At 40.7% G+C, this 70,988-nt stretch overlaps 5 protein-coding genes and 1 long non-coding RNA gene across 8 annotated transcripts; all 6 read left to right on the forward strand.

The window, feature by feature from the left end:
• Positions 1–5,886: 5,886 nt before the first annotated feature.
• On the forward strand, positions 5,887–8,974 carry LOC102715119 (60S ribosomal protein L18a-like protein). 2 transcript variants are annotated; one of them, XM_015838427.2, is made up of 4 exons: positions 5,887–6,191; positions 6,291–6,411; positions 7,945–8,059; positions 8,502–8,974. In XM_015838427.2, exons 1-4 carry the CDS (start codon positions 6,014–6,016, stop codon positions 8,658–8,660), a joined length of 573 nt encoding a protein of 190 aa, XP_015693913.1. In that variant the 5' UTR covers positions 5,887–6,013; the 3' UTR covers positions 8,661–8,974. The 2 variants fall into 2 exon arrangements, with proteins under 2 accessions (XP_015693913.1, XP_006656069.2); XM_006656006.3 differs by having other exon boundaries at positions 8,521–8,668.
• A 4,621-nt stretch (positions 8,975–13,595) lies between these two features.
• LOC102714652 (mitogen-activated protein kinase 11) lies at positions 13,596–25,027 on the forward strand. 2 transcript variants are annotated; one of them, XM_006656004.3, is made up of 10 exons: positions 13,600–14,114; positions 15,970–16,378; positions 16,799–16,926; positions 17,324–17,383; positions 21,953–22,102; positions 22,197–22,352; positions 23,080–23,291; positions 23,379–23,480; positions 24,157–24,281; positions 24,438–25,027. In XM_006656004.3, the coding sequence occupies exons 1-10, from the start codon at positions 14,088–14,090 to the stop codon at positions 24,803–24,805; spliced, it is 1,737 nt and encodes a 578-aa protein (XP_006656067.1). In that variant the 5' UTR covers positions 13,600–14,087; the 3' UTR covers positions 24,806–25,027. The 2 variants fall into 2 exon arrangements, with proteins under 2 accessions (XP_006656068.1, XP_006656067.1); XM_006656005.3 differs by lacking the exon at positions 24,157–24,281 and having other exon boundaries at positions 13,596–14,114; positions 24,438–24,557.
• Positions 25,028–28,360: 3,333 nt separating this feature from the next.
• On the forward strand, positions 28,361–38,164 carry LOC102714382 (acyl-coenzyme A oxidase 3, peroxisomal). The gene is made up of 13 exons (XM_006656003.3): positions 28,361–28,986; positions 34,465–34,582; positions 34,683–34,790; positions 34,877–35,049; positions 35,124–35,223; positions 35,322–35,396; positions 36,035–36,165; positions 36,404–36,539; positions 36,722–36,841; positions 36,936–37,082; positions 37,165–37,269; positions 37,346–37,447; positions 37,582–38,164. The coding sequence occupies exons 1-13, from the start codon at positions 28,493–28,495 to the stop codon at positions 37,828–37,830; spliced, it is 2,058 nt and encodes a 685-aa protein (XP_006656066.3). The 5' UTR covers positions 28,361–28,492; the 3' UTR covers positions 37,831–38,164.
• A 966-nt stretch (positions 38,165–39,130) lies between these two features.
• Positions 39,131–42,440, forward strand: LOC107304315. Its single transcript, XR_005811995.1, has 5 exons — positions 39,131–40,540; positions 40,632–40,788; positions 40,874–40,975; positions 41,303–41,361; positions 42,226–42,440. It is a non-coding gene; the product is annotated as an uncharacterized LOC107304315 (long non-coding RNA).
• Positions 42,441–43,823: 1,383 nt separating this feature from the next.
• Positions 43,824–50,975, forward strand: LOC102713553 (uncharacterized exonuclease domain-containing protein At3g15140). The gene is made up of 6 exons (XM_006656002.3): positions 43,824–44,172; positions 47,643–47,845; positions 49,304–49,384; positions 49,956–50,081; positions 50,407–50,530; positions 50,663–50,975. The coding sequence occupies exons 1-6, from the start codon at positions 43,828–43,830 to the stop codon at positions 50,858–50,860; spliced, it is 1,077 nt and encodes a 358-aa protein (XP_006656065.3). The 5' UTR covers positions 43,824–43,827; the 3' UTR covers positions 50,861–50,975.
• Positions 50,976–66,513: 15,538 nt separating this feature from the next.
• On the forward strand, positions 66,514–69,539 carry LOC102716884. The gene has a single exon (XM_040525130.1). The coding sequence runs from the start codon at positions 66,737–66,739 to the stop codon at positions 69,254–69,256; it is 2,520 nt and encodes an 839-aa protein (XP_040381064.1). The 5' UTR covers positions 66,514–66,736; the 3' UTR covers positions 69,257–69,539.
• The last annotated feature ends 1,449 nt before the right edge of the window (positions 69,540–70,988 follow it).

The following is a 70,988-nucleotide window of genomic DNA, read 5'->3' on the forward strand; positions in this document are numbered from 1 at the left end:
GTAGTCGTCTAACGTGCCAAGAGGGTGGTACCAATGATTCATTGGCGCCACCCTCTTGGCGGACTTAGGCGCGTAGGCCCTCACCCTAACCCCTCTTGCTCCATTCTATTCTTAGTTCATCATGTTTATGCTCGCGCCCCCTCTCTCCTCCCTCAGTTTCCTTTCTCAAATCCTCTCCATTTGGACGCATTCTCCATGAGATTTTTTTTTTGGGTGCAATCGAAGAAGAAGGTAAACTCCCCCATTCCCTCTTAGTTTTTTCGATTTCGTTGGCAAAATTTATAGATCAAGGAGAAACCCTAATTTTGGGACTTTGGATGATTTGGTGGGTTTGAACAAAAACCCAAAATTAGGGTTTCACCCTGATCTACAAATTTAAACCAAATCATCCAAAATCCCAGAATTAGGGTTTTACCCTGATTTACAAATTTAGCCAACAAAATTGAACAAAACAAAAGGGAGAACAACGGAGTTTAATTTTCTCTTCGATTCCACAAAAAAAATCCTAGAAAAACGCTTGCAAATGGAGAGGATTTAAGGGGAGGTGAAGGTGGAGAGAAGGCGAGAGGAGGAAGAAGAGGGAAACAGAGAATATGGGTCAGGGTGGGGGGCGGTGTGCCTAAGTCCCCCAAAGGACGGTGCCAACTGCCGCATCATACGACGACGCTAGCATCGGTGGCCCTATCCTCCCGCCACGTTAGCAACCACGTTGACTATTTCTGCTCACGTGTCCGAAGGACGCTTCCGCCGTGGTCCTACTCAACTAAGGTGTTAGTGACATTAGCACGGGAAAAACGATTCATTTGTGCAATAAATTTTCCATGATCCATTTATATACTAAGTTTTTAAAAATAACCAGAATATCAAAATTCCAGCCAATTTTCCCATTTATTTCCCTAGTCCCCACTCCCCAGCCCGGTACGCTCTTCCACCGGCCAGAGAGTCTTTTACCCCTATGCTATTAAAAAAGATGTTGGTTATCTATATGCCACCAAAATCTTTTTAGATACCTCTATGCCATCCATCAAAATTTCTTTTACCTACGTGCCATTTTGAATGGATGGTGCATTGACACCGTTAAATAGAGGTATAAAAATACCGTTTTGCCCTTGTTAGTAAAGAACTCATAGAAATATATTTAAAACAGTAAATAAATATGAAATATTCACTAAAAATTGAGAAAATAACATAATTATTTTGGAAGTAAGAAAAATCATAATTAAATTAAAATAGGTTTAGAGAATTCAGGAAAATCCGCTCATAAATCTGAAAAATTGTATAAATAAAGGAAAATTCATAAATAAAACCATAAAATTCAGAATAATAAGGATAATTCAAAAATCCGAAAAATGCATAAATTAACAGTAAATAAATATGAAAAATCAGTAAAAAAATTAGGAAATGACAGAATTAATTTTAAATAAGGAAATAAGTTAGAAAATTCGTAATTAAATTATGAAATGTCTAGAAATTCACAGAAATGTAGGAAAATTGGCCAATAATTCCTGAAAATTGTAAGAAATAAAAGAAAATTCGTAAATAAATCCAAAAAAATTGCAAAAAATCAAGATAATTAAAAAAACAGAAAAATGCCCAAATTACCTGAATAAATCAGTAAAAATATGAGAATAAATTAGAAAAATATGGGAATACAATAGATAAAAGTAGGTGCATGACCATTGCACACCAACAAAAAAACAAGGGCATGACCATTGCATCCACAACATATAAAGTAGTTCATCAGCACACTAAGTCCACACATAACAAGATCACCAACACTTAAAGTAGTAGTTCACCACAGTAAGTCCACACATAAATAGTCCACATGAAAAGTAGTAGTTCACTAGTTTTCATCACACCAAACCATACATGTCTTAAATTACATCAAAAGTAGTAGTTCCTCCACATATTCAACTGGAACTCTCCTTGGTGTACACTTCTTCATGATAGCTTGCTTCTTTCTTGGTGTCTGCACTGTCTGGAGAGACTTCATTGGATGCAATGTCTTCATGAACAACTAGAGGGTGCCCAATTTGGAGAGCAAAGGGGTCATTTGATCCAGTTGCAGACCTTGGGTGAAAAAAGTGGAAGTGAGGTTGTAAATGAGATCGGTGAGGTTGTAAATGACAAGATAAGGAAAGGTGAAAGTGAGAGATAAAGAGATCACCCATACCTACTAGTCACTGAATTGTCAGTACTTGTTGTTGGTGGCCCCTTCTTTTTGGCAGCTTTTTTTACTCTCTTTGGCTTATGTGTAGCATTGTCCACCTCCTCATTGTGTGGGAATACCATGCCTGATCCAGGAGTGGCCACAACAATGCTAGTCACTGTGTTACTGGAAGATGCTTTCTTCAGCCTTTTCTTGGGTGGACCCCTGAAATAAAGTATGAGAAATTGTTATTTTGCATAAGTAAGCATGAAGTGTTGTCATTGTGTATGAAAGTCTACCTCTCAGCCTCATATGTAGCTATGTCATCTAGATTGCCATTCTTACATGTGTACCAATGGTGCTAACTGGTGGCATATTGGGCACTCATGTTGCCTTTTGCCAGTACCTTCCTCTGTGCCTGATTTCTTCCTACTACTTCCTCCCTCCAAAGCTGATTTCATCCTGTTTCTCCTTCTTCCTCCTGCAGTTGACTTAAGCAATGGAGGATTCATGAAGAATCCATGGGTGGGTTTGGGCCACATGGACTTGTCAGGAATAGAGGGCACGGAACCTGCATATGCAATTTTGAATTTCTCAATTGAATAGCACTCATCCACATAGTCTTCAAGTTTGGCCCCAGGGATTGATGTGATGTAGGCAATGGCATGTTTGCATGGTATTCCTGACCCTTGCCAAGCTCTGCATGAACATGTCCTCTCAGTTATGTTTACTACAAACCTGAAGCTACTAGCAGAACCTTCCTTAGCACAAACTTCTGCAATGCCATCAGGTGAGCTTGTGATTACTTCAATGTCAAGGTTATAGCTAGCTCCAATCAACTTCTGCACTATATGAGGCAAGATCTTTCCTTCAAACTTTTGGGCAACCCTTTTTCTATTGTTCCATTTAATCAAGATCATCTATCTAATGGTATCCATTAAGTCATCTAGATGCAAGCCCTTCTGATCCTTTACCTGTCAACATAGCAAACAAGGCATGTTAGCAAATATGAAAAACAATGCAACGAAAGTGCTAAAGTAGACAACCTTACCCATTTATTGAATGCCTCAGCCAAGTTATTGGTAACATAATCCACTTTTGACAATGTGGAAAACTGGCTCCTGGTCCACAATTTCTTGTGATTTTCCTAAAGATATTTCATCACCTCTGGTTTGGCTGCAGCCATGGCTTGATAATGTCTCTCAAACATGAAAGGGCTCCAAGAATATGCATATGCCCACAAGTGATCATCAAAAATCTATCCATTGTGTCTCTTCTTGAAATTCTATACTAGATGGTACATACACTCTCTATGTTCAGCATATGGAAAAACCACATTCACCCCATGCATCACTGCTTGCCCACAATCAGTGCTGAATGTAAGCCCAACTGGGTTGCCTATCGTTTCTTTTAGCCTCCCCATAAATCACTCCCAATTCTCATTTGTTTCTGAGTCAATGACACCAACAGCTACTGGGTACATCTAGTTGTGACCATCAACTGCACAAGCTACACACAACTAGCCCCTGAACCTTCCATTTAAAAATGTACTATCTACTGCAAGATATGGCCTACAACCTCCTAGGAAACCATCAACACAAGCTTTCAAAGCAAAGAACAACCTATTAAACCTTATTTTGTTGTTGATGGTATGGTGATCAATTATAACAAAGGATCCAGGGCTAGTATGCTCTATCTGAGCCTTAAATCTATAAAGGCTGTCAAAACTTTTGGCCCAAGGTCCATAAAGTTTATCCATAGCAAGTTGCTTAACTAGATAAACTTTCTTGTATGTCACATCAATTTTGTGGGTCTCCTTCAACCTCCATTTCAGCCGTTTGGTACCCAATGTTCCATCTTCCTTCAACCAATCAAGCACCTGCTCACACACCCAAAACTATGTCACTCCTACACAAGTGCCTACCCTCCTAGTGCTTTAACAATTCTCATGATCATATGGGTTCCTTGTGATCTGCCAATTAAGACATCAATGGTTATTTACTACTAAAAAATAAAGACATCAATGCATACATACCGAGTGTTACAAAAATTTTACCTTCACTATGACTTCATCGCTCAAAAGAGTGGCATGAATCCTCCACCTACAGCCCACATTCTTGCCACTGCAGTACACCCTGTATCGATTTTTGTCACTCTTTTCAATGTTATATTGGAACTCATATTTGGTAGCATGTGTAGCTAAAGCCAACTTAAAAGCGTTCATGTCTGAATACATCGTGCCTACTATGGAGGAGGATCTTTCTTGTCATAGTCTGCATCAGGTTTCTATGTAGGCTCTCTATCTGTAACAATGTCATCTTCCTCTAATTCATCTAACTCTAATTCATCTTCCTCTACTTCATCTTCCTCTACTTCAAATTGACTAGTGGGAATGGGAGGTGCTCGATGCTCAGGACCAATGTCAATATACAAGCATTCATCGTCAACACCCACATGCTCATTTGATGGGTTTGGGTTTGCAAGGAATTCACTATATGCAGATTTAGTATGTGTTTGAAGCCTAGAATCGTCTATGCTAAGTTCAACTGATTGCCCAGTACCAATCTCCCACTGTAAAATGTCAGGAGGCTCACTATCCAAGTCGGTATCCATCCTACAGAGCATGCAGATTAAACAAAGCATCCTAAGCATGACGGCTTGGTGGCACACACATAGATTAAACAATAGAGCATGCTAAGCACGGGAAGAAAAGATGCTAACATTATCATGCATTTTAATCAACTGGAAATTTACAATTCAAGTACAATCCTATGCAATCATGGTTATGTCATGTGATTGAATAGAAAAATATTTGAGACCCAAAATTGCCTCACTGCCTCAGAGTTCTAACTTCAAACAATTAGATTTCTAACAAGAGTTGTAACGCTGTCAACAATGGAATTGAAACGATGTCCAGTTACCATCGGTTCTCCTAGAAGTTATCAAGTTTTACCTCACTGCACGAGAAGAAGAAACAAATTTGGAGGCAAGTCGGCTTGGGGTCTCACCGCGGGCATGGCCGCCGGCTGGCCTGGCCGCCGATTAGTCGCATGGCTGCACCGCCCCACTGGCTGGCGCACGGCAGGATGGCTATGGAGAGGAGGCCGACAGCGGCGGGGGGCGGCCTGGGTGGCCGCACGGGCACGCTGGCCGGCGCCGGCCTGGCCGCCGGCTGGCTGCACCACCACGACTGCCCGGGTGGCGCAAGGGAGGGAGGAGGAGGCCGAAGCGCACGCGGCGATCCGGCGAGGCGCGCCAACGCCGGATCTAGCCGGTCTGGGGGTGGCGGCGGCGGTCCAACGAGGCGGGCCAACGCCGGATCTAGCCGGTCTGGCGGCGTCGGCGGCTAGGGTTCCGGAAGGGAGGGGCGGACGAGAGGAGGGGCGCACGGGGAGTACTCGCGCACGGGAGGGAGGGCCGCACGGGGGTCCGGCGAGGCAGGGGAAGGCCAGATCTAGCCAGTCCGGCGGCGGCGCCGACGCCTAGGGTTCTGGGAGGGAGGGTCGCTCGGGAGGGAGGGGCGCACGGGATGAGGAGGAGAAGAAGGAGGACTAGCTGGGGGTGGTGCTAATTTTTCTAGGTGGGTCCCACATGTAAGAGTTTTTTTTCTAACAGAAGGAAGACCGAATGGCATGTATGTAAAAGAAATTTTGGTGGATGACATAGAGGTGTCTGAAAAAAATTTAGTGACACACAGGTAACGAACATCTTTTTTTTTTAATGGCACAGGGGTAAAAGACTCCCGGCGAGATTCTCCCCCAAAACCGGCGACCCCCTCGTCTCGGACTCCACCACTCTTCTCCACCGTGTAAGCTGCAAACCACGCCTCGAGATCTCACGCTCCCCCTTCCCGCCAAAGCTTCCATGGATATGCAAGAGACCAAGGGGCCCAAGGACCCCGCCGCCAAGCTTCCGTCCCGCTCCCCCTTCGCCGCGCCAGCCCCTCCCCCTTACCACCATCACCATTACGGCACTTTCTCCCCACCGCCGCCGCCGCAGCAGCAGCCCGTCGGAGCAGCCTCGAGCCTCCCTTTCCCGGCCGGTCGGTGGCTCTTTCTTTCTCCCCGCACTACCGTCAGTTCTTGCTCTTCTGATTGTGTGGAAACTGAAATCGGAATGGCTCCCGATGCTGTGTTCGCAGGGTGCGCAGCTCAGGGCGTTGTTGCCTTCCCGTGCACTGTGCAGCAGCAGGTCCTCGTGGAGCGCCTGCCCTTCCGGGAACCTCCTCTCCCATTTTGCGGCGCCGGCGTCGGCTGGACTTTGTAAGCACCATTCTCTTCTATTTGTTCCTTTATGTGTGGTGGTTGACTCCAAATGTATAGGTTTGGAGGTTGCATGGATTGATCTGACAAGGCTGGAATTTTGCTAGAATAAGGAAACAACTATTATTACCTCTGATTCATACTTATATATAAGGTGTTTTGGCCTTCCCTAGGTTCCTACGAATGCTAATGAAATCTCTCTCTCTCTATATATATATCCATGGATGAATCAAGATAGGACCAGAGCACGAGAGTAGGTAATTATGTTAACCCATGATTCAGATTAACAAGTTCAGTGCGGAATAATAGATGTAACATTAGCAGAACAGGCGTGGTTCAGGACCAAATTTCTGCATTCATCGTAGTGATAATTTTTGAAGCAGAAGCAATATCTTGGTTGTAGGTTCAGAGAATTTATATACGAGATCCAGTCCTGTTGTTTAGCTGAAAAATGATCATATACACTTTAGTTGAGTTCTCTAGGATTTGCCATCCTCTAGAAACCAATTGATTCTTTGTCACTCTTTATGTGCCATTGTTTTAGGAATCACCATCTTTACCAAAATATCATTCCATTACCCTATTTGCCCTTCTTCTTCCTCCACCTCCCGTCTTCCTTGCTAGCAAAACTGTGGTGTGCGTCAACAGTAAACACGACCTTGGCAGGAGAAGACCTAGGGAGAGGATGGCCCTGGCAGAGCTGAGCAGAACGGGGCTGGTCGGCACGACATTGGGTGGGCATCCTCTTGTCAGAATTAGATTGATGACACTGACAAGCGAGGTCCTGTTCAGCAGGACATTGGCGATGAGCTGAAGAACACACAGGCCGATGCAAAGGACATCTATGGAGCTCTCCTCACTACCCAGACTGATAGAGAATGAGATTTATGCAAATCATTGCTTGACTCGTTGATGGAATGCACTGACGTGCTATCATACAGAATACAACAGATCTAATAAACTGAATCAATATAACTAACTATTAATTGTTAAGCTGTCTAGATTGCAGGGAGACCTGCTATGTATGTGTATGCTGACATCGAGTCCATCAAGGAGAATTGTGAGGCCTACAACCTCATGTGCAAGATTTGTTCATGGAGATGGCATTCTCACCGGAGACTATTTAGGGGCAAAATCTGAAAACAGCATAGAGAGCACCTCAAAATAAATACTGAAATCGAAAAGAAAGTACAAAATAGTTCAAAGTGGCAATTCCTAGAGCAATCCCATCTAAAGGCTGGCAAACAATAAATTAGCTTCTAGGATGTGGCAAATCCTAGAGCACACATCTAAAGAGTGGCATATCATCAATCTTCGTATCACTTAGTCATTTCCGTGCTGCTTGTTGGTAATATTTCTACTTCATTTTCGTGTACATACTATTCTATCAATGAATTTTCCATATTGAGGAAATTGTTGCAAATGCATCATGATTGCATACTCTCATGCCAGACAGTATCCTCTTATTCATAAATTAGAGGTGAAACCATGTTTTTATCCTAATGCAGACCTTGAATTACTGTTCTTTTGAAGGTTCTTACTAGGATTTTTCTTGGCTGCAATGCCCTGGTATGCTGGTGCTTTTATTCTATTCTTTATTGCTTTGGACCACAGGGAGAAGCCTGGATTGATTGCATGCACTATTGCTGTAAGTATCTCGTTCTAATAAGAAACATTAGTTGATTTCTGTTGTTTGTCGCACAGAAGATACAGAAAGCACCAGCTGCTGATTTTTTTTCTTTCTGTGTGGCTTTCACAATTGCTTCATGCAGAATTATATATATGGTGTGTGCTCTTGTTTATGTAATCAGATGTTTTAATTTGGTTACCCTGAAACTGGTGCTGTCCGACAGACCCTAGCTGTATTGAGATTTTGAATCCTTCTTTAATCCAAGTATTAAGCAATGATCTCTTACAGATTTATTTTCTTTATGGATATCATGTACATTCTTGCTCAGTTATGCTTGCATATATTACAGTATAGACAAATTGGTAGAATGTTATGCTGTTCACCTCTCCTGATTCAAGCAATGTTCTATTTCTTACTTATAGTAATCTAGTATATTTTACTTCATTCCAACTTTTTGCAGTTATATGTTTACTTTGCAGGGTATTGTTGCAATAGTTCCTTTCATCCTCAATGGCATAAGAATGCATCCCTTCTGGTGATACAGGAAGCCATCCATCTGAATACAATGTACCTATTATTTCAGAAACTACATTCCTTGTCTAAAGGTTTAATATATTGATCACCAGTGTGAAGAAGAAAATAAAATACATGAGCTTACCTGTTAGTAAAAAATATCTCCAGGCTCTTTCTTCGTGTATAGACGCCCCCATGACCTAGGTAATCCGTGCAGCGTTTGTAATGTGACCACATGGTTGTCAAAGGGACAAGGTACAATGAAATGACAAGTTGGAACAGAAACAGTTAACTGGAATTCCGCTGATAATCTTGGATTCACTTAAATGTTTGTATATATTTGCCCATTGAACATTTTAGACATATATGAATTACAGTGTTGTTGATTTACGAAGGAAAAAAAGTATGCTGGTATTACTACCCCAGTTCTATCTATGAGATGTACTCTCTCCATTTCATATTATAAGCCTTTATGGGTTTGTTTAGATTTATTAGCATAAATATGAATATATGCAAGACTCTAAATTCTTATAATGTGGAACGGAGGGAATACTAGTAATTAGTTGAAAATCATGTATGTTGGTAGACTAGATTATTTAAATGGCAACAATCCCATCAATTGGTCAATTGTAGAATATGGATTCGAAATCACATTCCTCTAGATATCGAATCAGTTGGAATGTGATTCGAATTCGAATATTTCTTTTTCTATCGGTATGGAAAATGGAAAAATGTAATCAATGAATCAAATTAAGTGATATGTTTGGGTGTTCAAATTGTTTGAATCGCTTCCAAAGTACTAATGGGTGGTAACTGTAATGTAAAATCAAATTAACTGGGAAGAAAACGATATTGCTTCCTTTCGGGATACAATTTGGGGACTAGGTAGCAAAGCTAGACGCCTCTACCAACCTTCTCTGCTCTAGGTTTGGATAAATAGGGTCGTGAAATAACCCAAGAGAGTCGGCTCATTATCACTCCTATCGGTAGCCAATTCAGCGGTAGCCAATTCAGTGGCGTTATTGTATACACGCTTAGAGCAAATTTAATAGTATAGTATCATCTCTCATACATACGGTATCTTGGACCCCATATTATATCTACTATAAATTTATATCCCACTTTTATTTTCTCTTACTTGCTCTCTATTCCACCTAAACATAAATATGATATCTCAGGAACCGCTTTATCATTTATTTTACTTACTGAGGATCCATTTGGTGTTAGACGCGTTGAGGCCCTCGTTTCGGCGCGTCACATGCTCAGTATTTGGTCTAGATGATGCTTGTCCAATGAGCGGTGTAGGCAGCAGGACCTTTGCTTTGCCGCACCTCTGAAAGCATCTAGGTCCCCATAAATTGTCTTTTGATGATTAGTGACTATAATTACAGCCCAATCATTTTTTAAGTGCAATCGAAAAGGATTAGGAGTTGGTTTTAGTAGCTTGAAGTTTTGAAAACGAATCTAAGAGCCTGTTTGGCACTACTCTGCTCTAGTTTTTGCTGCTCTGATCCACTAGTTTCATCTAAGAGGAGCTTTGCTAAGAAGTCTGTGGAGCTAGCGATTCTAATTGGCACGTAGCAAAGCTCTAGCTCTAGAAACATTTGATTTATGTACCAAAGGTCAAGTATGCGCCTGATTAGTAATTGATGTATGCTTTGACGTATGCGGAACTTGGATAAGCGATGTAATATGATACAGAATATTATAAGATATTCTACTCGCACATATCAACACACATTGATAGCTTATGTTTGAAATAATCCACATCCTGCACATCAAATCAAATAAGCAATCCATCATCGACTCAAGTGTTGGCTTTTCGAAAACGTGGCGTTCCTACCGATACCGAGTCCAAGACCATTAAAAAAGGGAAAATAAAAAAACCGCATTACCTCAGGGAAACAACACAATATTAGCCGTATACTTGGGGTTCTTGCAAGGGTTTAGCGGCCAAGAACGGCGAAACACAAATTTCCTTTCTAAAGAATGATTTGATGAAGGGTCTTCCTCTGCAAGAACAGAACCATCCAACCAAAAAAAAAATAGAGAAGAACCACGATACTATCTAAAGAGATTCGATTTTGATCATGCAACACCGGGACTCTGCCGCCGGCCATCGCTCCTACTCAGCCGCCGCCGCCGCTCCTCCTCTTCCCGCCGCCGCACCAACTGCGCCCGTCGCTGGCGCTCCTCCGCCATGCGCCGCCGCACCAGGATGCCCCCCACCGCCAGAGCCTGGGAGTCGTACTGCTAAAAACAAAAGGTGAAACATTTTTTTTTAATGGAAAAGGTGTAATTACCTCTCAACTCCACGAGGACAGTTGCAAATCTGATTCGTGGAGTACCCTTTAGGAGCTTAGAAAAAGTGGAGTTGGCCTTGACTCCACCTCTTTTTTTGGAGCAGAGTTTTTGGAGTTGGACTTGTTTGGCTGGTTCTTTTAAGAGCGGAGCAGCAAAAATTGGAGCGGAACAGTACCAAACAGGCCCTTAGTGTGGTGCTCGTAGGTCTCTAGTCACTCTAAAACAAGTGCTAAATAGCCATTAGTTTTGAGCAAAAAGTCCTTGCTTTTGTATCCTTAATTGGTCTAAGACAAGTGTGGGTCAGATATCGTAGGGTGGACAGTCTGACCTAGGGATGGCAATGTGTAAATACCCGTCGGGTATTGGTACCCCAGATCTATACCTACCAGCAAAATTTCATACCATCAAAATACCCATACCCGTCACGGGTAGAAAATTTTTCCCAGACCCATACTCGCTTGGGTAAACCTTATCCGTCGGGTCACCCATCCCGCAACAGTTTAAAACAATCTAAATTGCATACTTTTCATATAGTATATTACAGTAGACACTAAATACTTAAGACATCACACATTCATACAGTGCAGTGGAAAAGGTATGGATGGTTTAAATACTAGGGTTTTGGTTAATTATGCTAGGGTAATTTGATATTGGGCCATGACGTGTATTTAAACTTGCTGGTATTTATTACCCATGGGTAAACAAATATGGAAATCATAAGAACGTTTCCATACCCACGTATCCATCGGGTTAAGGTATTTGCCCAATTACTTACCCACAGGTGATATATTTAGTTCATACTCGTATCCTAATAGAGTAAATAACCATCGGGTCGTGGGTCCCCGTTGCTATCTCTAGTCTGACCCAACACTGTCAGGCTAGCGATCACAACAGGACAGAACGGTCAGGAACGATGTCAGACAATCTGGATCAAAAAAAAAAATCTTGTGATCGCCTGTTGATTATGCAAAGATCAAATATTGAGCCAAACAATATGAGGTTGATCGGACAGTGCGGGCAGATTAACCCTAAAAAGGCCATGTGTTGACCAACCAAAAGAGATGGTTGGACAGTCCAATTTGAATTGGGCAGCTCGATTTAGCTAAGATTGGGTTTAACCGGGCAGTCTCAGGTGCTGGACAATCTAACCCCTTATGCAGTGAAAGCTAGACAAAATGTGTTGGTTGGTTTGTCCAACAACACGGCTGAACAATGTGCAATAGATAGTTTGGCCCTAGTCGGACTATCCGGCTCTTTTTGGCATAATGGCTAACGGGACAATGACGTTGGAAATGTGTAAAGAGCTATTTAGCTCAGTGCTGGACTATTGAAACTTGTGTACTTTTAGTGGATGACGAGAATATTGATACAATCTTGCCGAGAGCTCACTCGATTGAAATCAGCTAGTAGGAGCGTCGAAAGTTGTATCGTATGAACTTATTGTACAAAAGCCCCTAGGAAACATATTTACACCCTTAGGCCTATCTAGAGTCTAACCTGGTTACAGAAAACCAACGAAATTTATTCCTAAAGAAAAAAAGAAAACAAACTTGAAAGACAATGCTACATTTATCTATGACTTGGAATCCTCCAACCCTTTTTTGGAAAATCCATTTGAGATCACATCGACCTCCATCGACTCTGCAACACTATCTTCCCTGCAACTTCTATCTTGCAAACCTATTAATGACAAGCTAATTTTGTCATTAACAGAAATACGAATAATAGTTAACTATTATTTAAACATTTAGGTTAGTGTCAAGAAGACATACCACATATAAATGATCAAGCATGTCTAGTTCTTTAGAAGGCTTCGACGAATCCATTCTTTGATGAACCCACCTTGAAAACTCTTCTTAACTTTATCAAAATCAAGTGCTCTAAATTTTTTTTCTCGATGTAGCACATCAAGTCAAATCTATTTGTTATTATGCCCAAGCCAAGAAGGTTGTTTCAACATATGTTATCATCACCGGTAGAAACATTGCTAACTCAATAAGGTGTTATACAAGTTTTTGTGTTTTAATTATTTTTATTAATTCCAAACTTTCGGAGGATGTGTTTGAGAGTGTGGATTGACGTAGTCCGTAGCCAGGCTGGCGCACCCACCATATCCAATACATGGGTATATCCATGTCTATAATCATAAAACGCTAGTTTTTAAGAACATGAAATAGTTGTGTAGCTTGCTCGGACACTTACCAGGTTGGTTTTGGGCCTAGCATGGTACGGGGCAAGATCATAGAACTTTTCACACTTCCAAGTTGGTAAAACAAATTTAGTAATTCTTTCGTCCTTAAAAAAATAGTATTGACAACCTATGTTATATATACTAATTCTTTGTAGGACAAATTAAAAGAGTCATAAATAAAGACTTTTGTGGGACGAAGGAGAACGACCTAAGTGATAGTGCTGACAAAAATTAACACTAATCCAATCATAAAACACTATTAAAAAAACTCTTGATGAAAATTAAAAAAACATTGCAAGGGCACAATTTGACACAAACCGAACAGCCGAAATTATAAAGCTATTTTGTTGTGAAAAAGACTAAAGAACGATATTCCGTTCGGACGGAATTGTTAAATGACTTTACTAATGACTTTACCTCGTACGTACTGTATACCTATTTTTTTAATTATCCCGTCCAACCGCATACCGTGGTCTCTGTTGAGCGGCGCTGGACCATGGTGATGAGGATCAAGCCCAGAATCTCCGAGAGAGAGAGAGAGCCGCCACGCACGCAAAGTTCACCGCGCCACACGCAGAAAATATCCATCCCCCCTCCACCCTCCACTTGCCCTCGCATCTCCGTCGCTCGAGCTTCTCCGCCCGCTGCCGCACACAACTCCACGCCGTCGCCGACACGACGTCCCCTCCTCCTCCTCCTCTCGTCCCATCCTCCATCTCATCTCCTGCTTCCGGAATCCGTACCCCAGATTCGGAGCTACTGCCGCCGCCTCTCCCGTTGTGGTGCTAAGCGCCACCGCAAAGACTCCCGGCCGTGGCGGCGGCCGCGGCAGCGACGGGCTTCGGCGGCGGCACGCGGTGCATGAGGAGGAGGAGGAGAAGGGGAGGGCAAGGCTGCGGTATTGCGATCCGGGGCAGGAGCCGATGGGGCAAGTGCGGCTGACCCGCGCCTGAGTGACAGAGGGTTGAGAGATCCAGGGTTCCTGAGCGAGCGGTGAAAGAAAAAGTTGAACGGGGGGCTTCAGCTGCTGGTGACAAGATGCAGAACAACAGTTTGCGTAAGAAGGTTTGAGATCGATCTCCCACTCTTTTATTCTTTAAGCTTGCTCCGTCGGACTGAATCAAGACGCTCAAATGCTTTAAATTGTTGCAAATAGTAGTAAATACCCAAGGAACACCAAAATTTGTTCTAATATTAGTTTGTGCAACTAAACATACTGAATCTTGCAATATATTGGGAATTTAATTACTGATTAAACGATAAGTTTACTGAACTCTATTGCTTGCGCACCTAACCTGGATCCCGTTCTTATTTTCTTTTAAGAATCAAAATTTAAAATTTAGCTCGATGTTGATTCTGATAGTTACTCTTTCTTTAGAAAGAGAGTGATGCAGCACAATGTATTGGAGGAATCTCTTCAATGTGGTGAAATATGGATGAAGCACAAAGCGGTGAAGGAACAACTTCAACGTGCTAGTAGATAGTGCCCTAGCAGTCAGCAAGAGCCTAATCCAAAGCTCAAAGGAATAATCTTATCCAAGATCTGAAATAGGAACATCTAGTTCTATTGATAGTATGCAAAACTACTAGGTATTGCCTCTATTTATATGCTTGGAGACCTTGAACAACTCATATACAACTAATGCCAACTAGGTGGCAACCTAATGGACAACTAGGATGTCATCCATAACAACTCATCTAATAACCAATGACACATTGACACACCGGACACAACTCATAGGACATACAAGTATCTGCCACCACCCCACCACCAACTCTCCCCATCTTTCTTGAAAAGGTAGTAGAGGGCTCACATATCAGCCATCCTTCAGCTCACTTCTTTTTATGGAAAGAAAAGGGGATAGTGTAGGGGCAAAGGGCCCACATGACAGTAACAAATACATACTCCATCTGTCGATATAAAGGGATCTTTTCCTATTTATAAGGGGCACTAATCAATGCCTATTAGCTGATGCCATAGTGGCCAGCTGGATGTAGCTGCCCTTGATATACATCCATCCGTCGATATGAAGGGATCTTTCCCTATTTAGAAATTTTGCTCAGCTGGTTCTCTCATTTCTTGGAAAACTAAGAAGCAGACAACAATTTATAGTTCGAATGTAGAGACTGAGTTGCATGCTATGGCTCTTGTGATAGCGGAGGTTACTTGGTTACGGTGGTTGCTTGAGGATTTTGGTGCTTCTATTTCTATGCCGACACCTCTTTTGTCTGACAGTACATGTGCATGTTGCATGCTATTAGCATGGCTCTTGATCCGGTGAAGCATGAGCTCAGTAAGCATGTTGGTGTTATGTTTTTTATATGTGAGTGCAGGTATAGGATGGCATTGTTGCTCCTTAGTATGTGCCTTCAGAGATTCAGTTGGCTGATTTATTTACAAAGGCACAGATTGGAGCCAGGCACAAGTTCAATCTCTCCAAACTCAGTATTCTTGAGCCACCCCGAGTTTGGGGAGGCGGGGGGGTGTCTGTTAGATGTATATCTTTTCTTATAGTTTCCATATTTATTCACCTTGTACCTTCATATATTCGGGTCTAGTGCCCTCATAATATAATACAAGTGCTATTCATAACACGTACATGAGCAGTCTTCTTCTAGTTATCTGTCTCTAAGTAATATATATTATATCCATCCGAAAAAAAACTTCATTTTGTGGTTTTTGTGTTCAGTGTTTGACCATCTGTCTTATTTGAAAAATTTATAAAAAAAAATTTTAAAAAATTAGTCACGCGTAAAGTACTATTCATTTTTCATCATCTAATAACAATAAAAAAATTTATCACAATTTTTTTAAATAAGACGAAGAGTCAAACATTGTATCCAAAAACTGGAAAATGAACTTATTTTGGGACAGAGGGAGTAACTATTACAGTTATCTGATTACTGTTTTCTGTTCCAGAATGCAACAGAGGTAGATTTCTTCACTGGGTATGGTGATGTTAATCGATATGAAATTCTGGAGGTCATAGGAAAAGGAAGTTATGGACTTGTATGTTCTGCAAATGATACACATACTGGAGAAAAGGTTGCAATAAAGAAGATACACAACATTTTTGAACATATATCAGATGCTGCACGCATACTCCGTGAAATCAAGCTTCTCAGGCTGCTTAGGCATCCTGATATAGTGGAAATAAAACATATTATGCTACCCCCATCCAAGATGGATTTCAGAGACATATATGTTGTCTTTGAGCTTATGGAATCGGATCTTCATCAGGTCATAAAGGCTAATGATGATTTGACGAGGGAGCATTATCAGTTTTTCCTGTATCAGATGCTTCGTGCTTTGAAATATATCCATACAGGTATAAACTTGGCATCCTTGAAGTTCCACATTCGTACATGTGCTCTGTAGTATGCTTACATAACTACTTTCATTCTTAACCAAGATGAATAATATTTTTCCTTTATTTAAATGAACTCAGGATTTTGTGAAACCGTGGGACCATAATGCATAGGGTTATGTGGTACAAGCCTACAAGCTGTGACACCCATGGTTTTTTTAAACATTAAATACATCTATCCTCATCAATTATACAAAACCAATGTTTCTGGGTATCAGTGTACAAATGACATGATTTTTTGTTTGCATGATTGATAATTATAATTGATAGGTCACAACATATTGTCATCTTTTTTTTTGGACATGAAACATATTGTCATCTCATTTTGCTGAATATAGTATGACAATAAGTATCTAACTTTCCATTTGTGACTTAATGCAGCAAATGTCTATCACAGAGATCTAAAGCCAAAAAACATACTTGCCAATGCAAATTGCAAACTCAAAATTTGTGACTTTGGATTGGCAAGAGTTGCATTCAGTGATGCTCCCACTACAGTCTTCTGGACCGTAAGGCTTTAGTCATTGTCAAATTATCTTTATAATTTTATGGTACATAAATGGTAGATTATAGTGCAGCTAGAATTACTGGACATTTAATTTTTCTTGACATTACACTACGAAAAATTTAGTTTCAGTTATCCCCTTCCTCTGGTAAGTCATGAGAATTAGCAGTCAATTGAATTGTGCTGTGACATTACATTACATGACTATCAAATAGCTGATAGTGCACCTGCAAATGAAGTAAGCAATGTTTCTTACCAGCATTAGACCTTTAGGCTACATCTGCATTAGAGTGGCCTTGAGGCAGGGGATGGTGGTTGTGCAGCACATGTGGGTGTATTTCCATTCTTTTACTTGTTGATTACTATGAGATGAGATTTTAAATGTGAACCAGCTTTTGCAGGATTATGTGGCAACGAGATGGTATAGGGCACCTGAACTGTGTGGTTCATTTTATTCCAAGGTAGTTCTTTGTTCATTTGATCATAAGTTTGTAAGGTCTTCAACAAAATGGTTTTGATCAAATTGGTGATGTTTGGGAAGCTTGGTCATTTATACATAGTGTGGAGTGCTCACTTTGGCCATAGAAACATGTCATTCTGGATAATGATACGGTCCTCAAAATGAAAACTTTGTCCACCAATTTCCATTGGAAAATATATAAAAAAATTTGATAAAATCATGATAGTGTGAAAATTATTTTTGAGACAAATATATACATACATTTTTGTGCGTTCATTCTAAATATTAGAAATACATGGTGTTTGAAACTTTTAGGTTTGACTTGAAACATGTCCAAAATAGCGTTTTAATGTTTCAAAGCCTAAGGAAACACTTGAACTACCCCAATTAGAAGACATCATTATGTGATTGTGGCAACCTCATCGTTTCGCTTATAGTAAGTATTAGGAATGGATAGCCTTATTAGTCATGTGTCACCATATTTGTATAGGATCTCTTTATTCCTTGTCTAATTGAGGATCTTGTATTTCTCTTGGCTATATTAATACATGGTCACTACCACATTGGGTGAGGTGTTCCCCCTACTCCGATGTTATTGACACGAGCAGCAAGTTGCAGATGCTGCTCGTGTCAACACTACCTGGTTTGGGAGCAAGCTAACTGTTGCATCTGCAACTTGCTGTTTGGCTCCATCGTCGACGATGTCCCTGACCTTGCAATGGAGTCAGGCCAGACCACACGCCACCTATGGATCGCCATCAACGCTCTTTCAGGCCAACAAGGAACCACATGCGATTTTCCTGAATCATGAACTTCATTCTATGACTTGGGGCGATCGCTCCATTAGTTATTTCTGCTAACGCATGAACACAGTCATGGATGCACTCCGTGACGTCGGCCAACCCGTCTTCGAGTCAACCTATCCTCAACCTCCGTGGCATCAATCTATGCTTCCCCAAGAAGACCAAAATATTGCAAGTGTCTCCTTTTCCTCTGCTTGCAACGTCATCAAGGAGCTTCGCCCACCAACGAGCAGAAGGTGCAGACATCAATCGTCTTGGTTGCTGACAGTTCCTTGTCCTCTTGCCCCTCTGGCTCCTTCATCACTGGAGGTGGTAGTGGCAAGGGTGACACTACCGGTGGCAACAAGAAGTGCAAGGGCAGACGCAAGGCAGGCACACCGGAGGTTGCTAGTAGTAGCAGATTACCGATGCCGCCGCCTAGCACGATGCTGATAGCAACCAGTAGGGCCTTGCCCTTCGCCTTCACTCTTGCACCGATCGGGTTGTGGGTTTGTGATGCCCCGTGGGGTGCCCAACAATAGGGCTAGTGTCCTGCTCCCAGTGGTGTCGGCCTTAGGCCTACACCACCTTCGCCCCGTTGGGCGCCTAACAGAAGGACTACCATCCTGCTCCCAGTGGTGTCGGCCTCAGTCCCACACCTCTTTTGCCAGCCCATACACCTCTCTATCGGATGTTGTTACACAGGGCTAACTTCAGTCGACTTGGGATTAAGTTGGGCTAGTTGATGCCCTGAACCAGATGATTGTGCAGAGCCTCAATAATTGCCTCTTTGACATCGGCGCCACGTCCCACATATCGAACACCGATGGTCTGCTCGTTATTCGTTTGCCCATCTCAATACTTTTGTTACCGTTGGTAACGGTCACACAATCCTTGTCATTTGTCATTGCACTTCTTTTTTGCGGATATGCAGTACTAATCTTAAGCATATCTTTGCTGTTGCTTGGTTCGCAATTTGCTTCAGTTCATCAATTTACTCATGATAACCATTGCTCTATTCAATTCAATGAGTTTAGTTTCGATTAAGGACCTTTAGACCAGTCACGTGATTCTTCGGTGCAATAGTCGTGGCGACTTCTAAACTCTTCATACCGCCATTACTTCTTTGGTGGCCACTGGATGCTTCCACGCTGTCCACCTTATGGCATCGCCATCTTAGTCATCGCAGTCCTCCAAAATTATGTTCCATTTCTTCTATTTCTTGTACTAATTTGAAAGACCATTCTCTATGTCATGCTTGTCAATTAGACAAACGCACTCGACTTCCTTTTTCTGTATCTACTTCTAGTACGACTGCTCCTTTTGAAGTTGTACACTGATGTGTGGACTTCTCCCGTGTTATCTCTTGCTACAAATTATATCTTGTTATACTGATTTCAGCCACTATTGTTGGACTTATCCACTTCACCACAAGTATGATGTTCATCACCACATCGTTGAGTTTGCTGAGTATGCCTCATAGTTCGACCGCCCCCTCAAGTGTCTCTAAGCAGACAGTGACATTGAGTTCGTCAACCATGCCACTATGTCCTTCCTGGATGGTCGTGGTGCTCTCCTTTGACTCTCATGCCCATACACTTCTCCATAGAAGGGAAGACCGAACGTGTTATTCGCACCATCAACAACACCATATGGACATTTTGCTTCTTCAAGCTTCTATGCCACCATTATAGCGGACCAAAGGGTTAGCCATCACCTCATACCTCCTTAACTGGAGTCCGTCCCCTGTACATAATTGCATTTCCTACCAAATTCTACATTGCATTACTCTTGATTACTCCAACCTAAAGGTCCTAGACAGGCATCCTTAGGCCTCTCCATCAGCACTTCAACTTCTCGGCCTCTGATGATGGTCCCTGCTGATCCTAGCGAACTACCGTAGCATGCTGGCCAACCCATGCTAGTGTGCTACTATGGACGATGAATACAAGGCGCTGGTTGACAACACCACTTGGTGCTTGATGCCTCCATTGCCAACATCATGATGGACAAGTGGATATTCAAGCACAAGTTCCACTCCGATGGGACTCCAGCATGCCACAAGGCTCGTTGGGTCGTCCGTGGCTATTCCTAGACGAGATGTTCAGTTCGTTCGTCAAGCCTTCTACCATTTGAGTTGTTCTCAGCATCACTGCCTCCTACTCTTGGTCGATCCATTAATTCAACGTGAAGAATACCTTCCTGCATGACACACTAGATGGGACTTTATATTGCCAGAAGCCCTTTGGCTTCATCGACCCCTCTGCACCTAACGATGTCTATCTACTGCATAGATCTCTCTACGGTCTAAAGCAGGCTCCTTGCGCTTGGTACAAGCATTTCTCTACCTACATCCATCATCTAGGCTTCTCTATCAGCTTCTGACATGTCTACAATGATGGAGACAGTGTCGCCTACCTGTTGCTCTACGTCGACATCATCATCACTTCATCACATACACTTCTTCAGAAGATCACCGCTCAATTACATTGGAGTTTTCCATGACGGATCTTGGTGACTTGCACTTCTTCCTCACATCTCCGTTATTTGATTTGCCGATGGCCTTATTCTGTCCTAGCGATAGTACGCTATCGACCTCCTTTAGCATGCCGGCATGTTCGAATGTCCTTCCACCGCCACCCTTGTCGATGCATGTGCCAATCTCTCAGCCTCTGACAACAACCCTGTCGCCGACTCGATGGATGGCAGGAGTCTTGGAGGTGCTTTTTAGTACCTCACTTTGACTCACCCGTAGCTACCCTATGTTGTGCAGCACGTGTACCTCTTCGTGTACGATCGTTAGGAACCTCATCTTGCCTTGATTAAACACGCCGTGTGTTATATGAAAGGCACACTCTCCGTCGGCTTCACATTAGCACTGATCCTGTTCGGTCTCTCATTATATGGTCAGATGCCTATTGGGCTAGCTGTCTTAACTTGAGGCGATCTGCCTCCAGCTATTGTCTAACTCAGTGGGAACCCAAGTCTGTTGGTATTCCAAGTGTCGGAACATGGTTTCCCGCTCTAGCGCTGAGGCCGAATGTCATGTTGTGGCTCATGCAGTGGCTGAGTGTTGCTGCTTTCGACAGCTTCTCCAGGAACTTTATGTTCCCATCACTTAGTCTCAGTCATCTATTGTGACGACGTTAGTGCTGTCTATATGTCGGCAAATCTGTTGCATCACCGATGCACGAAGCACACTGAGATTAACATTCATTTTGTTCGTGAAAAGGTGGTGTTGAGACAAGTTAGTGTGCTTCATGTATCCTCCTCTCATCAGTTTGCACACATCATGATGAAGGGCCTACCTGTATGTATAGCTGTTCACTAAGTTCAGGTCCAGTCTTTGCATCTGTGATTCAGGTATCGTCCTCTTATTAGGCATTATAGCCATGTTTGTGTAGATTCTCTTTATTCCTTGCATACTCTAGTTGAGGATTTTGTATTTCTCTTGGCTATAGTAATAGATGGTTACTCCCCACATTGGGTATGAGGTGTGATATATTAGCAAATAAAAAACAATTTGTGGGTAAAACTTTTGCATGTGTTCTTATTGTTCTAAAAGCAAATATTGCAAAATAAACTACGATGAAAAAAAATCAAAATCTACTTTAAAATTAGGTTTTACAATTCATCTTTTGGTTTATAAGCATAAGCCAAACAATGAAGGCATCATTTATGGTGTTGAATTTATGTTGTGTCTAATGCAGCAAAATGAACCACTAATCCTTATTTGAGTTGGCATGCCATCTGTTCATATCACTGAAATACCATTGTTTGGATTGCAGTACACACCAGCTATTGATATATGGAGTATAGGGTGCATTTTTGCCGAGGTTGTGATCGGAAAGCCACTATTTCCGGGTAAAAATGTTGTTCACCAGTTGGATTTGATAACTGATCTTCTGGGAACACCCTCCTTAGATGCTATTTCTCAGGTACAATAGTTGATCGATGGGAATTTTATCAAATTGGAAGTTTCAGATAATATATGGCTGTAAATTTTGCCACTCTTCTGTTATCTCTGATAAGGTGCGGAATGACAAGGCAAGAAAATACCTGACGTGCATGCGGAAGAAGCAGCCTGCATCATTTTCACATAAATTTCCAAAGGCTGATCCATTAGCATTACAATTGCTTAGGAAGCTTCTGGCTTTTGATCCAAAGGACCGTCCATCTGCTGAAGAGGTATGCCATACAAATTATTGTTTTCTTGTTCTTATATACTTTAGGAGAAAGTTCATGTTTGATCCTTCAGCTATTACTTTGTCCAAATTTTGCCACCCAAGGCCTCAACTAAGAAAGTGTTTCCTCTTTTGGTCCTTCAAATATTAAAACCATCCATGTTTCATCCCTGGTCCCAAAGTGGGGCGGGTTTTCAATGATGTTGACACGTGACACTGAAATTAGTGATATTGGATTATTTGGATGCAACATGTCATCCTAGCTGCTAATCAACATAAAAAAGGTGGGCAAGAGAGGTATGAGGTATTACCTCCATTCCACATTATAAGATGTTTTGGTTCTCTTTAGATTCATATGGATATTAATGAATCTACATAAAACAAATACATTGATCCATGAATGAATCTAAGTAGAGCTAAAACATATTATGATATGAAACAAATGGAGTAGAAAGAAGAGAGGGAGGAAAAGGAGGTAGGGATGACATAACATGTCCTAATATTACTAGTATGGTGGTGTCGTCACTCTTTTCAGTTTTCACATGCTGGCTCCATGCCATGGAACCAACCAGCCCAATTTGGATCTAGGGATGAAATGTGCATGGTTCTAAGATCCTAGGGATGAAAATTGGACCAAGGATAAAAGGATGAAAAGTGGACTTCTCTTGTCAATCTTACTATGTTATGTTTTCTGTTTGTCCTGACGCTCTGGACATATTTACAAACTTTAGGCATTGGCAGATCCATACTTTAATGGATTAGCAAAGGTAGAGCGCGAACCTTCTTGTCAACCAATTCCAAAGATGGAATTTGAATTTGAGCGTCGGAGAGCTACAAAGGAGGATATCAAGGAACTTATTTTTCGAGAAATTTTGGAGTACCATCCTCAATTATTGAAAGAGCACACTAGTGGAACAGAAAGGCCAAATTTTCATCATTTAAGGTCCAACATATATAACTTTGTCTATCCTGTACCTTTCAGTCCCTATCAACCTATGTACTTACAGTCATTCTTTTTGTGGTCACTCAGTGCTGTTGACCAATTCAGAAAGCAGTTTACTCAAGTTGAGGAAAATGTGAATGGAAGTGGGGCTACTGTTTCGCTACAGAGGAAGCATTCTTCTTTGCCAAGGTTACTACTTTCTGTTAAGTTAATCTCCCCTTGTAGCTTGACCATGACAAACAATAGTTTAATTGTATATGTCCAAGAGATTTTGAGAAATGACATATTTGCTTTGACATGGCCCTTATTCAATAAATGGTATAGCATAAAGAAATGCTTGCTTGCTCTTTATGGTCACTCGAATTAGGGATCTGTTTCTGCTCTCTTTTTTAGCTGAAAAAGAAATGCAAAGTATGTCCATAGAGTACCTTATGGCCTAAACCGATTAAGTCATAGCTGCCACAAATATTTCCTGTGAACCTTGATGAATAAAAAGTCTCAAGGAGGTATATAATGAATTGCTAGTAACTGTAGGACCTGAGTACCTGACCAAAACGGCTGAACATTTTTTCAATTATGTGTAACAAATTTTCAATGTTTTAAAGAAATAATTTGTACAAGCTTAACAGTTTTACTTGTGATGATTCCAGTGAGACTCTTCAGTCTTGCTAGAAAGCTAAATTGAATCTTGCTTGAAATCCGGACTCTTGAGTCTTGACAACCTATGATGACCAACTGTTTCTGTTCTAGGCTAGTGCTCTACCCTTTCCACAATGTAGTATTATATAACATAAGAATGCATAATACCTACTCGCCATGTGATATATCTCATAGTTGTATTTTATTTCTTTGGCACAAAATATAGGTCAACAATAGTTCTCTCTACTGCAATTCCTTCAAAGGATTATAAACATGCGACGTCATCTAGTACAAAGCATGCAGTAGATGGATGGAATGCACAGATTCAGGGAGTACATGCAAATATAGCTGGTATTACTGTGTTTCAGTTCTGCAAAGCATTACGTCATCTGAGTTTTGCATGCTGATTTTTCTAGTTTCATTATGATTAACGAGTATCCTAATTTGTTGAAAAGTGTGATGATGCCATTTGTATTCAGGGCACTAATGCCCTTCACTCTTTTGCAGGCAAGCCTTCAACTATCGGTAGATCTGCAGTGTTCTCAGGGAGTGTAGTTTCACAGGATATGAATTACCCAAGAAGCTTAGCACCTTCACTTCAATGGCTACCAAATATCACACATTTTCCGAATCATGCATCGAGTGACCACAACACAGTATTTAAGGGGTCACTGCTTGATGCAACGGGCCCAGTCCAAGCCATTCATGGAACTACATACGTAGACTCCAGGTCAGGGAACTTGTACCTCAATCGGCATCATGATGCTGAAGTGGATATACAAAGTGACAGAACTGCTGCACAGGCACACGCTGCTTCTCATGGTCCAGTTTCAGTTGTGCCTTACAGTCTTCCAGGAATGTACAGAATCACCTAGAGTTGTATCATGATTAATCTGTTCTATCATGGACGTCTGCCTTTTCATTTTTTCCTTCGACCAACATAGACCTTTGCCATCATGCAATAAAAGGCAGATGAACTAGGTATGCCTGTCTTATGCATGACCTTATCTTTCTGGGGCTGCTTATGCACTTTTGGGGTTTTGCCAGTTTTGAATCAAAAGCCCAAAAATATATGCTGTGTTTCCTAGTAGTGAGTCACGAAGCAAGGGGTGTTCCAAGTTCATGATATTGTTCATAGAGCCTGCTGAGGCAGCAAAGCGAAAATACTTGCTATCGTTATGTATGTTCCAATGGACTTGCTCGATTCACAATTGTGCAAAAGGCAAAATGCTCAAGAAACTTTATGGTGCGCATCAGCATAACGGAATATAGTTCTTTGCTGTATGAGCTTCATGTTGTATGAGCTTGATCAAATCGTGTGTTGTGTGTTCCTTGCTTGCATTATATTATAAGACTTTCTAATTTTACTTAAATTTATCAATTGATGAATATATATAATTTATATATGTCTAGATTCATAAGCATCCATATAAATCTAGACAAGGCTAGAAAGTCTTATGTTGTGAAATAGAGGGAATAGCTTGTATGTACTTATTTAGAATTCCTTCTGCTTAAGATTCCGGCACCAATAACTCTTGAAGCTAGAACTGCTGTGGATTAAGACTGTTCGTTTGATGTAGATCGGGGGTAAGTTATCCGTTGCGAAAAATTGTAGTAATAGAGTAGTACATGATTAACTAATTATTAAGTATAAAAAACTAAAAATAGATTAATATGATATTTAAAGCAACTTTCTTATAGAAAATTTTTTAAAAAAATATACCGCTTAACAGTTTGGGAAGCATGCATACGGAAAAAAAAAGTTAATATGGGTTAACTAGCTGCATCGCTGAACGCAGCCTAAATCTTCTTTTAAGTTTTAAGTAAGTTTGTTCATATAGTTGACTTAGAAGTATATTCTTAAACCACTTGACAAACTACAAATCCCAAGCGAGCTAAGAGCATCTCCAGCTGTGTGTTGATATTTTACTTAAAATCTTGTATTATGTCCATAAAAAAATTAGGAATAAAAATTACACATTTCTTTAAAAGAAACATAAAACTAAATAACTTGTATTATGAACATATAAGTATTAATATCGTGAATAGTTTTAGAAATTTCTTAGATATATTTTTTAGTTTAATTCTTTAAATTCGGTTTTAGTGATAAATTTTAGGCAACTCAATAGGGATGCTCTGAGAGCATCTCTTCTACACATGCCTAAAACCGAATTTTAAGAATTTGGCAAAAAAAAAAACTTCGATAGGTTCCAAATCAATCATCTAAATTTAAGTTTGTCTAATACCAGCCCACTCGAATTCAAGATGGGGTGACATATTCGTTTCTCATCTCTTTTAGTGTGTGAAATTTTGGTGATGCGTGAGGCTAACTTGGCCAGTTGCCGTTGTGGAGGTTGCTAATTGGTGGTTTCTAGTATGGGTCGCTCTAGTGCCACCATTTTTTACATTCTAGTTCTTTAAAAAACATATTTTATAAATAGACTTCTAAAAAAACTTTAATCAAGAATGAACTTTTCTCAGTGCCAATGACCTTGGCGCCAAGGTCTAATGTTTCGGCGCCATAGTCATTGACGTTGAGACTATGGCCTCTAGTAGCCAAGAGATAGAGAAGGACTATTGTTGACATCAAAAGTTGATCCGATAATGTGTCACATACAAAGACATGAGAGTTACTTCTTAGAACGCTCCAGTATAGGACATGGATTCTTAGAATGTACGGGCATGCCAATCAGTTTGATCCTGCAACTGACAAGATAAAGAATAAAACAAGTCGATCGACTATCGAGCAGATAGATAATCAGGAATCCAGCCGATTGGACATTGATATAGCAGCGCTTAGCCGATAGGCTGAACAATCGGCTGTTAAGAACTTGGATCGGTTGAGAATCTGATACATGCATACTTGAATAGTTAAATAAATAATGAATCATTCGCTACGATTGGCTAAAATCAACCTGCATGTAATACTCATAAGTCGATGTAACATAAATAACTACCAATCTAGCCGATTGATGTAGGAATAATGCAGTAATGCAATCGGCTACTCTATTGATATAAATATAATAAGCATGTAGATTGGCAAAGATCGTCGGCAATCAATTGATAACTGACCAAGATTTATAAAATATCTAGCCTAGCTTATTGGAATAATCTTAGTAGACCGGACTAAACTGAGACAGTCCAATACTACCCCTAGCAATGTTAGGTTAGATACCAAACAGATCTAGATCGCTATCAAGCCAACGAGCCAATGACTGATAACTTATCGGCTGGTACTCAGATAAAACAATGAGCAAGGTAAATCGATCTGATATAAACTATTTGATAAACGCAATCTAATAGATCAGACTGAATCAAGGCAGCATCAAATTTAAGATGTCAAACAGCAAATATCAAACCAAACTATTTAAAGATGTCAAATAGCAACTTAGATCACCTAAAGTGGTCGACCATATCAACTTAAGATACGAAAGTAACCTAAGCTAAAACTGATACGATAACTAGCAACCGTACAACCAAATCAGAAGATCGGATCAGACTGAAGCAATTCTAATCTAGTCGATACAATTACCGTGGCTGGCAGAACATAGGACTTACCCTTCCACTGGAGATCGAGATGATGCAACCCTGCGTCAGGCACCAAGTTCCGTCGAGAGTAATTGATCTATGTATTGAGATGTAGATGTAGATCATTTCCAATGACCCCAGTGTTCATATTTATACTCATGGATGGATACGAGTCCAAATCAGACACAACACACGATTCTTAATACATAAAAGGAAATAACAAACTCTATCTCTAATTTCTATTGAATACGACACATGTTTCCTAATAGATAAAAAGAAAATATAAGTCCCGATCAGACTCTAACTCTCTTAGAAATAAAGAAAAAAAATCCTAAATTAACTCTAACTAATAGATAAAATTACGCCACTATGCCTAGGTCTTCACAATTCCTTTTTAATTCGGACTCTTCCAGATAAGATTTTCATATGCTAATTGTGTCTTTTCTTAACCGAATTTACTAAGAAATTTTATCAAATAGGTCCTCAACGCCAATATGACTAAGGCTAAGGACCTATTTGTAATATTTTTCTTACATATAGATCATTTTTTTTAATTTTTTCGCAAATAGGTACTCGGCGTCAATGTCATTGGAGCCATGGAATTTAACTATTTTGCCATTCTTACGTACCGAGTGACATCAAATTTACCACTCCCACTCATAAGCCTTATGATAGAGATTAAACTCTCACCATAGAGAGTGACAAAAAGTTAAAAACCCCATAAAACATTGCTGCAAAGGCTGAGAAATGATATAGGCAATGTTTAATATCAGAAGTTGATTCAACTCGTGGATGGATTGAGTACTCAAAAAAATTGCACTATTTATGACGCAACGTGCAACAACCCCGATCTGTCCACCTCCGTCCCTTTCTGTTCAATCGGCAACCGATCGATATCGGAGTAAAATACAAGCATCTTGCAAAGCCTCCCCCTCCCCCTCCACCATCACAATCTTACCAAGTCCTCCTCCTCTCCAACTCAAGCAGCAAACTCAACGATCACAAGCAAAGCCATAGCCCGCTCGCCCGCCGTGATGGACCCCTCGACTCCTCCCTCCTCCACCGCCGCTCGCCGCGCCGCCGCCATCGCCCGCCACCTCGTCGGCCTGTCCCCGCTCGCCGACGCCGCCCACGCGGCGCTGGAGCCCTCCGCCTGCCTGAGCTACGGGTCCCCCGAGTCGTCGGAGCCCGCCCCGGCGTTCTCGCCGCTGGAGCTCCGCCTGCTCCTCGACGGGCACCACGTCCGGGAGCGCGACTGGGCGTTCCGCGCGATGGAGGAGAGCCCGCTCTTCTGCCCGCGCCGCTGCGGCGGGAGGGTGTTCGTGTCGCCGGACTACAACGAGGGCAAGGAGGGGCAGCGGGAGGCCACGATGCGGCGCGTCGGCTACCTTGCGCGGCGGGGGGTGTTCCGGGGCTGGCTCACGGAGCCTGGGCCCGAGGCTGAGCTCCGCAAGCTCGCCCTGCTCGAGTGCCTCGGCGTGTACGACCACTCACTTGCCATCAAGATCGGCGTCCACTTCTTCCTCTGGTACGCTCCCCTTGCCTTCCGTGCTCAATTATTGTGCCTCAGGTTTTGCCAATTCTCAGGTTACATTATATTGGCAATTTGATATCTTGGGGCGTTGCCAACTTGCCATGCCAGATGGATTTAGGATCAGCCATGGTGATGATTTTGACATTCGTGTGTTTATGACCGATATGTACGAGTACGACCAAAGAATTAGGCAGATTACGGCCTTCGATTGAATCCTATACTGTGATTTCAGGTCTGCAGATTCTGTTCATCTTGTCCGTGTCCGGGTAGTACACATCCCATCTTGTCGTCCCAAGGGCCACCAATTTATTTCTAATTATTAGGATTTCTACGCGTGCAAGCAATCCATGAGAACATTGAGAAGTCAACAGAATAGTATGTGGGATAAAAGGTAGCGATCCGTAGCATGGTATCAGGAGTTGGGTCGTCTCTCCGTGTAGCACACTCAAACCTTAGAATTTGTTTACTTGCAAGTTGCAGCGAATGCTCCCACACGGGCACACTCCCTGTGCACGCCACACAACTAGTAGCCAAGCAACAACAGGTAAAGCGAAACTATTATAATCAACTTAATTATAATCAAGGAGGTTATGCGAGGAATTCAAACTAGTTCCTGGGCTCAACTCGTGAGATGACTTATTCCAAGTCAACATTTACAACTTTTAACTAATAATGAAATTCCTAAATATTGGATATATGATTATTTTCCTGCATGTGATATCATTATATTCATATTTGAAAGCACTTTAATATGAAGTTAATTTTATAGTTACTGATAATATATTATGCAAGAGATTAATGGTCAAAACTTCTATTTTAGATGTTGTGTATAAAACTTTTATGTTTTATATTTTGTGGCGGAGGAAGTAACTACTTAATGCATTCCCAATGTAGTCACCGGAGCAGAGCATATATATAAGGCTAGGTCACATTCCTATTAAGGGCCAATTTTAAACTAATGAAGTGACGGAGGATGGATGATGTATTGCTTATAGGGTTTAATTAACTATTATGTAATATAAAGTTAACCAACAGCATGCAAAAAGTATTATAATCAATGCTAATGATGAATGTTTTAGGAGAAATCATATTTTGGAAGCATGACATGAAATATTTGCTCAATAATATATATCCTCTGACTGAACTATTATTGCTCTAATTTGTTGACCTATAGCTGATAAGCCAAAGAGAAATGAAGATAGCAACCAAAAGTATTTTATGGGTAAAACTTTTATATCTGCATGATTTATGGTTTAAAAGTCAATACTAAAAAATAAACCACAATAAAACAACCATATAAGTCAATACTGAAAAATAAACAATAATAAAACAGATAAGATGACAAGAAGTTGATGAAAGGCTATAACTTTTGGGAAATATATCCTCAGTCCAAAATGCTATTTAAAATAGTAATAACAAATTATGAAAAATTTGATAACATAACATGTATATCGTTCCATAAAAATGCAAATCAAAATTTCAATGTTACGGCTTTCTTGCATTGTAAAATTGGAGTTTATTTAGACTAATTTTCATGACACTAACACATATAGATCCGGGCTCCTTCACATGACTTGCGTCTTGCACGAATCTTAGAGTAACGACTTCTCTACTTCTCGGTTGCACAAAGTTCTCTCCAATTCTCTCCTTTTCCTCCCTTTTTCTTTGTTCTACAGAAACCTCGGTTGCAAGTTGTGATTGTGGAGGTGGTGGTACCAGTGAGAAGGGAAACAAAAGAGGGGATCGTGATTTATCAGTAGAGAGAGAACTCATTCTTGGGCAGAAGGATTGAGGCCTTGAGGGTAGGTTGATTTGAGTATCACGTGTCCAATGTGGCTATTTTACTGACCTAAGGCCTAAGCATGTCACACATGTTTGTCTTTTTTTTTTTTGCGTTTGAATATTTTTCTTCGTTTGTTGAATTTTTCATGGAAATTATATTCTCTATTTGGTTGAGAGCATCACTTGACACGATATTCTATTCGTCAACTTATTTTGAAGTTGCTCTGGCATCTAATCTCGGCTCCGCGAATACCCCTAACACTTCCCCGTTTGATCCGATTTGCACAAAATTTTGGATTTTCTCTTTGTTTTGTTTGGTAGGATATGACAGTTGACTCATCTAAATGCACGAATTGGTGCCTTTTGGCTCAGTGATTTTGGGTCGTAATTGGATAACAGTATGATCCAAGCCTGTTACATGAAATGTTTTGAATGGGCCAGTATTGAATACAATAGGAGGCTCATTTTGTCTCCCTCAACTATGGGCTGAGTCTGGTCTGCCTCGCTCAACTACAAAACCAGGTATATCAACTTCCCATCTATTGAAACCAGTTCATTTTGCCTCCCTTGGTGGTTTGGAGGATGGTGTTGTCCTACATGGCACCTTTGTGGAACATTGATCTAGTCTTCATCTGACGTGATGACTACGTCTGCTTGAGTAACAACAATAATAGGGGCTTGGGGACGGGTGGAGGTGCGGTCGATGGAGGTTGTTGCCAACTTGCCGTTGTAGACTCCGCTGTCATTGTCTCCACCCAGTGGGCATTGTTGCCTAGGCTATGGTGAACGAGGATGAGGAAGAAGGCCAGAGCGATTCCATAGGTCTCATCTTTCCGTAACCACTCAACCGATTTATAGCAACCTCGCTGGCAGTAAGTGGAGAAGATGTCAAGATTGAGCTAAGCTTCCTTCCTAACCTCGCTGGCAGTAATCTTCGGGAGAATAACTCAACGAACTAGTGTACTAATCATGAAGTGATTAAATTGGCCTCATCTTTCTGTAAACACTCAACTGATTTATTTGAACCAATTTATAGCAACCTCGTTGGCAATGTAACCAGAGGGGACGTCAAGGTTGAGCTGAGCTTCCTTCGTAACCTCGCTAGCAGTAGTCTTCGAGAGAATAACCTTGTATTATCTATGTCCCTTCCCAAATGCACTAGATCCTTTCCTGCTTTTGCAAGGATCTGGCTGACACCGGCCTGTGGTGGATCGAACTCGCCGGTCGTATGGATCTCGGACCCAATAGGTCCCTTCTTATCTCATCTTGCTGACAGTTCCATCTTTTTCTACAACATTTTGGATTTGGTTCTTGTGCAATATGCATGGTCACCGATTTGGTTCAGTGCATGGGTGGACAAGAAAAGAGAAGTGAAAGAAATATCCTGATGTTCTTTTGTTGAATTATTTGAATATGTACATTTACATAATGAAACATTTTAAATTTGGTTCATGTGTAACTTGGAATAGTAGATGCTCTTGTTCTTCCAGTTTTTTCCATTACATTTGTTCCATCCAAACTGTCATGGCCTGAGGCCATGAAAGGATTCAGCATCAGAAGCCATGGTGAGTGGCTCTGATGTCAAGTTGTTAGAACAGAATAACCACTGTCGGGAGGAAAACCAGGCGGAATTGGCTTCTACGGATGAGGGGAATTTAGTTTGGGAAGAAACATTAGGGAAAGGAAACTAGATTAAATTTTGATTCATTGCTTAATCTCAAATGACAATACATGCCCTCTTATGTAGAGCTAGGGGATGACCCAATCTAAACCTGGCTCTGCAACCTACTATACCGTGTACAAGGAAAGGGTATTGCTCCCTTGACCGGTACTGAACTGCACTTGGGCCTTGGCCCCTGAGCCCAGTGCCTATGACACAAACAAAACCAAACTTTGCTTAATCTTATTATGATCACAGTGCTTTCTGATTCTGTTATGTGGGGAATCCCCTTTAGCCGCCGCTGTGAGTAGAAGCAAGGGGCGTGCGGCATGGCAGGCAGAGATGCCGAATTTATCTTTTCTTTTTAGCAGAGTTTGTTAGGAAATCTATCTCTTTACAAATATTAGTTGGCTTGTAAGGCTATATATTGCCGGTCAGTCAATAAAGGCAAGAAGAAATTCAATATAATTCTAACTCTCTCCCATATCCTCTCTATTCTCTGAATCTCCTCTATTCCTACCGGCGCAAGACATGATTAGGAGTTATAAATTATAGCTCCTAACAGATTCCCTTACCATTTAAGTTTACATTCTGCAACTCCTAGAGTGTAACATGGTGTTATAAATTCTAAGCAACATCATAAAGGACAAAAACTTTGTTTGAAGTTTCCTGCATGGTTGTATCTATTTCTATGTACTTGTGTTTTATTTTTTGCAATTTGGAAAACACTTTTGAATCAGTTTTTCTATTGTCCCATGATGTTGCGTGACAAATAACAAGAAGTCATTTTCTTATAACTAGAGAAGTTAAAAAAAAAAAACCAATGCTGGGTTATCATTTCTATAACCTTGGTTGCTTTGACTAGTTTTCATAAACATTCTATTGTAAAGTTCTCTCCCATATTTACCACTATTTAGATGTTTTTAAGATATTCCATTATGCATGAATCTTGAACAAAATATCCTTGTTGTCTTACTTCCCCTCTTCTGCCCAAATCTTCTGCCACCTACTTCATTGGCAATACTACATGGGCCACTACAGCTGCAATCCATGTCAGCCACTTGGAGGGCCAGAGTTGCCCTGCTATGCCACAACCACCCCTCCATGCTGTCATCGTCTTGTCTATCATTTGTATTAGTTGCTAGATTGTTTGCAAGGGAATGCTTTGTTCTATCTTGTTAGGATCTCCTGTGAAAGGAAGCTTTGCTAACACTCAACATTGCGGTGAATTCGACCTTAGATCATCTTATATCTGGGTCCAGGCCTGTCGACACCACCGACATCGCTGATGCTCCGAGGTGCATTCTCTGGGTAAAAACCTAGTTCCGGATGTTCAGAACAGTGATGATGACATCTTATATGTCATGACCTTTTTGGAGGCATCACATTGGGGTCCATGCTGGTGCGACATCCTTGGTGGTTGCGTCCTTGTCAGATCAGTTTTGATGGATATCATGGTGGTAAGATTTAGATGAATGACTCTTTACAGCTCGGTACTCTCCAATGTCATATTCCATTTTGGTTCGATGTTAGCCGTTGGTGCCTTGGCGGTGATGCGCGTGAAACTTGATCGATGCAATGATTGACAGTTGATTTCAGAGATTCTGTTTTCTGTTTGAAGAATACAACTTGCAAGCCATTGGAAAGAAAATTAGTTATGTGCAAATTCTCACCAAACAAAGATGGAAATTCTGTCATTGAGGTGCTATATTAAGCAATTTTCTATTTTTAATCAAGCTAAAATTTTGTAATTCTCAGTTGTTCAATGCAACCTTTGTAATAATTAGTTGTAGCCATTTAGAAGCAATGGCCGGAATGTATTCCATTACCTAAAAAAAGACGAGGCTTTCCCAGTTTGCCCCATAGGATCCTTAATAAAAGTTATTCAACTTTTTCTTAACCCACTTCCATTTTTCATGAATAAAGTGTAGCATGTTGAATGTCAAAATGAAAGATTATTTATACAACTTAGAACATGGTGTTTATTCAGAGTTTTCTTGTGTTAACCTCTGTTTGCTTTTGTACTCCAGGGGCAGTGCAATCAAGTTTCTTGGGACAAAGCGCCACCATGACAAATGGTTGTCGGACACAGAAAACTATGTTATCAAGGGTTGTTTTTCCATGACAGAACTGGGTCATGGGAGCAATGTATGTGATGATATTTTGATCAAGAGTATTTATTCTGGATTAGAATTTTGTTACCTTTGCTGATGGGATTTTTCTTTCCCTTATTTTGAACACTTTGAAGGTACGAGGAATTGAGACAGTGGCAACTTATGATTCTAAAACAAGAGAATTTATGATAAATACTCCTTGTGAATCAGCTCAGAAGTACTGGATTGGTGGAGCTGCTAATGTACAATGAAATTTCACTTAACTAAGAATACATCTATGCTGTCTATTTGGTTGTTACTTACTGCTGGTGTTTGTGCCCTTTTACAGCATGCGACGCATACTATAGTCTTTGCACAACTCCATATAAATGGGAGAAATGAAGGAGTTCATGCTTTTGTAGCTCAGATTAGGGATGAAAATGAAAATGTTATGCCTAATATCCAGATAGCGGACTGTGGCCATAAAATTGGATTAAATGGTGTTGACAATGGACGAATTTGGTCAGTTGTTTTAGTTATGTAATGATTTAGTCTTCATATTGCGTATATTGTAAATTAATTTGATTGGCTATCAGGTTTAACAATATACGTGTTCCTCGAGAGAATTTGCTGAATCTGGTTGCTGATGTTTTGCCAGATGGGCAATATGTTAGCATGATAGATGACCCTGATCAGGTAATGGCACCCCTTCTCTCTCTCTCTCCACATAGATCAACACAGTTGCTGCATTCATTTTGGCCTTTTTTTAAAATTGACGATTTTCTGTTGTGCAGAGATTTGCAGCATTTTTGTCTCCACTTACACTTGGTCGAGTTAATATAGCAGTTAATGCAGTTTATGTTTCAAAGGTATGAATGTGCCCTTTCCTTTTCCATAAATACATGGACGTTGTTCAAATGAGACCCTGAAGGGTACAGGATTTTCAAACGAGTTCAGTAAAGGGGTGTAGCTTTAGATTTTTATATAATTTGCTGATTTAAAATGGAGTTGGTAACTTAGCAAACTGGAATCAACTAAGCTAAGCTAACCAGCTCAACGAAAATGATGTATCATCTATTTGAACAAGAAAGGACCACATCTTTATCTTTATTAGATCATCACAAATATGTTTGGTTGGGAGCACCTTTACAGCCATTAACATTTCTTGAAACCTGGAATGAAATTCAGAAATTTATTTGGAATAAAACTTTCATGAACTGAAAAAACTAAGCCAAGATTAAGAAACAGAGAGATCTTTTTAAAATGTTTGAGTTTAGACCAATCAGTGCCAGTTATAAGCTAGAGTCCAGTTTCTGACACTCATAGGAATGTGTTTTGCAATCAAATTTTTATGCCTAGATACAATTACTTAGTGATTTTACTGTCCGTGAGGTACTAAGAGGTACCAAAATAAAAATTGTGGTAATTCCCTATACCTCCTCAAGTACCTTAAAATTTCTCCTAAAATAAACAGGCTTGTTTACTCTTTTTTTCCCCATGCTTACAGGTTGGCCTAGCAATTGCTGTGAGATATGCTTTGTCAAGGAGGGCCTTTTCAGTTACACCAGATGGTCCTGAAATGCTGTTACTTGATTATCCCAGTCACCAGCGACGCCTTCTACCACTATTAGCAAAAGCGTAAGTTACTAGCTTTGTTTGAGTTTTTGTACTTCTTATGTAGTATTTGATTCTGAAGCTTCTTCCATGTAGGTTGCAGTTTTTGTGGTAGGTAGTTTCTTTTTTGTTGTTAGTCTACCATGTTGCTGAATAGCATGGGACTCCTACATTCTAGTAATGAAATGACAAAGCACTTTTTTCTCGGTGTTTTCACTATTACTTAATGCCATCATATATGCTAACATATCCTTTTATGCAGATGTCTGATGAGCAGTTCTGGTAATTTTATGAAAAGGATGTACGTGAAGAGAACTCCTGAACTTAACAAGGCTATACACATTTACTCTAGTGCTCTTAAAGCTACACTAACCTGGCAGAATATGACCACGCTTCAGGTATTGTCTATATTTTTCTTTAGGAACTTGTTTAGATAGGAATGGATCAGATTTAATCACTTTGGGTGAACAGGAATTCTAGTGAATTTTCTTGCAAACAGTGGTAGTGCCTAAACTCATTATTCCAAATAAGCATTTTCTGCTTCAATATCACATTCTGGATTTGCACTTACATCCATTAGGAGTGTCGTGAAGCCTGTGGTGGCCAAGGTTTGAAGACAGAGAACCGCATAGGAATTTTCAAAGCTGAATTTGATGTCCAGTCTACATTTGAGGGTGACAATAATGTTTTAATGCAGCAGGTTGTTTTACTTATTGTTTATCATCCTTGTGTTGGTCTCAATGATGCATTGTGCTTATTATCTTAGTTGTAACTATTTAACCTTGTTTACTCAGGTAAGCAAAGCCCTTTATGCTGAATTTTTGGCAGCAAAAAGGAAGAATCAACCATTCAAGGGACTAGGATTGGAACATTTGAACGGTCCTTGCCCTGTTATTCCTGATTACCTAACAAGTGGCATATTAAGGAGCTCCAATTTCCAGGTATAGAACTATAACTCAGTTTCTTACATTTAAATTAGATGTAATGAGACAACTATATGTATTGCTATCTATCGGTGAATAGATGGACTTGCTCTGCTTAAGGGAGCGAGATTTACTGAAACAATTCACCACGGAGGTTTCTAACCATCTGGCCCAAGGGAAAAGCAGAGAGAAGGCTTTGATGCTGGTAAATCTTCTTTTACTGCACTTCTTTTTGACGATCTAAACTTCCACAGTGGCTAACATGTGTGACATTTATCCAGAGCTATCAACTCGCTGAAGACTTAGCTAGAGCATTTACTGAGCGCACAATTTTGCAAATATTCTTGGAGGATGAGAAGAATATTCCTACTGGTTCTTTAAAGGTATACAGGTTCTCCTCTTACTGACTAACGAGATAGCTAAAGCCCTTCCCTGAATCCCTTCTATTGTAGCGTTATTATCTTTGAATTTTCAAGCAGAAGTAATGTTCATTTAACTTTGAATTTGTGTTCTGCAGGACATATTGGGCTTGCTGAGGTCTTTATATGTTATGGTTTGCATAGACGAATCTGCATCCTTCTTGAGATATGGTTGTCTATCAAAAGAGAATGTAGCCGCTGCTAGGAAAGAAGTGATGACACTGTGCAGTGAACTCAGGCCCCATGCACTTGCTATTGTCAGTTCCTTCGGAATCCCAGATGCCTTCCTTAGCCCACTCGCTTTTGATTGGATTGAGGCAAATGCGCGGTCTTTTGGGAATGAATGACTCGATGCCATTAGATAGCTGTGGGGTTTTCCAATGGAGCTACAACAGATGGACTGCCTAACACATTATACGCAATGCTAGGTGCATTTACAACTTCCTATCATTATTATACAGGTTACAGTAAAGTGTATAGTTCGAGATGGTTATGTCATCTCGACTTCATAAAATAATGGGAGTTCTTGTAATTTTCCCTTCAGAATGGGACATACTTGAATAAATAGATGTAGCCTTTTCTGGGTTATTTGAAAGGTTTAATGGATAAACCTTTTTGTAGCAATGCTCACACTTTGTTAGGTGTATGTGGATCACATAAAAAATTATTTGAGATGAATAACAAAGACTATCACCCTCATCAAAAAATTATTTGAGATGAATAACAAAGACTATCACCGTCATCTTTTCGCGTCTACTTATGCTTATATGACAATTTAAATTTCAACCTTAAATTTTTAGTTGATTTTGAGATTCTTTTATTATAGTTTATTTTTCAGACTTTACTTTTAGATTGCTACAAACACGTATATAAAAGTTTTAATTATGATTTTTTTTGCAAATATGTGGTTGGCTTTTTCCCAGAAAAGCGAAAAGACTATGTTATATATCACATTGAAACGTAATTTTTTTTAAATATATTGTTTGGTTTTTCTTAAAAAAGGAAAGATGACCTGTATGTTATCTTTCATATTGATATAGCAGAAAGAAAAAAAAATACAAGCTTACTGCCCTAGATCTATAAATTTAAATTATATATAGAAAAACATGTTAATCGAATACGAGAAATAGGGTGAATACATACCGAGCGATCTGTTCTTACCATGGATCATGTTGATAAGAAACAACGAAGAAACAATGTACGGTGTTAGATGTTGTGGTTGACGCATAACCTCGAGTGTAGAGGTTCACGGTTGTAGAAGATGAACGAGCAGCCGTGCGAGGTACTACCTCTAATTTTTTGATTTTGAATAACATTGGTATGATTTGTTCACTCTTTTGAAACATTAATGTTAAAGTTATGCTTATCAAACATAATTTTGATTGTTGGTTAGTGCACCAACTCAGTTTACTCATCTACTCATTGGACAGATCCAACGGCCTGAATTGATTTATGCTGATCCGACGGGCCAGATCAGCTGCGCCTCCCTCCCTCTCATCCTTCGTGCGCACCCCTCCGCCTGCCTCCCTAACCCTAGCCACCGCCAATCCTTCCACGGTCGCCCTCCCTCCTCGGTCGTCCTCTCGCCGCAGCCGCCGCCGCCCTACCGCCCCGCCACTCCCGCCACTCCCTCCTCGGTCGCCCTCCCTCCTCGGTCGCCCTCCCGCCGCCGCCGCCCCTCCCTCCTCGGTCGCCCTCCCTCCGTCGCGACCGACGCTCAGACGAGCCTCCGCTCTGGCCTCCACCACCGCGACGTCCCTGTCTCCGCTCCGGGAGCCGCCGCGACCGACGCGCCCCACCTCCGCTCCGGGAACCGCCGCGACCGATGCCGCCTCCGCTGCCCCGACCGACGCGTCGCCGCCTTCGCTCCCGATTCCGTCGCCCCGACCAAACGCGCCCCCACCTCCTCTCCGGGAGCCACCGCGGGGGCCTCATCCTCCAGCGTCGTCGTTGCTGTGTCCTCACCATCTGCTACTAGGCGCAACCCTGCCTCCACGACCCTGTCTCCGGCTGCGTCGCCCACATCTTCGCCCTCCAACAGCAGGCGTACTACTTACTTGCCACTCTATAATCGACCACAAAATCCTTGGTCTGCTGCTTCTGCTTGTGCATGCATGCATGCATATCAATCGATGCGTATGGATCTGGATCGTCTTGTCCTCAGCTCATCCAGCTAGGACATGACGATTTTTCCGGAGTAGGCGTGTTTCTTTCTCGAGAAAGGCAAAGGTCTATTTCCTGGAGGAAACCAACGAGCAGTGAGAAAAGGCTAACACGTCAGGCTTCAGTAAACGTACACAATTAGCAAAAGCAAGGGGCCTTTTTTTTCTTTCAGACGTAAGACATTCCTGTGTTCTTTGTAATTAAACATGGTCCTTTAGGTTCTGTTCTTCTCATATTTCCAGTTGAACACATGAATAAGGAATTCAACACTTGTTGAACTTATTAATTTAGGAGTTCAATATTGTGTATCTAGAAAAAGAACAATGTTTCTTTTATATATTTATTAGATAGGGGCACTGCTTTACTTCTTTTGCTTGCTGAATTATTTATTTTCACATATGAGTAAAATGGACATGCAAAGATTCAACAATATCATCACTTATTTTCACTTTTGATTATTGAGTTATTACTTCAAATTTGCACTAGAAATCTTTTCTCTGGGTGTCTTGCTCACTGATAGCCACACGAAGACATCATTGCTACTATGTCCCTCATTGTTCTATCCACCGACGTGCTCACTCATCTTTTCAATGTAAGCACCTAGCACTAATTTTAGCAATTCTTTCTTTAATCTCTAACGGCTTATATGGAAATGCTCTCGATTCCAGAAGCTTTTTAATTTTCTTCGTTTGTCTCCATTTCCCTCCATTAATTACCACAGACTGTAGTCAACCAATAATCTTGTTGTTTATTGGTTCCTCGATTAAATTTGTCAATTGAAGTAATGCCGCAATGGTTGTTCTTTTGTAGGATAATAAGATCAATGGTACTAGGAAGAGAGAAGAGAGCCAGAGGAGTAGGATGAGGAAGTACAGGTCGCAGCTGGAGCAGGAAGTAAGAACTTGTTCCTTTTGGTTTAAGGCCTTCTCCTACATGCAATTGCTGGTGTGTAAATGTGATGTTCTTGCCCTGTTGAAATATGCAGGTCAAGAAATTAAAGAGGCAGCTGGAAGAAGAGATTGATTTGCATGTTGGGTTGGTAGATGCTGTTACTCAAAATGCTGCACCTGAAGTCTTCTGTGAAGATTCTACATATGACTGCATCTATATAAAATATTTACATATGCCAATATGTAGAATAGGTTTTGCTCACTCTAAAGTGCATATAAGAAACTTACATAGTAATTTAATTAGAATTCTAATATCATGGATATATTTGCACTTCAGTTTGGACAACTAGATTGGGAGGCTTTTCTATATAGCGACAACAACAACAACTGGATTGGGAGACTTTTCTAGATCGTCGGCCTTGTAAGCAGCCTGCTAGAGGTGAGTACATTCATGCTATATTCATTCAGAACTAAAATTAGCTCATTTAACCAAGGAACACCTGAAGAACATATGTTGATACTATTCTATAAATTTTGCCCTTGTAGAGCATTCTATCATGCAGTTTATAGGAATGTGCAAATAGGAAGTGTTTTTAAAGAGAAATTAATGATTTGCTTCTAAAGTTTGCATTTAGAGATAGTCAAAACTTTGTCATTGCACCTCGCATTTAGAAAAAAAGGTCATTTTGCTGAAAACTTATTATCGTATCCTTAGCCCATTTATGAATAGTCTATTTAATACCATTTTCTTTTTCAATCTTAACAGCATGGTAAATCAAAACTTTGCCAGAAGAAGACGAAGGACATGACAAACCTGAATAATCTGTAAGTTCTAGCTATTGGTCGTTCTAGCTTTCTAAATGGTTACCCGGTGAATCAAACTATTCCCTTCATCATACATGTTCTAAAGCTTCAAAATGCTCATGTTACATTGCTTAAAAATAATCCCTAATATTTTATACCCTAATGTAATTGCTGAATTTTTCAACGTAGTCTCATGAATTCACATAACACTGTCATTGGAATATTAGTGTAGATTTGTAGTCCCTTTGTAGAAGTGGAACAGACCAACTCAAAAAATAGTTGGTTCCCTCTTACTCTGAATAGTATTTTGTGGTTAAAGCTTGGTGTTGCAGGGGAATTAAAAATGGATAGTGATTTCTTACCTTTCATGATATCTTATTCCACCTAAAAATTACCTTTTGGGGGGGGGGGGGGGTTAATTACCTTAATTACTAAACCACACTGTGTCATTGAAGGATCTTATTCGTATCTTCATTATATTTCATGTGGTTAACTTTCTTGCTATATGTTTGGTGCCATATATTCATATGAAAATTAGCAATATCATAATTATTGAACAGCTTGCTCATCCCTTATATTTTTAGTGCTGTCAAGGAATGATGTTAAATAGCAAGCATGCAAATAAGAAATTTTAATGTGTTAATTTGTTCTAGATGCAGTAGCTGTGTGCCTATTTAAAATGGTGTCATGCATGTTTACTTTGAAATGTGCATTAAGTTTACAATTTATAAACATTAAGGAGTTGTTTGATTTTAACTCATAAAATCAAACTGTTTCCAGATTATAGCTGTTCAGGCTAGAGTTAATGCTGATAACGTAATTAACAAATCACGTTCACTTGTATTTTTTTTACCAATGCACTGACATATAATTAACACGTTTCAGGTTTTCTACATGCCCATGAATGCTTGTCGACTATCGCTCTCTCTTTCATCTCTGTCTCCGTGACCTAAGACATGCACTGAGGTTGTCCTCCGCTGCTGGCCAACCCTGAGCTCTGCTCTTAGATATATCTCAACTCGGTATCTTTAGTGCAGCTTGCCATATGGTTTGTAAATATTTCGAGGAATGCCATGGGCCCATGGCCATGAGTCATGATGTTAGTAGGCTGCAATATATGCAGTAAGAAGTATGTTGCTATGTGAACTTATGGTTTACAAATGCCCTGTAAACTCATATGTAATGAATTGTCGTAGAGCTGTTTGGATTGGTGAAATCAAGTTTGTATCGAATTATGAAGGGACAATTACATAACTGGCTATACTTTAGAGTCCATTTGCAGATTTAGCCATATTTTTTTTCATTTTGTAGATTTGGCCCCACTTTTTAAAAATAGATTTGGCCCCACTTTTTACCGTTTGCCCTACCTACTACCGTTAAGGTCACGTGAGTAGTGTAAATAAAAAAGGAAAAAAGAAATAAACACGTAAAATGACAACAATGCCCATCTCCACTCTTAAACCCTATCTGCACTTTCCTCACCCCACCCCAGTTGGAACCGAGTTGAAGGGCGGCGGCGTCCGGTGGGTCGACGAGCGGCGGCGCTGCGGCGAGCGGGCCAGGCGTGCGGCGGCATCGGCCTGACTCGGGGCGGCGGCGACCAGCGCACGGCGACCGGGTGGCGAGCAGGCGTGGGGCGTCGGCCAGCGCGTGCGGCAGGCTGGCGTAGGCGACGGGCAGACGCGCGGCCGGGCGCATGGCGGGTAGGCGCGCGGCGTCGGCCAGCGAACGCAGCCTCACGGACGGTGCAACCGCCTAGCTGCTCGTCGTTCCCGTACGGGCCGTACCACTACTAGAACATTCTCGTGTATATTTTCTTCCTTGTTTGCAATTTAGGATTTTTAGGCAATATGCTGCCAAAAAATTGTAAAATATAAATATGCTGTCAAAATTTTGTAAAAAAAAAACAGACAAAACTATGTCAATTTTGTTTACCACAAATTTTTTAAATTTTGTTCAAATTTTAATCGAATGTATTTTAAATGTTAGTCAAATTTATCAAACTTTAGTCAAAATCAAATAACAATCAAAACTGACTCAAACCTGTTAAATACAAGTTAAATATTATAAATATTTCTTAAAATACATACGTGTAAAAATAGTGCCAAATATGCAAATAGTACTAACAAAGCAGGGTCAAACGTGCAAGAGTAAAGACGTCTACTTTTTTTCTCACTTAACACCGTTAACATGACTTAACAGACTAGGGCCAAAAGTGAGCTTTAATTTTGAAAAGCGGGGCTCCAAAGTAATTGGACTCTAAAGTATAATCAATTATACAATTGTCCTAATTATGAAATGGCTGACAGTGATTGATATAATATATTTATAATTGATTTGCATTACTGAATATAGTTCGTAGCGTTAGCACGATAACTAGTAGTCGTATAATTACTGTGATACAGGGATTAAGAGTACCCGTCAACTCTTGTGAGTATGAGAAAATGGGTACGAGTAGAATCTTATAGCCGCTATAAGGGTATTTGTATGAAGCAAAAAAAACCATATCTACTCGCAGAACATCCTCTGCTTCATAGCGAGGTGGAGGCGAGGCATACATGGTCGCAGGTCGCAACGGCAAGCCCTGGATCGATGGCGCTCGCTAGGGTTTCTCCCACCGCGTCCTCCCGTTCCTTGCTATGCCCCTTCTCCCCCTCCGTCCTGCGCCCTCGCATCTCCCCCCACCACCAGCGAGGCTTCCCCGTCGCCGCCTCCTTATCTCAGGCCTCTCCTCTTCCTTCGGCGGATGGGGATGGGGCGGTGATGGAGGCGACCTCCAGGCGCCCGTGGAGGCCCACGTGCCTGTACTTCACCCAGGGGAAATGCACCATGGTTTGAGTTCTCGCGATTCCTTTTCGCTTTCGCTTGGTTAGTACAGTAGTTTGTTCTGTCTCCCCCCTGCGACCTGCGGTTCAGGTCATCAGGTGGTTCATGAGTGGGTGCCGTATAAACTATGTTAGATTCAGTGCTTGAGTAAACAATCAACTGGAGGATGTGAGTTTTCAACTTGGTGCGAGGGAAAGATACCTCTTGTGGTTATTTTGTGGAGGGGTATACTATTGATTAGTGGAGTGGTATAATGTTTAGTAAAACCTTTGTAGCCTTGTAGGAGAGTGAAATTATGACAATTGCCGTATCCTCCTCTTGCCTTTTTAGTTTTTCCTGCAGTGAACCAGCTAGTCCAGCTTATGAGTTCAGGTTTGCCGATTAATCACCCAATGTGCTAGCTTTGAGGGACACATGCTCAGCTGTACTGAATTGGTCGTATGGCTCTGTTTAATGTTGTTTGTATCTCTGAAGTTACTCTAGTGCTGATTTTTTTTTTTCCACATTTGTTTGTTTCACACTACGTTTGCAGATGCTGCAATGAAACCTGTAGTTTCTTTAGTCTGCACTGCATATTTCTTTGAATTTTTGGCTAGTAATTTTGTTTGAGGCTGTAGATGGGCAAAACATTATGTTCGAACATTGTTTCTTCCATAAAAAATAGGCCTAAGTTGAGGTTTTTGTAATTTGGGAAATTCATTCGTCAGAATTGACATGAGCGGTTAAGAAAGCTTAGCCATAAAATGACTGCATATATTTGTCTGGGAAAATTGAAAGGCAGTTATGGACCAAGATAATGACGTGGGATACTTGTTGTTTGTGAAATAAGCACACACTTAGGGTTCTAGCATTGCTAATCTTCTACATGGTTGGGTAGTAGGCTGACAATGGATACCTGCCATCTCACGGTCAATTGAGTTGCTGATACAAACACAGCATAAAAGGAAGGAGTAGACGAAGTGCCTACATGGAGTGTAACCTTACTGTATCCAGTATTATCCATGGTTGCTAGCATATGCCTGCCTTTAAAATTAAACGATGACTGTTCTACGATTTTAATTCCGCTTTACTAACTGCACATGAATAACAGTGAGAATATTCTCTAAGTTCTGGTTTTAGTAGTTAAAGTACAAGAAATTATAGTTTTTAAAAATATATTGTGAGAAAATATTAAAGTCTATTTCCAGCTTTGCATAAGAAAATTGTAATTTTTTTATGAAGTAAAATCTACTTCCTGGAATACATTGTTGATGCCAATTTAAAATGTTGTAATTGAGTCTTGTAAAAAAGCGAGAAATAATGTTAGTACCAAAGGGTTAAGTTAACTTGCTTTCAGTTTAGTTCAGTGGAGTGTACCTGTGACATGCTCCAGGTTTTCTCTGCATGGGCAAATGGAAAAATCACATGATTTCAATTTTGATAGCTACTTTCCTCCCTCAGATAACTGAATGACTAAATTAGCTCTTGCATTTGTTAAAAAAGATTATCAGTTGTTTGGATATGACCAGACATGAAGTGCCCATTTAGTACCTTTTTCTAATTTATATTCATGTTTTAGATAACGCCAAATTTTGGAAATAACACATGCAAAACACGATGAACATCAATATGATCAACTTATATAGATTGACACTGATCATATGAATGTGCACACCAACTTTGTGGTATTCACTTGTTTTATTTTGCTGAAAGCACTAGGTACTTAAACATCTTTGCTTCACCATATCCTTTTCATTACCGCCAACAATTGTGCTTAATCCCTATGTTTGCCGCTAATCCACACTAATCTGAAGTACGCACTCAGTGGTATACATGTTAGCAATCATTGTCAAATTTAGATTAAACATAGTAGACATGGAGCTATTTTGAACACTGAGAAGTTCTGATTAGTTGATTGGCCGATGCCAGCAAGTGCATGCATGGAAATAATACTTCTCACAGTACTGATATTTTGTAGAGGTTTGGTCTGAATCGTAGAGTCCCAAGAGTATGACAGCTGTCATATTTAGCCCCTTCACTTTATGTCTTTGGTTTACTTTGGTCCCTTTGTTCTAGAGTATCCTACTTCTATGTCTAAATCCAGAACCAGATGAGCATTGGTTTTTCTGGTTGTCTGGCATAAATGAGAGGCTAAGTCATCTGTTATCTGCTAGAAATGCTTTCTCTGGTACTCTTTCAATAACTTTAATAGTTTACTAATCTTGAAGCAGTGCGGTTCATTAAGGGTGAGACAAATGACAAATCTGTCTCAGCGTATAAAATAAACCAAATTGTATATTACATTTAGTTTCACAGTTGGGATATAAGTTTGGATGATAAAGATTTGATCTTCTAAGGTTAATGCAAATTTGTCTGAGTCAGTATTGTCAATTTTCGCTTAAAATTTCTAAACTCTTACAAAAGTGGTGTACTTAATTGGCAGAGTTTGTATGAGTATTTAACCATCACGCTTTGTTGCTTAGTGTGGATGTGGAACTCATTTTAATCTGACTTACAAACCACAAACTTAGTGCAATGCAAGCTGCTTGGCTGAACAGTATTGATGACTCTAATTGCCTTCCTTTAATTTTTCATTGCTTCCTACAATTGTAAACTCTTGGGCTTATTCGGTTTGGAGGAATTTCAACTCATAGGAATAGGAAAAGTGGAGAAATACGAATGTATGGCAACACCAATCCATAGGAATTTTTCCAAGAGGTTTGAGTGGATGGAAATTTTCCTATGTTTTCTCTTTATATCTTGTAGGAAAGGAAAATTTCCTTTGATTTTCCTATTTCTTCATTCCTACAAACCAAATGGCTTTCAAAGGAATCCAATCCTTAGGAATTGGATCCTTTGTTTTTCCTTCAAAACAAATAGGCCCTTGGTGGTTGTATTTCTCCATTGATTAATCCTACCTTTAATTTGTTGTGGCCTTGCCTTGTCTGTTGTTTGTTGGCTTTTAATTTTGCTGAATAAAAAAAAAATCTGAGGCTAAGCATTTTCTATCTGTGCTATATTGCCTTGACGCTTTCACACTGAACCTAGCCCGTAGCCATAGTAGTAATATCTCCTGCTGTCTGCAAGACTTTAATTAGTCCATGTTCTTTCAATTATGGGTTATGGGCAACAGTACACATTTTTTTTGTACAACTGTTGTTTTTCCATTTATATGTTGCTTTTCAGGAAAGATACTATATCCTGAATCAAATACGTTTTAAGACTTTTTTATGCTATCCCTCCATATGCAAATAGTCAAGGAATTAGGTTCAGCTTATGTGTATTGCCGAAAGCAAAGTGGCAAATGCGATGTGCAAACTTACTTCTCTATGGGCTGAATTTTTTCTATATTTGTTATAGTTGGTTTTCAGAAGCTCTGGTGGTCATTCTGTTTGAATGTTTTCTAAACATTAGGAACTCTTTTACAGACTAACATGTAATTGAGATTTGTCTATTTATTGGAACCACTGTTGTAATTGAGATTTATACTTCTGCAGTTGAATGATACTATGCATCTCGACAAATTCAATCACAATCTATCAATGGACCTTCCAGTGAATTATTCAGCTGCAGATAAAGTAAAGCCTCAGAAATTTGATTATTTTTTGATCCTTGATTTGGAAGGTAAGGTTGAAATTCTTGAATTCCCAGTTGTAATGATCGATGCCCAAACCAGGGAGTTCGTCGATTCATTTCACAGGTATAGCTTATTTGTACATTAATGATTATCCAGTTGTTCTGCTCAATGCAAAGACTATTTGAATGATTACCAAACTCCCTGAAAACATAGATGAGTTTTGCAACTTTTATTCTCTAATTTCTATTGTGAATATTCTTTAGTGGTAATACAGTTTTCAGTTAGTTTAAATACAAAAGCTTTAGCTTTATATTGGTTCTCAACGTCAAACACAAAGAACTACACTCAAGATTAGTGACAAATTTAGTCGAAGAACTATGAGATAAAGTTTGTGATGCAATGTTGATTTCCTTTTGTGGGATAGGTTATGTCTTTTTTATTTTACTTATTTTTTTCAGAACATTTTCGCATGTAACTTACTAATCTTATATTCTCCTGAACTATCTAAAAATCATGCTTCTCTGAGCAATTAAGAGGAGTCGTAAATTCTTGTAAGAACTTTTTACAAGACATTTTAGGAATATTTGAAATTTTGAATGTTGTATCATTATACTAAACATATATTGTAGGAAAATTTCACATAACTTGTACTGTTCTGAAGTGTAATAACCCAAAAAATATCTGTAGGCTTTTTTAAAAAAAATATATGAAAGGTTTGTTTGAGTCTAATCCATGATCTTTTCAGGACTTCTCTTGCATTCTAGATTTTTTGTTAAGTTAACATCATTTATAAGGGCATAATTATCTTAGTGGTGAATTTGGTTGTAGCCGGTGTTGACTGAACAGGGATGGCAAAAAGCAGAGGTTTAATGTTTTACCAAGGGAAGAGGGGCAAGAGAGCTGTAATATTTGAATGAAAAAAAAAAACCAATATAGTCTTGGATTTGCAATGAATGGCAGAACTAAATTTTCACTATATTTGTTTTTATCATACTGGAGAGGCTATGCTGGTTGATCTGTATCATAATTGCATGAATTAAAACACATAATACAAACTAAACTTTTAGGCAGTTAAGTTTTATGACTAGATGGATGTACATAAACTTGCAACTATTGGAAAATTTACACAGCTATATTGCAGCCGGAGTGTATCTAGGATGTACGGAGAATTAATATGTTACTGTAGCATCGTTAGAGTCAGGCATAAGATTAAACTGGTCGTTTGTTTCTTGTGTGATGATCAAAGTTTGATTAGACAACTAAATGTTTAAAATAAAAGCTTTTTTACCATCCTTGAAAAAGTAACTCAAGGTACCATCCTTTTTAGTATAAAAAGTATGGTATCTTGAGGTACCAAAATATTTATAGTAAAGTATCAATTTTTGGTACCATGAGGTACTTTTGAAGGATGGTAAAAAAACCCTTAAAATAAATAGAGATAATTTGGTACTGTATAACATTATCTTGCTGTATAACTTGTGTATGCATTATTTTTACTGTTTTATCCATTTGTGAATTGTATTTTTGTGCTCTTTCAGTAATATCAGTTACCATCTCTCTCCTCTCATGTGTTGCTTGTAGGTTTGTACACCCCAGTGTGATGAGTGAGCAAAGAATAAGAGAATATATTGAAGGAAAATATGGAAAATTTGGAGTTGACCGGTATTTGCTGGACTATTTTATTTGATGTTTCTTGCTGCGGAATAACTTGTTTGAATATTTTATCATATGTCAGTAGCTATACATCATTAACTAATTTTCTGTTAAACAGTAGTTTTATGTTCTTTTTTCTCAAACTAGTTCAGTTCTAGTCTTTATCATGAATATACAGCCCATGACTTGGCCGGTTGTATAGATAAATCTAGAGGCAAATCAAGCTCTAGAACTTGTAAAATTGCCAGATTCTTCAGATGTCTTATCTTTTCCTTGCTTTATGAGTTTGTAACTCAGCTTATGAAGTTATTTCTTTTATAAAATATTTTATGGATTTTATTTATTGATTATATTTCTTCTTTTGGGTTGAGTTTACGGTTGTTTTTGATAATACAATGTTTTTTCATGAACTCATCTTTATTAGTCATCCTTATTTTATGCATATCATCACTTTGTGTTTCCAGCCTGTCATTCCATTGTCACCCTAAAATGTTTCTATAATTCTGTATGTGCATTTCTTAACTCTGATATTTGAAAATAGTATGTGTACTAACAACTATATTTGTTGTCTAATATGTAGTGTATGGCATGACACTGCTATACCTTTCAAGGAAGTACTTCAAGACTTTGAAGACTGGATTGGAGATCACAAGTTGTGGAAAAAGGAGCAAGGAGGAGCACTCAACAGTGCAGCATTTGTTACTTGGTAACTTAATGCTGCTAATATTATAAACCTTAGGGAATTACTGATATATTACTATAGTTATGCCATTGGACTTGTGCCAAAAAAAAGTAGTTATTTGTGCTTGTAGTTTGGGAGTGTCTAGTAGGTAATGCTTACTTTAGGAAACTTTTGGAGATTAGAGTTGATTTGAATAGTTTGTCGAATATTCTTTCCACATTTTTCGTGGTGAGTTTTGTGCTGTGCCTAGTGCATACCTCCTTCATTCCTTGATTAAATTTGTTAACAGTGATGCTTCAGATTCTATATTACTATTAGTGTAATCGTCATATGTTTGCAAATATCACAGTGGGAATTGGGATCTGAAGACAAAGGTACCTGAACAGTGCAGAGTTTCAAAAATCAAGCCACCTCCTTACTTTCTGGAGTGGATCAATTTGAAGGATGTCTATCTCAACTTCTATAACAGCAGGGTAGCCAAACTCAATCCATTAGTCCAATTTTATATTGTTTGGTTATGTTGGAATTCAGAATTGTGCACTTTGTTCACGATGAGAGAATCAATGTGCCCCCATAAATATTTAATATCTGTTATGTTTTACTAGGCAACTGGAATGATGACAATGATGAGGGAGCTTCAGATGCCAATCGTTGGAAGCCATCATCTTGGTATAGATGATGCAAAAAATATAGCAAGGGTTGTTCAGCATATGCTAGCCGATGGGGCTGTAATGCAAATTACTGCAAAGAGGCAAACGCCTATCGGCGAAGTGAAATTTCTTTTCAAGAATCGGATCAGGTAAAGGAGCAGTATGGCATGTAATTGTTTGCGCAGTGCAGCTAGAAGATGTCGTCCAGCTCCGGTGAAACAGAACAATAGCTTGGCCTCCCTCAGTAACGGCTTGGTGGAGTACTAAAGAAGCAGCGGATGGTTCCTGTTGGGTCAAAGCTGTCAAAGGCGAGAGAATGAAGCTCTCAAATTCCAAGGTTCTGCCAGTAGCCTAGCATACCAGGCCTTGTTGCCCAAAAAGGAACCGCAAAGAAGTGCAGGAGCTCACGTGCGGTGGTCAGGTAAATCTGACCCTGGTTTTGTTTCTGGCACCGACAGAAGTACGTGCATTAGGATCTACTACACGTACACTGCAGCCGAATATGTATGCATTATGATATATACGTACATGGGATATTTCTTTTTTTTCCCTCTGAACTCAAATGCTTTGGAATTATTTCATTGCTACTACATCCGTTTTATATTGTAAGGATAGAAAATCTTATATTGTAAAACAGAATGAGTACATATGCAAGCCTTTATATTTCGACACAAACACAGCACCATAAATACTTGTATTTCCTTGAACGCAATCGCTTACCCATAATTATGGGGGCTACTAGGATATGGTAAAGCTGTAGAACTGTTACCTCCATCGTAGTAAAACGGAAGTCCTGGGATGGAACCACGGGGGTAGTTAAAAATGGGTGGTACTAGATGGTAAAGTTATACCTCCCTCCCATATTTTGTTTCGTAGGACGATACCTTAATACCTTGATCAATTATTACTCTATTAAAATTTTGTTTTTTAATGCAATGTTAATGTTGTTAGGTTTGTGTATAAAATTACTTTATGATTATACTTTTGTATCAAATGAATGCGTATTAAAAAGCAATAATAGTTAAAATCTTTTCCTAACAAAATAAAATGTGTATTGTATCATTTGAAATGGAGGGAGTTTAATTTAACCACCACAACGAACATGTTTTTTCCGTAGAGCCCCGACATGATATGTTGATGTACTGTTATTAAACTGAATCTACCTCATCTCTGATAACTGCCTGCCTTAGGGCATCAACAACGTGCATCTAAAATGGATAATAAGGAATAAAATACTTACTACCATATTATATACATTGTGGGAGTAGCAAGTACCTAGTACAAGATAATATGCTTACTACCTAGTCATAAGGAATAAAGGTCCAACTTACTGCTTATTTTTTTTTTGCACCATTTTGGCTACGACAACCACTAATACTCACTGACGCAGGGTCTGCCCTTATTCACAAAGTAGGTAGTAAATATTGGTGATGCGTAACTTTTCATGACATTTTGACAGTATAATGACATGAGATCAGATTGCAGTAGGTTATTGCTACAGCTTCAATGGCTAGATGAAATTTCTCCTCTTCAACTGACAAACTTGTCTATGCTGAATTGATGATATATACAATCTTTTGCATACAAGTGATCGGCAAAACGAGGCTTCTACTGAATTACCTGTAGATACAACATGTTTGGATCCTTTGTACTAGCGGATCGAGATCACAGATTCATCGGCAGGCAACTCAAGCCCCACGCACGGTATCGTCTTCGCTATCTGCCGCCGTGGTGTGTGTGGACCGGGTGGTAACCGAGGACAAAAGCGGCCACGGCAGGGTTTCCCATGACACAAACACCTAAATTATTGTATTATCAGAGCACTAATCACCTTTGTTTTCCTAATCACCTATAGAACTCCTTTCCATGCAAAGCAAAGCCAAGCATGTAATGACACCTCAAATAAAAACACCATTATCTTGGAATGTGTGCGTCTGGTCACATGATGTTTAGTTTGTGGTTAATTATGCCGTTTTAGACGCGTAGCACAGGTGACTGCCTGTACAATTCTGCGGCTCTATACATTAGTTACGTACCGAAAGACTCGGGCGCATTTGGAGTGCAAAATTTCGGTGGCACGGTATTACACATACATCAGTTGGATGGAAAGGGAAAAATAGATTTGTTGCGAGCTTTTTACCACATCTAACTGTTTTTATCTAGCTATTTCATTGGACCACTTATTTCGGTAAGATCTTTTGGTTCATTTTTTATCAAAAGACAGTGAGGGAGACCCCATGGTATATTTTCATTAAAAGGAAGAAAGTACAAAAGAATTTACAAACCCTCAATCCATGATTGAACAATCGTATGGTGAGTATCTTTTAGCCTAATTAAATGGAGACTAAGATCTGATTTCAAGTTTGCTCTACAAGACCGAAGTGAAGGACTAATGTTTTGAAAAATCAAACCATTTCTCACCTTCCAAATATTCCAAGCCACTAGCAAGAATAGTTCCATGAAACAGTATGATGGAAAGGAATTTATCTTGATTTGAATCATTTGATGAAAATCCATGTTCATTGGCCAAGTCCATCCAAGAGTTTGCCAACAGCTCAGACTAAAACCACAGGAGAAGAATTAAGTGCTCTCTTGTTTCCCGAATGGAGGATTGGCAGTTAAGACTTACGATAGAAGGCATTACCAGCCGGTGGAATCATCCTTTTCCTATCTAGTAAATCTTTCGTGTTCAATCTGTCCATAAAAAGTAACCAGCCAAAAACCTTTATCTTCATATTCAGTCTGCTTTCCCATATCCATTTCAGTGTAGGAGGCAGAGTTATTGGAGAAAATTGAGCTTGTAGAATTTCTGTGAGGAGTATTTGTCTGACTTCCATATGTATGACCAGCTGTCATTTCCCACAGCCAAGTGTAAACTTTGAATATCTTGTTGCAATTGCTGGTATTCGGCAAAGGCCTGAGCTGACAACGACAAAACAAACTGTTCTTCAGGCGATCGGGCGAGAAACACTGAGATTGAATCAAGCTTATGACTGGCATAAGAAAGTAATCGAGGATATTTTAAAGCCATTATATTATCCCCCATAAGTCTTCCCAAAACAGAATTGACTATCCCGAACGTACCACCGGTTTTGTTATACCCCAAAAGATGTCATAGAATTGTAAAATGTCCTTCCACCAGAAAGAGCCATCCCTTGCCAAACCATTAGGTTTGAGTCTGCCATAATATGTAGACCAAATTAATCGTACCCAGGGAACATTGTGCTTGTTGAGAAATTCATGTAAATGCTTAATAAGGAGACCGGTGTTCTGCACCCTGAGGTCAATCACTCCCAATCCACCTTTATTTTTAGGCCGACATACCTTTGGACCACGCTACCCATGAACTACCAAAAACAACTCACTCCATCCTAATGGTGCTTTCTTGTTTTTATGGGAATTGCAAAGTTTGAGATGATTGAAATCATAGGAAGTTTTAGTCACCTTCAACCTCCTCTAACTAGGTCATGGTTTAGTAACGATGACGATGATAAGAGAGTTCCTCATTAATCCCATGTTCTTCATTTTGCTGGTCTCACACCTGACTCGATAGAAGACCTCATGATTAAGGTTAGGATTTGTGTGGGGATGGGTGCAGGAACTTAGCTTGATCTATGTCTTGTCGGGTCTTGACATTAAGGGAATGGCAAGAGGATGGTTTCCTAGGTTTAGGGAGATGGTCAGGGAGTGACGGATATGCGCTGGGTGGTCAACAATGGCAGGTTGCAAGGCAAGGTAGGTGGCGGCAGAGCAATGGTGCTAGAGGTGGACAATGGGTGGGATCTTTGATAGGAGACTTGGATCAAGAAGACGTCAAGGGTGGAGGCACCTCCGTGCCACTTGGGTTTAGAGAGAAGCAAGGGAAGAAGGAAGGGCAGAGGAGGAGGCCAGTCGAACGGGGCTTACTGATGTTGGGAAACCTGAAGGGTGGAATGCTACGATGGAGAGACAACACTCGAGGTGTAGTGCAAGCTTGCTTTGCGTTTTTTCTGGAATTGAGCACGTGGAGATGGGGACAAGTTGAGCATGAATCTTTGTTTAAGACGTAATTGGAAAATTTTGTATTTTCAGGTAACTCAAAATTATTCCCTCTATTTTGGGATTATCCTAAATCAAACCTCTTTTAAGTTTCAACATATTTCTATGTAAATATAGTAAAATTTTCAACTTGAAATAAATATACTATAAAAATTTATTCAACTATAGATTTAATTAAACTAATATGGTGTTGTAAATGTTAGTTAGTATTTTTCTATAAAATTTGAAGATGTTTAAGAGAAACTAAAGGAACTTATAATTAGAAAAAACAAAGGGAATAGACAATATCGTTCAAAATATTTTACAGTAGTTTGCATATATCTAAATATGTAAGCCAGTCCTAGTTACCTGTAACCATCCTACAGAAAATAGTTGCTACAAAGTACAAATTCTAAAACTAGTTGGGACGCAAGGTGCACAATCTGTCACGGGAAGACAATTCCAAATTAAAGCAAAGCTTACTCCAATAGAAATAAACAAATACTACCTCCGTCTCTAAACGTTTGACGCTATTGATTTTTTTATTAATATTTGACCATTCGTTTTATTCATTCTTTAAAAAAAAAATGTAAAGCTATATATATACACATAAAAGTATATTTAATAATAAATAAAATAATATAAAAATAATTAATAATTATGTAAATTTTTTTGAATAAGACGAATAGTCAAACGTGTATAAAAAAATCAACAACGTCAAACATTTAGGGATGGAGGGAGTATCAAATATCATTAAGAAAGTAAACTGTGACATTTTTTTTGGAAATCACGGAATAATAGTATAAAAGAACAAGTGTTCTAACAAAATAGTTTGAGCTTTAAAAAATGAACTTTCTGAGTAGGTTACAGTGCCTAAAATAGATTCAATTCCTTCTTCCTTTCTTTTTTGGGGGAATATATGCCTCATTCTTATCACTCTTGCAAAATGTAAACACATCACATACAAGTTGTTACACGATCGATCCCTGTCATGGGCGTGAATTAACCTCTCTCTCTCTCTGTCTTGGCCGTTTGATCAATTACTTCTGATCACTTCACTAGCCACGACGAATCTAGTTCGATTGGCTAGGTCATTTGCATTAATCTTTTCTTGAATCTAGTATTAATAATTTCTGCATGTGCTGACATGAGGTAAGAGTATATCTTTTCTTAAAGAGAGAATATATCATTAGAGAATATATAACCACAACATACATAGGCCAGTAGTTCGCGATAATTAACCGTACTTTGACCGTGCATGTGAAGGAGATTAGAGCAGGTACAATAGTAGACTATAAGCCAGCTATGAATATATTTTAAAGAGATAAGAGAGAAGAGAGAAAAGCAATAAGCTACTAATTTATAGCACGGGCTCTAAGACACGATGTGTATATAACATGTAGAACCATATATTAATATTTTATAACTAACTATTATATAAATTAGCTATTAGATTAAGTATAAATATATTAGAGCTAGCCAGTTGTTGGTTGTACTACTGAACTTGCTCAGCTCTAGGTAAGACCGCGCAGCTATAGGGTGGGGTGGCGCCAAACACGGCAACATTGGCGGGGGCATATATACAGGGCCCCCTGCCTTGGCTTGTACTGCATGGCTATGGCTGCTGTACGTTGTTTTCGTTGGATATATATATATATACTCTTGGTAACTGCAGCTTCAAGCTACGGTAAGCCGCGCTGGCTGTTCCCTGTTCCCGACGAATTGACTTGATCTCTATGCAGCTGTGTAGAGTACTTGATGATGTGGTATCTTGTCTTAGCTAGGGTGAGTACGAGAGCAAAGTGAAGTCACTTAAAACGAGATATCTCATTATTGAATAGTAAATTAACTTTTTAGTTATTGCAAAATAGATTATTCTGATATTTTAAAAAATTCTACAAATTTTTTTTTATAAAAACAGTGTTTAAGTAGTTTGGTAAGTGTTCTCGTGGAAAACGAGAGGAGTTTTCTTTCATCTCCTTTCTTTCCCATTTAAATGGCTGGTGTCTTATGGTTCCTTTACGGTGTGTTTGGTTTACCGAATATGGTGGGATGAGATTGAGGGATCCTATTGTTAGGGTGTCTAGCTCAGTGATAGCTAGGACGAGATTGCCCATGGAGAGAAATATTCTTTCAAGGTGTTGGATAAGACGGTTCTTTAAAATTGGTTAAATCATCTCATCGCACCTAATATGGCTTATTCCCGAGGCTAAGAGGTGGACCTAATCCTCGTTCCACTGTAAATGTATCTCAATCAAACCAAAAGCAATGATGGTCCCATCCCCTAAACCAAACATGTACGGAAAATGATCATGAAAAATCTATACTTAGTGACAATTATCGTTTGTTAGACTAACTATTTTGGTTGAGATGAACTATTTGAGTTAGGTCCACATGTCAAAATTGTCAAGGATGGATGACCACAAATTGAAATGTGATGTAACAAAGCAAAGTGATGAATCTAACTTTTTATTTTTAACAATCAAGGTGTTGAGCGATCGATTAGATATGTTCCTTTCTTAAGCTTTGCCATATTATTAAGAGGGGTGGTAAACATGGAAAACGGGTGACCCAAATGCCACATTGCATATTGTAACATCTTGAGTTTTCCCAAGGACAAAGATATGAAAATCCAAAAAAAAGAATAAAATAAATCATGTTGTTAAGTCACGAGTTAATTAAGTAAAAAATATTTAATTAATTCGACCTAAAGACCACAAATGCACTTGTTGTGTTCTTCGTGTCGAGACCAACTGACGGTACGTACAGTTGAAATATAAGAGAAAATAGGTTAAAGTTTCAACAGATAAAAGGTGTTCAAAGTTTAATTAAAACTGGCAACCGCATTTTTCCTTTTTTTTTCTTTAGCTTCCTTGCATTTGTGTTCTTCGTGTCGAGACCGACTAACGGTACGTACAGGTGAAATATAAGAGAAAATAGGTTAAAGTTTCAACAGATAAAAGTTGTTCAAAGTTTAATTAAAACTGGCAACCGCATTTTTCCTTTTTTTTTCTTTAGCTTCCTTTACGTGGGCTGAAGTTGCGATTCACGGGCCTTGGGACTAGCCCAGGCCGCCCAAGCCGCCGCCCTCTCCCCCTGTTGGGCCTTGGCCGAGTCCCTCCCCCTTGACGTGGTTGCCCCCCTCTGTCTCCTTTCCTTTCATGCCTTTATATAATTTCTTTTTTCGTGTGGACCTTACCCGTTTCCTTTGATCTTTAACATTCCTTTTGTATAGGGGATAGTTTCCTTTTCTAGTTAGGATTCCTAATATTTCCTCATATAAAAGCAGCCTAGTCAGCCACCCCTAGCCCCTCATTTGCTATCCCTCCCTCCTCCCTCACAGTTGAGTCGCGCCTTGCCGCCCTAGCCGCTGTCGCCATCGCCTCCTAGCCACTGCCCTACTCGAGCCATTGTTTTGTCGCGCCGCCACCCCGTTGCTTAGTTATCGTGCGTAACCTTACTTTCGCGCAACGCTACTGCTAAGCCTAGCACCCGTTGTTAAGGAGTCATTTTATTTACAGTGCAAAGTCCTAATTTTCTATGGACTAATTGGCTATTCATTAAGCTATTTAGCGAGTCATTAATTTCTGTTTACCGAGTTGTTAATCCTGTTGTGGTTCTACGCGAGTCGTTAATCCTGTCGTGGTTCTGTCATTTGTTTCATGACTCGTGTTTCAGTTCAGTTTTGTTGTGTGAATATGCGATTCATGCATGTTTCTGTTTTGTCATGTGAACCCGTGTTTCATTAGGGTTTCAGTTCAGTCCCATTTGAGGCGTTAACGGGTAGTCGTGCGAATCCAGTATTACGTGCGGAGTCGTTAATGAGTTTGCTGTTCGTCAAGGTAAGGTTATGTTTTCTCGTTTATTTTCCTGTTTCGTTTAGGTTGTGTTAACGCCAAAATTTGGAAAATTACCGTTAGAGATTAAACCAGGATTAATGACTGAATAGGACAAAAACAGGGTAATCAGGCAAGAAGCAATTGGAATACGACTTGGATACAGCCGATGGAGTTTGACTCAGACGGGACAAGGAGTCCGATTGGGCCTGGAAATCATGCAGATGGATTCAGGAATAGATAGAGTCTGTGTAACTTCTTTTTATCTAGATATTAGAGTTTGTTTAGGTATTAACTCTAATTAGAGTTCATGTGTAATAGATTACTTATTAGATACGGATACATATCCGGTTAGTTGGTTAATTCTTGGGGTATAAGTAGAGCACCCCGTAGCTTTGTAAAGACATCAACTCTCATATGATCAACACATATTCGGCGCATCACTAACTTTTTGACAGGAACGAGCTATCGGCGTGAGGTTTGTCAGCTTCGCAATGTAGTTCGTGATAGTCATCTCGTCGATCGGCTAGATAAGACTATCTTGGTTTAGTTCGATCTCTTATCTAGTAGTTCAACGGTTTATCTAAGTCTTGTTATTGCTTTTGATCTGTCTTCGGTTCGAAGTAGTAATAGGTTCTCAATCAAGGTCTTGAGAGTTCTTTGTTTAGTTTGTCGGTATGAGCGTAGTTAACTTGATTCTGCATCAGTTTAATCCGATCAATCTAGTTAGCTGGGTTCGTATTAGCAGATTGTACAAGTACTCGTGCGGTCTCATTCCTGGAGTTCTAGCCAGCATTATCTTAAGTAATTATTCGGTTTGCTTGCTAAGTTTGTATATCTTCATGTTCTCTATAGCCATATCAAATTAGACCACATACTATCTTGGTTTGGTCCGATCTATCTAAGTTTGGTTCGATCTGCTAAATTTAACAGATGAGTTGATGGATTACGCTGGTTTAATAGTTAATTCCTTGTATATTGCAATATTACATTGACTTCATGCGTGAGTATGTTTAAATCTGAACTGTCTTAGGTTTAGTCCGATCTTCTGGGTTTGACATGAAAGTGCATACGATTATTTATTATTGTTTTATACAGGTAATTAATCTAGTAATCCATTTTTACTTTATCTAATTCATTTGACATCCTATCGGCTGTTGGATGCATGTGTGATAAGCACTAAATCGGTCTGATCGGGCTGATTGATCTTAAAACTGTCTCGGTTAGGTCTGATCTTTTAAGATAGGTTAGTTGATTGAACTATTTAGTGGTTATCCTACTCATAATTCAACCAATAAGGTATATTGCACATTATATCATGAAATTCCTGTAAGGTTGATTGTTAAATTATCGGCTAGGGTCCTAAAGCTATATCTGTTGTCTAGCCGATAGAGTCTTTAGGTTTAATAGTTTTCCTGTCTTTTTCATATTTTGTCAGTTACATGATCAAACTGATCGGCACGCTTGGTTTCTAGGAATTTAGGTCCTGCACTAGAAGATTCTAAGATGTGGCTCTCAGGCCTTCGTGTGTGACACGTTAGCGATCACATTGTTGACGTCAACAGGTTGTCGTTAAAAAATTGTTAACTTGTTTTCTAGGTTTAGCAAAGAAAACATCAAAACTTCTAAAATTCATAGCTAATTAATTCGAAGTCGTTTAAGCCCGTTAAAGTTGTATTGAATCAATAATTTTTGTCAAGAATCCATTAAAATAGTTTATTTCCCTGTTTCAGTAGCACTTTGTACTCTTTTAAGTGTTTTTAATTATTTGTTTTAGATTTCGACGAAACACAAGGTCCGGTCTACTACGAGGTGGTAGCACAGTTGCTACGCAGTCACAAGGCAAGTCATATTGCTAATCCTTGAGCATATTAATCCTAGGTTTTAAATTATTTCTGCATTTACAATTTATAAGCATGCATGTTTTTGCAATTATATTCTATATGGGATTACCTATGCTGCGCTATTAAGCTATTATGTTGAATTTATCCTTTTCACCTTAATTGTTACATGGGTTTTTAATCTATTTAATTTGATATGCTTAGCCACTCTACTTCACATAATTTAGGCTAGGACACTAATTCTCATCAATAAGTCGGGATTGTGTCTCATAATGAAAGTAGTTCATGTCATATGTTTTTTACTAAACAATTAAATCATAACTAATGGTGGGATGTGAGTGTATGGATTTGTTGGAAAAGTGCTCATGGTAAGTAAGGAGTGGTTCATGAGAAGCACTAGCGAGACTTATTGGTACTTACCGCAAGCTAGCGTAGACAACGGTTGAGCTTAACATATAGTTTTTTGCTCTCCTATGAACCTAGGCGATAGGCGTGAAGGAGCTGGGTTGGTTCGAAGATGGATTGATCGGCTGCCAGATCTATTATGGCAAGAGGGGTGGCCTACCTAACTCATGTAAGGGTGTGGGAGGTGTAACCTCGGTGTGATGTGAATGGTTTAGGAGTGATTTATGTGAATGATCATGTCACAATTTCTTCATGGGATGCCGTAGTGACATATCGGCATATGGGTATGTACGAGGGGTTGTTTTGTGGGTAAGTTGTACACCTCCGATCAGACTAAAACTGTTTAACAGCCGCGCTTGCGGTTATGGGCTATTGAACGAGATTCGTCGTGATTAGTTTCACTATTTTCATAATTAAATGAGCGTAGTAAAATTTGTTAAGATAGATGGTTAAACTAGTACTATGTGGTTTAGCACGGTACTAGTGACACCGGTGTTGTGTGGTCTAGCACAATATTAGTATTGGTCGGGCCTAATTTGGTATGGTTTAGCACTGACCAATGATTGATTTAATACTGATATTTAATTATTATTGTTTTTGCTTTTGCTAAAGTATTTGCTTTGTAAATATTGTTTTATGCAAAAGTTAACCCTTAAACCTTTTTATTTCTTTGTACACCGTACCCTTATGCATCTATATATTGTATTTATTTGGTGTGGCTCGTTGAGTACGATGGTTATACTTAGTCTTGTATTTTCCCTTTCCCACATGTTAAAGTTGCGTCTGACGAGGAGCCGTTTGAAGATTAGGCGAGTTGGCATGGTCAAGTGCTGCATGTTGGCTGCACCCGCTATCGTTGCTTCTCTGTAGTTGCATTAGATTTTCTATTTTCTATTGCGTTGTTAAGACTATTATTTTATTTGTTTAATTAAGACGATGACTCTTTATCAATTTGTCATATTATAAACTTGAGCTAGTCATGGACCAAGATTTAATATATGTTATTGTTTGGAAATTGGTGCAATTTTTAGGCGTGACACATGCATATGTAAAAGACTGTGTTAGTCCGCTAACACTAGCTAGGCCGCATTCGAGGGGTATAAGTTAATTTATGTCTTTCGTTTTCCACGTGCACGTTTCCCGAACTGCTAAACGGTATATATTTTATAAAAAATTTCTATAGGAAAATTGATTTAAAAAATCATATTAATCTATTTTATATTTTTTAATAATTAATAATTAGTTAATCATGTACTAATTCATTACTACGTTTTCCGTGTCAGGATAAGTTAGCTTTATCACCCTTGGTGAACGCGGCCTGATCTAACTGTGGGTCTGTGGCTGGCGTAGATCGTGGAGTCCTGTGTTCTTCAGGGCCTAAGTGCTAGTGGTCAGTCAGACCACACAGTCCATGGCAATTAGATCATGGTCGTTGCTGGTTAGATCGACATTTTTTCCGATCGGATGAGGGCTCAATATAGTTGACCTTGCCTCAACTTAGCCGACGCTAGTAAGACCGAGCTGCATTTGGATAATACAAACATGAAAAGAAAATATTTTTAATGGATTCTTTATAAGATTATTAATCCACTGTAATGTGAACATGCTTAAACAAATTTCAGATGAATTTGTTATGAATTTTAGAAGGTCTGTTGTTTCTATAACTAAACCTTAAAACAAATTAATAATTTATTAAGCGGCGACGCGGACGAAACCGAAAATCGCACACACGGCCATGAGCATGTCTAACATTGAACGAAACAAGGAAAAGGAAGTAGCACGAGACGTTACCCTGACGACGGAACGACCCGTTAATGACTTCTGCGGAAACACAGTTCACCGCTGTCGTTGTACCAATCTCAACGACAGTGGCAAAACGTCTATCAATGACTGAAAACGACTATCAGCAGGACACAAGAACAGATTTGTGCACGAATACAAGATTCGCATGATGACTCGTTAATGGCCCACGACCAGTAGCGAATCAGCACTAGGAACTCATGCGAAACACGAATTCGCATGGTGGAACTGAATCACGTATGAATCACATATTCACACTGATAATCTGATCTATTGCACACATCATGAGTTCATGTGAACAGCAGCGGCTGCAACCTACGGTTGACGGATGCACGTCGACACAGGCACAGGCACGGGTGGGATAATGTGATTCTTGCGGCGGCCGGGCAGCAGCAGGGCCAGCTCGGTGGCAAGCGTCAGTGACGGCAATGCAATAGCGGCGATAGCTGGTGGGCTGGTGGCGGCGACCGGCAGATCACAGGAGCAAGGGCGTCGGCTGGGTGGGCGTCTGGGAACAAGCTGGAATTTTTGTGCGAAAATGGCTCTCGGGGGATCGTTTATATAGCGCACAAAAAATGATACCAGTATTAGATTCAAAAATCGGTGGGGAACACAAGACAGAATTCAACAAGGACTCGCTCATCATCCCACACGAAAGGAATGTGAAGAGATAGAACAAGAAAAGAAAAACCACAACTATAAATAAAGGAGGGAGTGTCGAACTCCATGAAGGAAAAGAAACGTACGCACGAAAGAGGAGTTCGACCAGGGTGCGGCTGGCTTGTTGCAGGTCGGCCTGGTTCGTCCCGGTTTCACGGCGAGGAGAAAACGAGGCCCACGGCTAGCTAGGGAAGAAGAAAATAAACTACAAATGATTGTCATTTATTTTAATTAACTACAAACGACTTTTATTCGTCGAAACTTAAAACATTTTCTTTGGAAATTCTGCTACAAATCATGTTAATCTATTTCGGCACAACGAATACAAAAAAATATCCATAGTATTTACATCCTTTTATTTAATAATTTATTTTTACTTAATTAACTCTTGACTTAAGCAAAAATAATTTCTTTATTCCTTTTCAATTACGATTTAGCTAGGGAAAACTGGGGTTGTCACATGGGAACCGAGAGGGAGGTGTGGGAGGATGGTACAACGACAGGATAGGACAAGACAACACTTAATAAAATTAGAGTTGCAGTACAAGAAAACCGAATATAGAAAGAAAAAGACCCAACTCAGACTCGACTTGGCTATTCAAGGTCGCCATAAAAAAGGCTCCAAATTCATACAAACTCCGTTTGGGTTGTGTGAGCACTAGTTGGAAAGATAAATTCGAGCCTGATCAAGATTGCTCATGAGCCTCAGGAGTCAACGCGGTCACATCACAATCATTGAAACAATTTTTGCTTGTAATATGTAGTTTCTAGATTAAGTCCTAGTTTGCTTCCTAGTATTAGACTTGTTTATAAGACCTTGTGTTCAACCAACAAGGTCAAACCACGTTTATTCTAATGCAGCGAATTGGCTCTTGATCTTCTCCTAGGTTTAGTGAGGCCACCGCCAAACTAGAGATAGGAAAAGGGAGTTTTGTCATAGATCCATTGTGAAGGACGATAAGAGAAATGGGAATTGTGGGGGGTAATATATCCACTATTTATGTGGTTGATTAGACCAACCTATCAAAGCGTGTGGTTTTGCAAATTCATGGTGAAACGCATGCTGAATGACAACGTCTTATCATCCAGTTCGTGAGGTTTCACGGTGTATCCAGATCTTACGTTGAGAAGGTTTGGCTTCTCCATATCGAAAAGGAGATCACAAACACTTATTTTATAAAGGAAGCATCCGTCGAGGTACAAGAGTGGAGAGAGTGCCAATAAGCTCGACGCTTCTCCAAAACTTCTCCTTACACTCACTTTATTTTTTAAGCACTATGGAGACAACACTTTGCCTTTCAGAATATAGCTCTTGCTCTTGTATTGTGTTTTTAGAGTGGGCCTCTAACCTTTTTTTATAGTGCTTAATGACGGTTGTGAAAGCAAGGGATGAGAGGAACTAAGTACGGTCTCTTGGATCCACCATTTTCATCCGTGCACGTCAAAACTGGACTATTGGATCCGGTGGGAAGCTACAACGGCCAAATCCGGGTCAGTGCAAGATAGCATCGGTGACGGATGAGTAGGGGTGAAAACGGGTCGGGTTCGGTCAGATTTCGTCTTTCCCATATCCTAACCCACATTTTGCCATCGGATTTGGATCAAATACGGATATTATCGAATACGGATACAATCACGGATAATAGCGGGTATGAATATGATACAAATACGTACAAAGACAGATACGAACACTCACGGGTACGAATATTTATGCGGATATCAAGTCAAAACAACAACCATATATACCGCATAGACAATACCTCTTGAACATTAGCATATAACCAAAATGCAACTGTATTAGGGGCTAGCAGCATAGTAGCCGGAGAAGCTCATGTGCTAGCACAAGTACTCATGTTTGCTTCACCACTACCCATATTTATCCTACAACTAAATATCACAAGACAAACACTAGTTCGGAACTAAAAAATATGTGCTGAAATCATATTCTAACTTCTAATTAATACTAAATGGAAAGAGCAAACATACTGTTGGCTGCTGCTGCTAGGTGATCACTTACTCTTCTCTGTGTTAGTGGATATGATAAGCTTTGGATCTGATTAATTAGGGGATGCAATGTTGCAGTTCTGTAACATTCTGTTTCTAGCTGAAGTAGAAATTATGGTCAGTTAAAAAAGAGAAATAAAACAGAGAAAGTCGAGATGTAGGTTCACCACCAGCGTCGGTGATGAAAATCAGTTGATGCCCAGCGTCGGTGACGTGTGGCTGAGACCGGTCGGCGCCTCGACGGTGGGGCGAAGGAGGACGGCACCTCGGTGGCGGGAGGCGGAGGCTGGCCGGACGGCGCATCGGTGGCGGGTCAGATGCTGGCCGAATGCGCCCCGGCGGCGAGAGGCGAAGGCTGGACGGGCGGCGAACGACGCCTCGGCTGCGGGAGGCGGAGGCCGGACCGGAAGTGGGAGGCTAGGCGTCTGCGGACGGTTTCTGTGTGTCTGGGTGCGTGCTGCGTGAGGAGTTGAGGATGAGGTGAGATCGTGACTCCGTTGAGAGAGACAAAGGACTAGGGTTCCTTGTTGGGCTTGGGCCTTGAAAGGCTGAAAATGCCACCATTAAATCGGATAATTATCCGAATAGATATCCGGGTATTATCCGCAATATATACCGGATAATCCGTATCCGTCTCCCGAACCCGATCTCGTATCCGCAAAAAAATACCCGAATTCGGCTCCAGATCCGTGTAAGATACCGGGTACCTGAATAGATGACTTGGATTTGTCCCGAATTAATATGGGCGGGCGGGCGGTCGGGAAAGACCGGCCCCGTTTTCACCCCTACAGATGAGACAACATCCCCTTGAGTGGCATGCGACGAAGGATATCGACGATAGATACACTAGCCCTACATATATATTTTTACCAAGTTCTGTTACGCGACTAAAACAACATAATTCAGTAACCATGAACTTGGCCGAAACAGTTGAGGGGTATCTAGAAATTTTTCATTTAAAACACGATAAGAGAAAACAAAGAAATGGAAGGAAATTAAACCTAGAAGAAGAACAAAACATTTGACGCTTTTATGAAAAAAAACAAAGAGAAAAAATATATTTCTTTGTTAAGCTTCCCTTTCTTCTCCGTCTGTGAAGGACGACGACAAACCCAGCGCAAAGCGGGCTGGAGTTCCTGCCCCTCCACAGTACCTCCCGGGGCGCCATGGGCCATGCCCATCCATCCGTCCACAACCGACCCGGAGTCGGAGCCGAGACCACCACCTTTTCCATCTTCCCATCACGCACACACCACTCCACCTCGCCTCTTCTTCAGTCTCCAACCAACAAACCCTAATTTATTCCCCCTCCACCGCATCTACCCCGCTCCTACTCCACACCACCCCACACAGCGAGCCAGCCAGCCAGCAGCATCCTCACCTCCCTCCTCCTCCTCCTCCTCGTAAATAAATACAGAGAAAAGAAAAAACCACCGGGGTCACACGCCTCCCTCACGCTCCCCCTCATGCGCCGCAAGAAGCATTTGGACCGGGGTGGTGGCGGCGGCGGCGGAGGTGGCGGTGGCACGGAGCTCTTCATCTGCTTCACCTCCCGCCCCTCCACCGCCTCCGCCTCCTCCGGCGCGCCCGCCACCCTGCGCCCTTCCAGCTCCTCCAAGCTTCTCAGCCCGGGCCGCGGCGGGGCCGCCGCCGTTGCTGGCGCTGACAACGCGCCGGCTCCGCCGCTCCACCTGTCCCTCAGCCGTCGCCTCCGCAACAGCGGGAGCCTGAAGGGTGGGCAGTCCCCCATGTTCCCGTCGGGCTCCTCCGGCGGCCGCCGCGGCCGGGGCGGGTTCGAGCCCGCCGAGCCCTCCTCACCCAAGGTCACCTGCATCGGCCAGGTCCGCGTCAAGGGCGGCAAGAGGAAGCCCAAGCACGCCTCCGCCGCCGCGCTGCGGTCGCGGTCCAGGCGCGGGGGTGTCGGCGCCGCCGGCAGCGCGGAGGCGAGCTTCCGCCGCGCCGGGGACGACCGGGATGGTCCTGCGGGGAAGAACCAGGGCTGGGTGTACCAGATCCCGGTCAACATCTGCGAGGCGCTCAAGACATTCGGCTCCTGCGGCGGCCGCTCGCTTTGCTCGCCGTCTCGCGGCGGCGGCGGCGAGCGCGACTCTCTCGCCGCCGTCGCCGCCGGCGACAAGAAGCGTCGCCGCCAGCCTGCCAGCGGCAGCTGGCTCTGCGGAGCCGCGGTGGCCAGGTGCCTCTTGGCGATCCAGGAGGAGGAAGACGACGAGGTCGGCAAGGGAGCGGCTGTTGTGCCGGCCGAGGATGTCAAGGCTTCGGAGGTCGGTCTTGTGATGCAAGGGTGGGACGTCGAGGAGGAGGACAACACACTGGTGGTTGGGGAGGTGGAAGTAGAGAAGAAGGACGAGATCTTGGTGGTTGGGAAGGAGGAGGAAGGGAGGGTCAGCGTCTGCATCCCGCCGCGGAACGCACTTCTGCTGATGCGCTGCCGTTCGGACCCTGTCCGTATGGCGGCACTCGCCACTCGCTTCTGGGGCTCCCCGGCAGCGGCAAACGTCACTCAGGTTGACAATGTGGAGGACGACGACGATGAGGAACAGGAGGAAGAGGAAGACGAAGGTGATGCCGAGACAGATAAGGAATGCGAGGAACAAGTTCGTGATTCATCTGTTTCCATGAAAGAAGCTGAATGCCACGAGTGTGTTGATCCTGAAGATGATGATTCTCAAGCTGGAGAAGTAGATCCAGTGGAGACAGAAGCAGTGGGTATTTCTGAATGTGGAGATCTTGGTGAAGAAGTGAATGAGGGTGGATGTGGAGGGGATGGACAGAAGATTGACCCAGAGGAAGCGCCAATTCTTCGGAAAGACTCTGCTCTGGAGGTTGCTTTGTCAGGAGAAGCTGTGGAGAGGGAAATCCAATTGCCAGATATGATGAAGGATTCGTCGGAAGCTAAGGAGGAAGTTTCTGTTCCCAGACCTGAGAAAGAGGAAGAGATGAAGGGCAGGAGGTCAACCAGTTGCTGCTCCCCGTCGACAGCACTGAAGGAGGACCGGAAATTGCGACGGTTGAGCAGCAGGAGACGTGTAGGTAGCAGTAGCAGGGCCTCATCAGGTAGTGACAGAGTTGGGCGACGGCACAGCTTCTCAGCTGAGATAGAAGCTCGTCGGTCAAGCTTCTCGAGCTTGAAGGACTCAAGGAGGGCCAGTTTCTCCATTGACAGGGATGGGCGCAGGTGGAGCTTCTCTATTGAGCAGGAACATCTTGTTGCAGAGCCTAAGGTGCTGATGGGATCCAGAAAGGGCCAGAAAATTTCATCTGAGCCAGAGTCAGAAAAAGATTGTGTTGTTCATGCCGCACCAAACAGTGCGGAGGAAGCTCAAGAATCTCATGATGACGGAAAGGAAGAAGCAACGGTGGATGGAGAGGAAGAAGGAACAACACAAGAGACAGAAGTTGATGAGAAAGGTGAGAAGGTAGAAGTTGGAGGTGTTGAGGCACAAGATGTGGTAGAAGAACAGAAGCTGAGGAGAAAGAAAAGTGGTGAATTGCCAGATTGCCTCCTCTTGATGATGTATGAGCCTAAGCTCTCTATGGAGGTCTCCAAGGAGACATGGGTTTGCAGCACGGATTTCGTCCACTGGAAGTCTTACAAGGGCCATAACCGCCGCAACCGTTGCCAACAAAAGACTGGTTGCAATGCCGCTGCATCAGAAGAGCTCAAGGATACAGACAATGCTGAAGGAACCAGTGATGCTAAGAACATGGCGGAGAGTGAAGCGCCTGCATCAGTGAACTTGGCATCTATGCCACCTCCGGTTGTGCAGAAACCACCACCCAAAGAAGCTGCAGAGCAGAAGCTGAAGATTGAGCTGCCGCTGGTTACTAGTGCTGCAACGTATGCACCGTTTGTTCTGAAGCGCTGCAAATCAGAGCCAATGCGATCATCGGCACGGCTTGCGCCGGACGCCTGCTTCTGGAAGGACCGGCATAGGCCCCTCAATGCCACTGGGGTTGGCTTTTAATCCCAGCCGAACAGAACTTCTGGTATGCCTAGATAGCTAGTGAGTTGAGAGTTTTTCATGCTTTGTTGTGTAATAGTGAAGTTCTTTCATGCTTGGTGCTGTTATGTGATGTGGACAACAAATAATAGCATGTTAAGTTACATCAGATAGATTAGGGAGGAGTATATGTAAATCTCTTGGGGTTGCTTCATGTGTGTGCTAAATTCCTTTTCCCTTGATGATCATGATGTTGTGCAGTGCAGCTATAGTTCTTTGCCAATCAACATCTGCTTGTTTTTGCTGCTGTGAAGTTTTCCTTCCTTCGACACTCAGCCATTCAGGCCTTGTTTAGTTCCCAAATATTTTTTCTAAAAACATCACATCAAATCTTTGAACACCTAAATAAAGCATTAAACATAGATAAACTAAACAACTAATTACATAGTTACGGGAGAAATTTTGAGATGAATCTTTTGAGCCTAATTAGAAAGTGATTAGCCATAAGTGCTACAGTAACCAACATGTGCTAATGACGGATTAATTAGGCTAAAAAAATCATCTCATGGTTTCCAACCGGAATCTGAAATTTGTTTTGTAATCAGACTAGGTTTAATACTTCAAATATATATCCAAAAACTTGATGTGATGTTTTTGAAAAAAATTTTGTAAACTAAACACCACCTCAGTTTCATCCTTCGTTCATTTCCTTGCTTTATTTCCTTCCAAATACAGTAAGTTATTGATCCACGATGCCAAGTTGGTAGGTTCACGTGGCTTGATTTACAAAATATCATCCAAGTCAAACTACAGTAGTAGCATTGCTGATCCTGGTGGTAAGAACGAGCTTAGGTGGTGTTTAGATTGTAAAATTTTTTGGGAAAATGGTCACATCGAACGTTTAACCGGATTCGGAAGTAGTTTTTGGATACGAATGAAAAAAACGAACTTCACCGCTCGGCGAGAAATCGCGAGATGAATTTTTTGAGCCTAATTAAGCCGTTATTAGCACATGTTGGTTACTGTAGCACTGATGACTAATTATGGACTAATTAGGCTCAAAAGATTCGTCTCACGATTTCTCATATAACTGTGCAATTATTTTTTCGTTTCATCTATGTTTAAGACTCTATTTAGATATCTAAAGATTTAATGTGATGTTTTCTGGTGAAATTTTTTGGAAACTAAACAGAGCCTTAGATTCACCCAATTGTCTGTGAAACTGAATGACGCAGGTATTGCATTATTGTTCATTTTCACTGTATAGCATTTTTCCTGTCATGAATGAACGAACACTTCTAGTCTTGCCGTTCCTTGCTTCGTCGCGCTACTTGAAAGTTGTCATGGCACCTGGATTCGTTGACGGCTGGGTCGCTGGGATGCAATCAAAGGGCATGCCATACATGTCAGCAACCCACGTAGAAAATCTCATTTCAGTTGTCTCCTTTCTGTAGCCTGAATCGATGATTGACAAATCCTTAGTTAAAGAAAGGCAAATCCTGGAATTTTCCAGCTTAATTATATCGTTGTTATGATTACTATTATAGTATAGTAATCGTATCAACCAAGTACAGGTCGGCCAATTGGCGCTGGTTCATGGGCGACACACAAAACACAACTAGTGCTAGTTTACTCCAACGTCTACACCTAGCTGGAGTGGTGGATCAATGAACCGGGCAGGGCATCTTAGCTACTATCAGGGAGTTCAATAGCATAGCTAAAGACCGCTCAAATTCATCTATAGTCAATGTAATAG

This window comes from Oryza brachyantha, chromosome 6 (genome assembly GCF_000231095.2).
Source record: "Oryza brachyantha chromosome 6, ObraRS2, whole genome shotgun sequence".
NCBI lineage: Eukaryota > Viridiplantae > Streptophyta > Magnoliopsida > Poales > Poaceae > Oryza > Oryza brachyantha.

What these genes read in the sequence shown, in the direction of transcription:
- LOC102715119 (XM_015838427.2), top strand. Translation starts at nt 6,014, where the DNA reads ATGGATATGCAAGAGACCAAGGGGCCCAAGGACCCCGCCGCCAAGCTT. An exon ending in GAGCCTCCCTTTCCCGGCCG is followed by an intron (nt 6,192 to 6,290) that starts GTCGGTGGCTCT and finishes CTGTGTTCGCAG; the next exon opens with GGTGCGCAGCTCAGGGCGTT. An exon ending in TGATTGCATGCACTATTGCT is followed by an intron (nt 8,060 to 8,501) that starts GTAAGTATCTCG and finishes AACTTTTTGCAG; the next exon opens with TTATATGTTTACTTTGCAGG.
- LOC102714652 (XM_006656004.3), top strand. Translation starts at nt 14,088, where the DNA reads ATGCAGAACAACAGTTTGCGTAAGAAG. An exon ending in ACAACAGTTTGCGTAAGAAG is followed by an intron (nt 14,115 to 15,969) that starts GTTTGAGATCGA and finishes TTTCTGTTCCAG; the next exon opens with AATGCAACAGAGGTAGATTT. An exon ending in AAGCATTCTTCTTTGCCAAG is followed by an intron (nt 23,481 to 24,156) that starts GTTACTACTTTC and finishes CACAAAATATAG; the next exon opens with GTCAACAATAGTTCTCTCTA.
- LOC102714382 (XM_006656003.3), top strand. Translation starts at nt 28,493, where the DNA reads ATGGACCCCTCGACTCCTCCCTCCTCCACCGCCGCTCGCCGCGCCGCC. An exon ending in AGAATATGACCACGCTTCAG is followed by an intron (nt 36,540 to 36,721) that starts GTATTGTCTATA and finishes TACATCCATTAG; the next exon opens with GAGTGTCGTGAAGCCTGTGG. An exon ending in GAGAGAAGGCTTTGATGCTG is followed by an intron (nt 37,270 to 37,345) that starts GTAAATCTTCTT and finishes ACATTTATCCAG; the next exon opens with AGCTATCAACTCGCTGAAGA.
- LOC102713553 (XM_006656002.3), top strand. Translation starts at nt 43,828, where the DNA reads ATGAAGCAAAAAAAACCATATCTACTCGCAGAACATCCTCTGCTTCAT. An exon ending in CCCAGGGGAAATGCACCATG is followed by an intron (nt 44,173 to 47,642) that starts GTTTGAGTTCTC and finishes ATACTTCTGCAG; the next exon opens with TTGAATGATACTATGCATCT. An exon ending in TCAACTTCTATAACAGCAGG is followed by an intron (nt 50,531 to 50,662) that starts GTAGCCAAACTC and finishes ATGTTTTACTAG; the next exon opens with GCAACTGGAATGATGACAAT.
- LOC102716884 (XM_040525130.1), top strand. Translation starts at nt 66,737, where the DNA reads ATGCGCCGCAAGAAGCATTTGGACCGGGGTGGTGGCGGCGGCGGCGGA.